Source organism: Apodemus sylvaticus, chromosome 17, assembly GCF_947179515.1.
Source record: "Apodemus sylvaticus chromosome 17, mApoSyl1.1, whole genome shotgun sequence".
NCBI lineage: Eukaryota > Metazoa > Chordata > Mammalia > Rodentia > Muridae > Apodemus > Apodemus sylvaticus.
Window position 1 is genome coordinate 13,979,524 of NC_067488.1, and position 72,089 is coordinate 14,051,612.

The following is a 72,089-nucleotide window of genomic DNA, read 5'->3' on the forward strand; positions in this document are numbered from 1 at the left end:
GTATCATGGATTTCAAATATAGGATACATAGGATCTGTGTGGATATAATCTCAATGTTTATTCCCCGTGTACCAAGTCTTATAGTACAAAGTATTATAAAAACTACCAAGCAACCAACAGTTCTATCCAGCTGATTATTCGTACAAATCACAACAATGACCATATGGCAGGATATAAATAAAAGTGCAGCATTCATACTTGTTGGTGAATGTACATTGTTAAGTACATCTTATAGTACTTAAGGCTTGCTGAACAGGAGCAATGGAATTTTATTCTGTCATAAAGAATAACCAAATCACAAGGTGGCAGAAACATAGATAAAATTAAAAGTCATAGTATTAACTGAAATAAATCAAACTCAAAGAGGCAAATATTGCTTGTTTCTTCCCACGTACTTATTATATACATAGGCACATGCACAGATAAATATATGACTCTCTACATATTTATAATATATATTTGAATATAAATATATATATTTAGTATATAACATATATATATTTAATAAATATATTTAATTAGTATATAACATATATATTTACTTAAGATATATATGTGTGTATATAATATATTTAGTATATGTTATATATATTAACATAAAAATGCATGTTTCTCCAACAGTAAATCATATATATCACATACACACACATATATATGGATGACATAGTCAATCCTATGAAAGTACATTTGAATGAAAATGACTGTATAAAAAACACCATAGTATACAGTGAATAAATATCACTAAAACATCTATAATATCTAATTTTAATTATTTAAATTATCCTTGAAAAATATTGCATATGTTCCAACCATAATTTTTGCTTAGAAGGATATAATATTGTAGGGACAAAGCTAAACATTTACTTAGATTTATTTTAAGTATTCTGAATTTAGAATTAATCTAAGTAATTTTTTAGTTTTGTCTATACAATTTTGACATAATTTACAAGACAAAGAAAACCTGAACAATATAGAAAACAAATGGAATATATTGTATCAATGTGTAACATCAGCATTTACAGGAGTAAGTTGAAAATGAGTTTTATAATTCAATTCAAAATGCCATGATATTTCAGGATTGTAGAAAATGATGTCTGACAGACAATTTTTGACAAATTGACACAATGAGCATGCATTCCTGGACAAAGTGCCACTTGAAGTTCCTGCTATCTTTTCCAAACTACACTTGAAACTGACAATATTTCTACATTTGCTTTAGGTTACTGCATGCAATTGCTTTGCCTATGCTGGTAAAAACTTTATCTTTCACACTAGTTTTTATGTTGATCTTCAGATTTTCTACATTTTTCTTGCAATAGAAAATCAAAATGTTAGGAGACCCTCAGTATTCTTCAGCCAAAAATGTATTAAGGATTGAAAGTTTATATTTTTTTCAAGAAACTCCTTAGTGTAATAAACAGTGGAGTGACATTGTTTCTTGCCCACCAGGTAGGTCTCTAGTTAGGCAGGTGATTACTTGTCTATTCCCTCAGCCTCTGCTCCATTCCCTGACACTGCATTTCTTGTAGACTGGATAAATTTTAGGTCAAAAGTTTTGTGGGTGGGTTGGTGTCCCTATAGCTTCATTACATTTCCTGACTGTCTATAGGATGTAGCCTATTCAGGTTCCATAACCACAATGCTGTATGTCCAAGCTGAGGTTACCCATGTTGATTCTTGGACACTTCTGGCAAGTCCTTGGAATTGGAATGCCCCCACTTCCCTACCCCAGCCAGTTGCAGATTTCCATTCATTTTCATGGTCATCTGGTCATCTCTCCTGTCTCTCCCCTTACCTGATCCTGAATCTTCTTTCTCCACTGCATAACCTCTCCTACACAGTCCTCTCCTCCCATCTGCCTCCTAGGGCTATTTTATTCCCCTTCTAAGTGATATTCAAGCATCCTTTCTTGGACCTTCTGGGACTCTTGCTCAGCAACTCAATAAAAGCACAGTCTTGATTGTAGTTAACCTTTCTAAGGAATCTTTTTAAATTGAATAGTAGAATTCGGATACTGATACTATTCCACATGACTGTATATGCGTCTTTACTTGGCAATGATCTGTATCCTCTTAATATTTATTTAATGAAATCAAAAGCAGTTTATAAGACAAGTCACATTGGAGAATATTATAAGACTGAAAAACATTAATAGGTGGTGTAGAAATACAAGCCTAATTGCAATCTCAGAAACCAAACTGCTCAATTAAATGAAACTTATAGCATTAACTGGTGTACAGGGAAGATGCAAAAATTGAATAATTAAGGAAAAAAATACTCTGTAGCCAAAACTAGCTGTGATAAACACTATAAAACTCTACCTGCTTAAATGAGTTGGGTCAGAATAATGAACAATGTAAAAAGGAAGCATTGTAGAAAACAATTCAGTTTCAGTCCACAGGCTAAATTATGCAATGCTAGATGATCCAATGAGTGTAACACATCAATGAGGAAGAGAAAGCATAAATCCCAGTTGAGCATAGCCACTCAAGTATGATCTATGAAAGTAAGGACTCCAAGGTCTTCTCATGACAATGTCCCTATATGTGCCGCAGTAATATTTACTATCAAATTATCATATTCATACAAATGTGAAGTACATATTAATAAGTTCTTTTCAAAAGTACATGAAGTAGAGAGGAATCCATCACTAACTTACGTTTTTATATGAGTGGGTATATTTTGTTTCAACAAGTAATTGTGGAGCATAAAATGTCCCAGACAAAAGTTCCATATATGTAAATAAACAAGGTATGAGGAACTGCAATTGAGCAGGACAAGACGATAAATATTCCCAAGGAGCCAGCAGAAGTATAATAAAGTATGAATATAACATTGATTAGATAATCATTGATTAAGCATACCACATTATACAAAGACTATAAATTGAGAGAGATATAAATAAAATAAAACAAAAATATAATATAGAAACAAAAAACAACATATTTTATGTTGCTGAGAAAACAAAGAGAATGCTTTAATAAACCTAAAATAAATCCAGTATTCAACCTAAAGAAAAAGCAGAATCAAATAGCACAAATTTTAATATGCACAACTATACATCATTTGGAACTCAAAGAAAATGAGGCAAAGAACACACACACACACACACACACACACACACACACAGAGAGAGAGAGAGAGAGAGAGAGAGAGAGAGAGAGAGAGAGAGAGAGAGAGAGAGAGAGAGTTGGGCAGAGAAAGTGTGAAAATGGGAGATATATAAACAATAGATTAAGATAAATCTAAAAAAATTTATCCATACATTAAAATATTCAATTTGTCCAGTATCAAATAAATTATTCCATGATACTACATTATAGAAAATAATGATTGAAATTAAAGGCACTGTGAACATTTTCATGCAAAAAAATATGCTCACTGTACATAGAATTGTTTCAGCAATAATATTTTTCCTGAAGTGAAGATGACGAGAAGGCAATGGAAAGCCACATGAAAAGGAATAAAATACAAGTAATTGCAATCAATAAACTTAGAGGTCTAGAAAAATTTTCTAAAATAATTAAGGATATTTTAAAATAAGGACAAACTATTTGTTGCTAAGAGAGAATTTTGTATAGTATGTTTAACAAAATTATTAGTGTAAAAAATAAATCCACATAGAAATTCAGAGTTAACTTTTAACACAATCAGGAATGATAAAAGAACAATGATACTATCATATATGAGAAAATTTAAACCATTTTTTTACTTTTCTCTGCATATAAAATATGTTATGTAAAATATGAAAATGTATATAAAATAAACCGAAAATTAACATTATAATCTTCCCTCATATAAACTTTTTTGCAATTGTCTATTACAAATAAAAATTTAGGTAGGACTATTTATAGTAATGGTTTTTGGTTTTTAAATACAGTATAACTAGCACACAACTATTTATCAGTGGGAAGTGAGCAATTATTACCTCATTATAATGATCATCTAGAGACACATTTTGTTGATGTTTATTTTACTGAATAAATTTTGAATTGTATTGATAACTATTGAAGTCTAGTAGTTCACTATATAAATAATCTTAAGCACAGAAATTTGTGAATGTTCAAAGGATGTAATATTCCTAAAATTCAGATCCCATATATAGGCAGGGGTATTATGGTGGTGGAAAATATATAATTTCAAAAAGTAAGACACTATGAAATATAGTAATCTACATATAAAAACTATGTATTTGTGGTATTATTATAGTTTTCTCTTTGGAGTTCATAAGCAACATCAAGATAGAATAAGGTATATATTTCAATAACACTGAGACTACTCTTGGGAGAGCAACAAAAATGATAACAAAGTAAAACCAATCACCCTAAACATTGCCTATATATGCATATATGTGTGTACACATATATTTATTCATATACATATATACATGCACACATACATACATATATAAGTACATAGGTGCACACATACATACATAAACAGATGCAGATACACACACTTTAGAAACATGATAGTACTTCCATATTGCAGGCAAATGGGTGGAATGATAAAATATCATCCTGAGTGAGGCAACCCAGTTGCAAAAGAAGACACATGGTATGTACTCACTGATAAGTAGATATTTGGCAAAAAGCATGGAATACCAACAATATAACTCACAGAACATATGAACCTCAAGAAGAAGGAAGACAAAGTGTTGATGCTTCAATTCTACTTAGAAAGGGGAACAAAATAATTATGGAAGGTAGAGGGTGGGAAGGACATGGGGGGAAGAAAGGATGGTAGGGGGAAAAGGGGGCAGGATCAGGTATGGAAGGAGATGGGAAAGGTACAGAGGGTCAGGGAATAGAACAGAGATGTATAGCAGTAGGGGATGGGGAACTGCAGATAGACACAAGAAACTCCCAAAGGCCAGAAATGTAAGAGATTTCCAAGACACAACATGGACACATTTGCTGAAATATCCAACAAAGAGGAGAAAGTATTTCTAGAGACCAGATCCAGGCATGGCCCCTGATTAAGGGATAGGGCCACACACCTACCTCAAAAAATTTAACCCAGAATTGCTCCTGTATAAAGGAAATACAGGGGCAGAGTAGAGCAGGGATTGAGGGAAAGGCCATCCTGAGACTGCCCCACCATTCCATCTGCAGAGCCCAAACCAAGAAATAATTTCTGATGCCTAGAAGTAGTGACTGACAGGAGCTAAACCAATACACATGTGGATGTGTGCTGCCAACCATAGGACTGAGCACAGAGTCCCCAGTGGTAGAATTAGAGGTAAGACTGAAAGAGCTGAAGTAGTTTGCAACCCCCTAAGAAGAACAACTGTGTCAACAAACCAGACCCCTCCAGATGTCCCAGGGACTAAACCACCAACCAAAGAGTACACATGGAGGGACCCATGATTCAAGCTGCTTATGTAGCAGAGGAGGGCCTTATATGGCATCAGTGCTAGGAGAGGCCCTTGGTCCTGTGATGTCCCGGTGTTGGGGAATGCTAAGGTGATGAGGCAGGAGTGGGTAGGTGGGTGGGGGAGCACAGTCATAGAAGCAGTGGGAGAGGAATGGGATAGGTGGTTTGTTAAGGCTAAATCGATAAAGAGGATATAGCACTTGAAATGTAAATAAATAAAATAACAAATAAAATATTTTAAAAAGTAAAATTTTAATATGCTTGTAAAAAACATTAATTCTTCATTAGTGGCTATTTTTCTTGACTGTTTTTCCCTCTACTCTGTATTTCCATTCACTGTCTTAATTTAACTTTCTTGTTGTGCTTTTATTCTTTTTTATTTCTTCATATAATTGTGTTCTTTCCCCTCCCATAAAAGACCCTCACTCACATAACCTCTTACTAAGTCCCTGTTCAGTATGCATATTGCAAATGAAACTTTGAAGATTCAAATCTAATATCCACAGATGAGAGGTAACATGAGATATTTGACTTTCTGTGTATTGTTGGAGTTATTTCACTTACAATATTATTCATACCTTCTTTCATTTACCTCTGAGTTGTAATTTTCGATTCTTAACAGTTATATAATATTCTACTATGCCAATGTGCTACAGTTTTTAAAATTTGTATTCATTTTTCCACTAAAAAATATCTAAGCTGTTTCCATTTTTTATCTTTCTTTAGAGAGAGAAATTAATATGGAATAACAACAGTCTCTGTAGTAGATTATCATTTTTTTAGTATTTGACCCCAAATGGTGTGGATCATAAAGTAGTGGGTCTATTTCCAGTTTTCTTAGGAAAAACCACATTGATTTCCTAGTGATTTAAAAACATGTTTAGGCCAGGCAGTGGTGGCATATGCCTTTAATCTCAGCACTTGGGAGGCAGAGGGAGGCAGATTTCTGAGTTCAAGGCCAGCCTGGTCTACAGAGTGAGTTCCAGGACAGCCAGGGATACAGAGAAAAACACTATTTCAAAAATCCAAAAATATCTATCTATCTATCTATCTATCTATCTATCTATCTATCTATCTATCTATCTATAGATAGAAAGATAATAAATAGATAGATGGATATGGATATGGATATGGATATGGATATGGATATGGATATGGATATGGACATAGACATAGACATAAATATAGATATAGATATAGATAGATAAAAGCTTGTTTAGATCAAATGTGTTTTCCAAGTATGGGGTTTTCTTTAAAATTAATCATTCATTTTTCATTTCATTCTGATTTAAATCCCACATGCTTATTTTCATTTCTTCTTATATTTGGATATCTTTTCACTTACTTATAATACATGCTAGGAGTAGAGGGAGAAAGACTCCTAGCACACTCTAGGAGTACCAATATTAAAACATAAATATATGTTTATGAATATACATTCAAATGCACAACACACACACACACACACACACACACACACACACACACACAAACACACACGCACACAAAGCCCTCAGCATCATTATAGGGTTAAACCATTTTGACTTTGGCCAATAGGATCACATAAACTCTTAGCATTACAGGATCTTCCTAGTAATCTCAGCAACTCTCTAGTAGATCTTTTTGATGCCAAAAGCCTAGTTATAAATATATAACATATTTAATCACAGAACATGGAGTAATAAAACTGGTTCTTACCTAAGAATGTCATTCTTAAACTTTCAGAATGTTGGAAGAATATTCAGTACTAAGTGGGAAACAGACACACACACATACACACACACACACACACACACACACACACACACACACACACCACACACCACTAAATGGTCTTGGAATATGTTAATATATACATAATAGATGTATACATGTGTGAGTATATATATGTATATAAAATTACTAACTAAAGAAGAAATCATAAAGTTGAAGGGGAGGGGAAGGGTAGAGGGAAAGATATTGGCATTGATGCAATAAAGTACTCATGCTCAAAATTCTCAAATAAAGTAAAGAAAAAAGTGTAAAAAGCAAGAAAGAAAAATACCATCAAATTCACCACCCAACTCTGAATCCTGCAAGACAATATATGCCTCTGGTTCAATGGGGTCATGAATGCTTTAAGTTGAAATACTTTCTAATTGATCTGAACTCTACTGTGTCATATTGAACCCTTAACTGGTACTGTTAATAGGGCCTAGAATCTGTTGCTGTGAAGGTCATAGAACTTACAGTAGGACCTAACACTAGAATTCTGTTAATTTTCTTCAAAGAATTTCAGAGGCCCTCAAATAATTAATAATGCACAACCCTAAATAGTAAAAGCATATTATAACCGCTCCCCACTGGCTCAAGGATATTCTTGTAAGAGGTGGTAAGGGCTAGAGGATTCAGATAATATCAACCAAAGAGTGTCTATGGAAACAATAGCAAAAATAAATACAGAAACTCACCATACTCATAACAGCATGCCCAAAGCATTCCCAAGCCAAAGAAAATTGCAGTTTGGATAGAGAAAAGTAGGTACAAATTCCAATCCCAGTTAAGGATCTATTGGCATTTGATTGCTGCTGAGGGATGAATATTTCTTTAATGATGTGAAACTGGTAAGTTCAAGAGACTTCTGGCCATGCCCCATTGCCAAATATCGGTGAAGAACATAAACTTGACACAACAGGAAATAAAAACTGAATAAAAACTCAAAACTTAGTGTGTAGTTTTGAGTTTTCAATAAAAACTCAAAATTTAGTGTATATGTATGAAAGATCAAAACTGGCACATATGGAAGAAATTGGGATGTGCTGTGATTTAAATGTATTTAATGGAATTTTTAATAAATTAGTACAAGTATTTAATTTGTTAGGGAGCTAGCTAAGTGCTGAATAACACTTTTTTTTTTTTCCTGGTAGGGTACTTGGGTTTAGTTTATAGTACTAATATAGTGGCTTCTTAACTCTCTGTAGTTCTATTTCTATGTGACTTGTGCTTTCTCCTAGCCTGTGTTTATATTTGCACATAGGAAAACACTTACAATTGAGAGAATATTTCCTGTGTCGCACAGTGATTTATCTGTGCTGTATTGTTCTTGATTTTCATCATAACTTGAAAAGACACAAGTACAATGTACAGAGGGGTTCTATTCAGGAACTTTTCCCCTGTGCCCATGTCCTCCAGGGTCTTCCCCAGTTTCTTTTCGATTAGTTTCAGTGTGTCAGGTTTTATGTGGAGGTCCTTGATCCATTTGGAGTTGAGCTTGGTACAAGGAGATAAGAATGGATCAATGCGCATTCTTCTGCATGCTAACCTCCAATTGAACCAGCACCATTTGTTGAAAAGACTATCTTTTTTCCACTGGATGCTTTCAGCTCCATTGTCGAAGACCAAGTGACCATAGGTGTGTTGGTTCATTTCTGGGTCTTCAATCCTATTTCATTGATCCACTTGCCTGATATTGTACCAATACCATGCAGTTTTTATCACTATTGCTCTGTAGTAGAGTTTAAAGTCTGGGATACTGAATCCCCCTGAAGTTCTTTTACTGTTGAGAATAGTTTTAGCTATCCTGGGTTTTTTGTTATTCCAGATTAATTTGAGAATTGCTCTTTCTAGCTCTATGAAGAACTGGGTTGAGATTTTAATGGGGATAGCATTGAATCTGTAGATTTCCTTTGGCATGATGGCCATTTTAACTATATTAATCCAGCCAATCCACAAGCATGGAAGGTTTTTCCATTTTCTGAGATCTTCTTCGATTTCCTTCTTCAGAGATCTGAAGTTCTTGTCATATAGGTCTTTCACTTGTTTGGTTAGAGTCACCCCAAGATACTTTATGCTGTTTGTAGCTGTTGTGAAGGGCGTCATTTCCCTAATTTCTTTCTCAGTCTGCTTATCCTTTGAATATATAAAGGCTACTGATTTGCTTGCGTTCATTTTGTAGCCAGCCACTTTGCTGAAGTTGTTTATCAGCTGTAGGAGTTCTCTTATGCGCTAAGATCAAGAATTGACAAATGGAACCTCATAAAACTACAAAGTTTCTGTAAGGCAAAGGACACCGTCAAAAGGACAAAACGTCAACCAACAGACTGGGAAAGGATCTTCACCAATCCTAAATCCGACAGAGGGCTAATATCTAATATATACAAAGAACTCAAGAAAGTAGAACCCAGAGAAACAAATAACCCCACTAAAAAGTGGAGTATGGAGCTAAACGAAGAATTTTTACATGAAGAACTTCGGAGAAGTGAGAAACACCTTAAGAAATGTTCAGCATCATTAATCATTAGGGAAATGCAAATCAAAACAACCCTGAGATTTCACCTCACACCAGTCATAATGGCTAAGGCCGAAAACTCAGGAGACAGCAGGTGTTGGCGAGGATGTGGAGAAAGAGGAACACTCCTCCACTGCTGGTGGCATTGTAAGATGGTGCTACCACTTTGGAATTCAGTCTGGCGGTTCCTCAGAAAACTGGGCATGTTACTTCCTGAGGACCCTGTTATACCACTCCTGGGCATATATCCAGAGATTCTTCAGCATGCAATAAGGACACATGCTCCACTATGTTCATAGCAGCCCTATTTGTAGTAGCCAGAAGCTGGAAAGAACCTAGGAGTCCTTCAACAGAGGAATGGATACAAAAAATGTGGTATATTTACACAATGGAGTACTATTCAGCCATTATAAACAATGAATTCATGAAATTCTTAGACAAATGGATGGATCTGGAGAACATCATACTAAGTGAGGTAACCCAGTCTCAAAAGATCAATCATGGTATGCACTCACTGATAAGTGGATATTAGCCTAGAAACTTTGAATACCCAGGACATAATCCACAAATTAAATGATGCCCAAAAAGAATGGAGGAGCGGCCCCTGGTTCTGGAGAGACTCAGTGCAAGAGTATAGGGGAATTCCAGAACAGGGAAGTGGGAAGGGGTGGATTGAAGAACAGGAGGACGGAAGAGGGCTTATGGGACTTGCGGGGAGTGAGGACCCAGAAAAGGGGAAATCATTTGAAATGTATATAAAAATATATCAATAAAAAAACAATGTCCAGAGGCCTTGTTTTCTTGCAAAATAATCTAGGATATCCTTGTATTCCTTGATTCAAGAACTTAGGTAGTTCTTTCACTTCCTGTGGAAACAGTATACCTACAAAAGAAAAACTAAGAGTTTTCATTCATTGAAGAGAAAAAAACAAATCTGTGTGCAGGGCCAGTCATTGTTGCCTTTGAGAATCTTGCTGATCTCAGCATCTTCTCCTCTAAAACTATTTCCACCACGATGTGCCAAAGCTTGTTGCTGCCAATGGAGCTGCTGCTCTAGCTGCCTGCTGTCTGTTTCACTTCTAGAACCTTTACCAACCAGATTCAAGTAGCTTAAAGGGATATATGTCTCTGGTGACAATATATCATTTTCATTTCTACAAAAATATTTTATTTTCTTTAACTTATTTATAAAAATTATTTAATAGCACTAAATGAAGCTTAACACAAAATAGCAAATGTTTACTGTTACTCATGAGCTATGAGTTGTATGGATATTTGCTGGGCTGGGCTGATCTTATCAAGACACTTTTCTACTTATGGAAATGATGTTCTGACTTGTTTCAGTCCTATGTATTCTCATGCAATAGATTAGTTGAAGTACATTTTATCATGGGGATGAGAATTGGGCAATAGTACCTAAGTTAGGGAAATATGTACGCTCTTGGCTTGTAACTGTCTTACCTGCTACTTTATATTGACTGAGAAATGTCACGAAATTATTCATAGTTTTATGAGACAGGAATTATCTTGAACTATTATGAAGAGCTCTTTTAAAAAATTACATTGTCAAGAACATGAATGCACAGGTCTCCCTGACATTTATACTAAAATGATTAGGAAATATTGTATCTTACCCACTTTTGCATGTTTTGTGTGTTTATTGAGTGAATATATGTGGTAAAAATTATCAAACTGGATTAAATATCTTCTTTAACCTTTAACTATGTGACAGAGAAAGATTTTTGGTAGGTTAGAGAACATGAGAATTAGGGGAAAATGGAAAGATGTTTTTAAGTTGCAATTAGGTATGAATATCAAGGCCTAGTCTTCAGTGTCATTCTAGGAACAGCATAATTCAAAATGATTTCTTACATATTGTATTAGCGACTAAAAGACATAGGGTCAAATGTCTTTACACAAATATATTAGCAAAGGTTAAGAAAAGGAATTTAATCAATCTCTACTTTGTAAATACATTGAATTAAGCCATTGTACTCCATGAATAAGAAAAATACTATTCTAATTAAAACAAAAACAATTAAATGCAAAGGCAAATAATTTACTAAAGGAAAAGCAGAAGCCCACGCCAGCTTTTTCTTCTTCTTTTTAGGTTTTATGGTGGCCATTTACAGGCATTTTATTCCAGGACAACAAAATAAATAATAATTAACTTTAAGAAGATAAAATGATGTTAGATATAGCATATTTTTAACCATGCCAGCATCACTTGGATGATGCCAACTTGATTTTTATGGAGGATGCCTTGTGAGTGTTCATGGATTTGGATAGCAAGTACTTTATTTAGTATTTTTACATCAGTGTTGATAAGATAATCAATCTGAACTTTTCTTTATTTGTTAAGTCTTTGGGTGGTTTAGGTATCATAGACTGAGTGGCAGTGTTCCTTCTGTTTCTATATTCTGAAACAGCTGAGCAGTGTTGGTATTAGCTCTTTGAAAGTCTTATAGAATTCTGTACTAAAATCATCTGGCCCTCAGCTTTTTTTCATTGGGAGACTTTTAATGACTGCTTATATCCCTTTAAGGGGTTGAGGACTATTTACATAGTTTATCTGATCTCGATATAACTTTGGTAAGTGGTATATTTCTAAAAAGTTATCTATTTCAATGAGATTTTTCAATTTTGTGAAATACAGGATTTTGATGTTAGACCTAACAATTCTTTACATTTCCTTAATATCTGTTGTTATGTCTTCTTTTTCATTATTGGATTTTTTTTAATTGGATACTGTCTCTGTATTTTGGTAAGTTTGTCTGTGGGTTTGTCTGTATTGTTGATTTGCTCAGAGAACCAGCTCTTAGTATTGAAGATTTGTATTGTTTTCTTGTTTCTGGTGGTTTCTCAGAAAACTGGGCATGTCACATCCGGAGGATCCTGCTATACCACTCCTGGCCATAGACCCAGAGGATTCCCCAGCAGGTAATAAAGATATGTGCTCCACTATGTTCATAGCAGCCCTATTTATAATAGCCAGAAGCTGGAAAGAACCCAGGTATCCCTCAACAGAAGAATGGATGCAAAAAATGTGGTATATATGTATATATACACAATGGAGTACTATTCAGCTATTAGAAACAATGGATTCATGAAATTCTTAGACAAATGAATGGAGCTGGAGAACATCATACTAAGTCTCAAAAGATTATCAGTCTCAAACATCAACCCAGTCTCAAAAGATTAATCATGGTATACTGATAATTGGTTATTAGCCTAGAAACTTTGAATACCCAAGATATAATCTACATATCAAATGATGTACAAGAAGAACAGAGGAGTGGCCTGGTTCTGGAAAGACTCAGTGTAGCAGTATAGGGCAAAACCAGAAAAGTGGGAAGGGGTGGATGGGAGAATAGGCGGAGGGAAGAGGGCTTATGGAACTTTCGGGGAGTGGGAGCGCCAGAAAAGGGGAAATCATTTGAAATGTAAATAAAAATATATTGAATAAAAAAATAAAAAAATAAATGAGTATTGGCATTAGGTCTCCTTTGAATGTCTGATAGAATTCTGCACTAAAGCCATCTGGTCCTGTGCTTTTTTTGGTTTGGAGACTGTCAATGACCACTTCTATTTCTTTAGAGCTTATGAGTTTGTTTAGATGGATGATCTTGATTAAATTTTGGTAATTAGTATCTGTCTAGGAAATTGTCCATTTCATCCAGATTTTCCAGTTTTCTTGAGTATAGGTTTTTGTAGTAGAATATGATAATTTTTTGGATTTCTTCCGTTTCTGTTGTTATATCACCCTTTTCATTTCTGATTTTGTATATCTGGGTACTGTCTCTGTGCCCTTTGGCTAATCTCCATAAAGGTTTATCTATCTTGTTGGTTTTCTCAAAGAACCAACTCCTACTTTTGTTGATACTTTGCATAGTTCTTTTTGTTTCAACCTGGTTGATTTTAGCCTTGAGTTTCATTATTTCCTGCCTTCTACTCCTCTTGGGTGTATCAACTTCTTTTGTTCTAAAGCTTTCAGGTGTTCTGTTAAACTGCTAGTGTATGCTCTCTCCAGGTTCTTTTTGTAGGCAATCAGAGCTATAAGTTTTCCTCTTAGCAGTGCTTTCATTTGTCCCATAAATTTGGGTATGTTGTGCCTTCATTTTCATTAAATTCTAAAATGCCTTTGATTTCTTTCCTTATTTCTTCCTTGACCAAGGTATCTTTGAGTAGAGAATTGTTCAGCTTCCATGTGTATGTGGGCTTTTTGTTGTTTTTGTTGCTATTGAAGATGACCCTTATTCCATAGTGATCTGATAGGAGGCATGAAATTAGTTTGATCATCTTACATCTGTTGAGGACTCTTTTGTGACCAATTATATGGTCAATTTTGGAGAAGGTACCATGGGGTGCTGAGAAGAAGGTATATCCTTTTGATTTAGGGTGAAATGTTCTACAGATATCTATTAAGTCCATTTGGTCCAAAACATCTGTTAGTTTCACTGTGACTCCATTTAGTTGTGTTTCCCTGATCTGTCCATTGGAAAGAGTGGGGTGTTTAAGTCCCCCACAGTTATTGTGTGGGGTGCTTTGCATGCTTTAAGCTTTAGTAAGGTTTCCTTTAAGAATGCATGTGCCCTTGTACTTTGGGCATAGATGTTCAAAGTTGAGAGTTCCTCCTGGTAGATTTTTTCTTTGATGAGAATAAAGTGGCCTTCTGTATCTTTTTTGATGACTTTTGGTTGAAAGTCTATTTTATCTGATATTAGAATGGCTACTCTGGCTTGTTTCCTGGGACCATTTGTTTGAAGGACTATTTTCCAGCATTTTACTCTTAGGTAGTGTTTGTCTTTGACACTGAGATGTGTTTCCTGTATGCAGCAAAATGTTGGGTCTTGTTTATGAATCCAGTCTGTTAGTCTATATCTTTTTATAGGGGAATTGAGTCCATTGATGTTAAGAGATATTAAGGAATAGTGATTGTTGCTTCCTGCTTTTTTTGATGTAATTTTTATGTTTGTGTGGTTATCTTCTTTTGGGTTTGTTGAAAGGAGATTACTTTCTTGCTTTTTCTTGTGTATAGTTTCCCTCCTTTTGTTGGTTTTTTCCATTCATTATACTTTGAAGGGCTGAATTTCTGGAAAGATACTATGTAAATTTGTTTTTGTAATGAAAAACCTTGGTTTTTCCTTTTATGGTAATTGAAAGATTTGCAATATATAGCAGTTTATTTGGCATTTGTGTTCTCTTAGGATCTGCATGATATCTGCCCAGGCTCTTCTGGCTTTCATAGTCTCTGGTGAGAAATCTGGTGTATTTCTGATAGGTCTACCTTTATATGTTACTTGACCTTTTCCCCTTACTGCTTTTAATATTCTTTCTTTGTTTAATACATTTGGTGTTTTGATTATTATATGACAGGATGAATTTCTTTTCTGGTCTATCTATTTGGAATTCTGTAGGCTTCTTGTATGTTCATGGGCATCTCTTTCTTTAGGTTAGGGAAGTTTTCTTCCATAATTTTGTTGAAGACATTTACTGGCCCTTTCAGTTGTAGATCTTCCCCCTCTTGCCTATAATCCTTAGGTTTGGTCTTATCATTTTGTCCTGGATTTTCTGGATATCTTGGGTGAGGAGCCTTTTGCATTTTTCATTTCCTTTGACTATTGTATCAATGTTTTCTATGGTATCTTCTGCATCTGAGATTCTCTCTTCCATCTCTTGTATTCTGTTGTTAATGCTTGGATCCATGACTCCTGACTTCTTTTCTAGGTTTTCTATGTCCTGAGTTGTCTCACTTTGTGATTTTGTTGTTGTTTCTACCACCTTCTTTAGATCCTGTTGTTGTTTCTACCACCTTCTTTAGATCCTGGATGGCTTTGCTTAATTCTTTCACCTGTCTTGTTGTGTTTTCCCTTAGTTCTTTAAGTGCTTCTTGTTGTTTACATGTGTTCTCCTTTATTTCTTTAAGGGAGTTATTTATGTCCTTCTTGAAGCCCTCCATTATGCCCTCCATTAGCATCATGACCTGTGATTTTAAATCCAAATCTTGCTTTCCTGGTGTGTTGGGGTATCCAGAACTTGTTGTGGGAGAATTGGATTTGGGTGCTGCCATATTGCCTTGATTTCTGTTGGGAACATTCCCACATTTGCCTTTTGCCATCAGGTTATCTCTGGTGTTATTTGGGCCTACTGTCACTGGCAGGAGCTTGCCCCTCCTGTGTGTGTGCCTGTAGGCCTATCTCAGCAACCTTGGGTGAGCTGCTTTCTCCTGGCACAAAATGCTGTGGTGCTGCAGAGTTCCTGAGTACAGGTGGAGTCCTGGTGTGATGTGTCTCAAGTGATCCTCTACTCTGGTGGAGCCTGCCTACCAATCTGTTGCACAGTCACAGAAGCAAAGATGACAGCTGAGACCCACTCTCTTGTACTTGTATTGTATGTACCTCTGTGGCCCCGATCAGGTCTGGATTCAGGCTGTGCAGGCAAAACCCCCCTCTGTAGGGCCAGACTCACCTGTGCAGGCTGCCTCTTCCTAGCTGGCTGCTGGGTGTATAGCTGGATTCCTGCAGTGCTTGGAGGTGGCATACTGTGGCTGAGGCTGTTCCCTATCCTGAGGCAGAGATTGGAAGGCTCTTGCCAGAGGCCTCCGTACTAGATCCTCCACTATGCATGACCAGACTCACCAGTGCAAGCTGCCTCTTCCTAGCTGACCTCTGGGTGTATAGCTGGCTTCCTGCACTGCTTGGAGATGGGGCACTGTGGCCGAGGCTGTTCCAGATCCAGAAGCAGTGACCGGAAGACTCTTGCCATAGGCCTCTGGAATAGATCCTCCACTCTGCAGGACCAGACTCACCAGTGCAAAGCTGCCTCTTCCTAGCTGGCCTCTGTCTGTATAGCTGGCTTGTTCTATCTCTTTATCTAGCCACAGTTTGCACAGCAGAGACTGATTTAAGGTATCCCGCACTCAGCTATGAGTCAACCATAGTTAGAGAGAATGCTGCTTTTAAAAAGGGCCAGCAGCCTCAAGTCTAGAACAAGTGGGTTAATGGTTGTTTTTCCTAAAGAAAAATCTCTACAACTGTGGGTTTTAGTTCAAATTGTTTTTTACCCTCTCAAAATTACAGCTAGAAAAAGGAAAAAATTGTTTGGTTTAAGTTTATGAGATTCATGTAATCATTTATTCTTGTTTATAATTGGTCTTAAAGGTATAAGTGTATTTTGCATGTCTTCACTATATGGCTTATAAGACATTGGACATGCTTTAAAAGGTATAATGTTGATAACAAAAAGTTAGTTTAAAACTGGTATTTCAGGGTTGTAGCCATCTTAAACAACATGTGGCATGAAAATGCCAGGAAATACAGGTCTCTACAATGCTTCTAAATTGGCATGGTGTTTTTTGTGAATCTTATCCTAGAAATTAGATTTATAAGGAATGATATTTAAAATAATGTCTCTTTAATAAGTCACACTGTCATATATTTGATCATAAAAACTGGCAGACAAACCTTGTGCTGTAAAAATAATAGGTTTGCCATTGATTTTAAAGAAAATAGATTGTTGAAAATTGGGATTTGCTTCCAGAGTTGTAGTTATGCTCTAATATTGCAAGAGAAAATTAAGAGTTACAATAAAAATTTCCATTGTGCCATTGGCTGTAGTTTGCAGTCTGATTAAAGGCTCATGATTCTTAACATTTTTATAATTAAGATAATTTTAAGAGTGATACAGCTGTGGCCATTATAGACCTATTGCCACTTATTCACAAGTTTATTGGTTACAGTGCTAGAAGCAAAATTTAACCCTCCAAGATTAAAAAGATCTCAATGGAAATTTATTTGATATCAAACAGGCCCCTTTGACTAAAAAAACAGCTAGTAGAATTTTTCCAGGAACCCTGAAATTACAGGTTCATTTTGTTATTCTACCCTCATACAATGTCCTTGCAGGATTGGTGGTTTTGGGTCTGGTCTTAGATAATAGGCCCATATTAAAAGATGTTTACATTTTGAGGATCCAATACAATGTCCTTGTGGGACAGGTGGGTTTTGGGCAGATTAGAAAAGAAATATATTTGATTTAGTGCAAAGCTCAGAGCTTCCTCAATGGAAGCTTCTGAGGAACTGCTTTTGTCTTGCAGACCCCACCTAGGGAATGTTAGGTTGAAACAACATTCTTAACAGACTTACCCAGGTGTGGTGCAAAATGCAATTCAAACGTATGAAAGGTTAATAAGGCTATGTAGAACTTATGAAGGCATTAAAATATGGCCTGCCTACTCCATACAAAATTTTTATAGATGTAAAGTGTTATTGTTTGCTTTACATTCTGATAATTATAAAAGCATTTGTTTCTATGTGTTAACTTTAAAGGAACAATAAAGCAATTTCATTAGAAGTTTTTTTCCCCTCAAGGAATGGCTAATAGCCTTACCTTATGTGAGAAAAAATGTTTTGTCTCTGTTTCAATACAAGAAGCTAAGATCTTAAATTTTTCAGTGTATGTTGTTCATAGAATTTTATTACAGGCCTTTTCTCTTAACTGTACACTTTGAAAAATGTTAAGTAAATGATTTTCAAAACTTAGAATAAATTAATTGGCTAAGACATTGGTTTAAGCTTGTCACAGAGGATTTAAGCCTCAAATGTTTTTAAAATAAATGATGCAGCAATCAAATTGATTATTATTAATTGTTGATCTATTACATGGCAACCCTTTTTAGACAAAATTAATAATTGTTACCCAAAAGATAATTTGTTGTAATTTGCTTTTGTATTTCTATATATCCATCCTATAAAGACTACATCTACTGTGTGAGTGAAACTCATGTAATTGGATCACATGCTTATTCTTTTGAGTTTCCCCCACTTCAGCACAGATAATTGACTTGGGTGCTGTAGCAGCTATTTTTAAGATGTTAAAAATCAAGTTTTTATTATAATAATTTTATACATATATATATATATATATATATATATATATATATATATATATATATATATATCATGGTTTACAATTGCTTAAAATTGCTCCCATTTTAATACTGCTAATTATTAATTTTTACATTTCTTTATGCAAAGGTAATTCAAGTTAAAAAAGTTATGTTCTTTAAATGACTGTCCTGGATATTTAAGAGCTGATCCAAAGGCTAGAGAGACAGTCATGGGTGCTGGGAGCCAAACTCTTGTATTTTATGGTTGTGAGCCTGGAGAGATGGCTCAGCCATTAAAGGCTGGTCCCTCAATTATGGGGTATGGGAGCTCAGATCCCAGGAAACAAATGGTGGCTCACTACCACCTAGGATGAGATATGACGCTCTCTTCTGGTGTGTCGAAAGACAGCTATAATATACTTATATATAAATAATCTTTTAAAAGGTGTCTGGCCAAGATCCCTGAAGGCAAGGCACATAAAATTTGTATCTCAGACAGACTATATAGAAACAGATGGCTGTATAATCAAACATTTGAGGTGACTTTGATAATTTAATTCTTAATTATCCTCAAAAATGAGGTAATATAATTTTTTAAAACAATCTTCGTAAAAAAGAAAAAAAGAGGGGAAATGTTATTACCGTGCATATTATTTAAATCATGCTTGTATATTTTTAAGAAAATTTTAAAGTTTGAATGCCAAGGAACTCCTTGCTAAGTGTGTATGGCATCCTGTAACTATGCATACTGATGTCTAGGTGAAATGAAAAATTCATTTATTGACATATGCCATGATCCTGACTTAATATTGGGGAGAAGGCATGTCTATGTTTTTTTCAACACAACACCTGCCAGAGTGATTGGTGTGGCGTGCTGAAGATATGCTGACTGTGGGCTTGTTGAGTGCCCAGACAATGGTAACATAAGAGCTATATTGGGTATATGTTCTTGACATACTTCAATTTTCAAATGTCCCAGATTAGATAAATTGCCTTGCTTCAAGCTTTTAGACATTGTGGGACAGAACATGGAGACTGTTAAACTAGCTTAGAAAAAATTAATCTAAAGAGGAGTTATAATGACTCTTCTCTTTCCTTTAATGTGATCAGCTGACTCAATCATAGACTTGTCTCGAAATAATGGTGGAGATTCCAATTATGAAAATGGCTAACAATCTTATTTAGCCATCTGAGTTAATTTAAAATATAGTCTCCATTTCTCCTGGGAAGTAACAGCTCATCTCTTGATTCCCACCTCTCCCACCCCAGGGCCAGGATTTGTGTATTTTAAGTTACTACTTTGCAACTGAATTGGATACCTCAGGGACATCTGCAGACAAGTTAATCCTGTTCCACCTGTAACTTTTGACCTTGTTTGTTAAGGAGACTGGCTGTCTCCACCCAGGCCCACCTCGATAGAAAGATCACATGTCTGTTAAAGACACTTGCAGACCCCCTGGCTTCACAACTTACTCAAGTAGATCTCCAAAAATGGAGCCTCATAGAACTCAGATCTATGTGTGTTTGCTAATTGAGCAAACATGGTCACTAGTAAGAGGTGCGAGGCAAGGCATCACATGGGGAAGACCATGATTTCTGCCTCTGAGTCCCCAGGAAGTACACCTAATTGCATAGGGATTAACGTCGAGAGGCTGTCCTTAAAATAATAAGGGAGCCTATTAACTCTCCTCTGAAAAATATGTCATACAAGATTTAAGAGGAATTATGGTCAATGCTTTCCATACATGGTTAAGGCCCACCACCTTATGATGGTTGTTTATCCACTTGTTTTCTACCTCCTCATTTTCAAATTAATATAAAGGTAGGAAATAAACAGAACTATAACAGGGTGTCATGCCACATGGTAGGACCTTGACATTGTCCAAGGACAAGGGATTCGCTTAGGAATCTGACAATAGGAAGGGCATAATAAAGAAGTAGGTTACAGCAGGAATTTTTATTCTAGGATGGCGTGCTCACAGTGAAGGTAAAGTTCATTGTTCCTCCAGGTCTATGAATTCCTGAATTAAGCAGGTGACCCATCCAGCTGCCTGAGCAGTGGAGCCAAGAACCACCAGATGACTTCCCCGGAACTTGGCCTGGAGCCTGAGAGGAGGGGCTTGCCCAAACTGTTAAATTGTCAGACCTCCATTAAAGTTTCGGCCTTGATCGGTAAACTATTGTTCTGGCCCTTGTTCTTTTCCATGTTTCCCCGTCCATCCCTCAGCTTCTGTTCCAGGAAACAAGTTTGTAGTAAATGCAGGCTGCAACACTCCATCTTGGTTATGGTGTCGAATTGCTTGGAAAACTTTTTTCATTCCTTTACTCTGAGATAATGTGTATCTCAATTTTCTGAGGTGTGCTTGTTATATTCAACAGAATGATGGATTCTGTCTTCACATCCATTCTGTTAGCCTGTGTCATTTCATTGGGGGAATTGAGTCCATTGATGTTGAGATATATTAATGATCAATGATTGTTATTTTCTGTATTTTTGATGTTGGTAGTGTTTGCTTGCATCTCTCTGTGTGTAGGTGTGTGTGTGCACTCTCCTTGTTTTTGCTGGTGTTTACTGTGTTTTCTTGGATGTATTTATACTTCTGGGAATATTTTTTCATCTACTATAGAAATAGCATAATTTGCACAGCAGCAACATGTGTCCTGACTCAACAGATATCCTCTTTTGGTATTGCAGCAGGATCCAAAGTATGCCTGAGGACTTCAGGAACCATGCCAAAGGCGCACAGTGGAGTGGGGACTGCCTTCATTCAGACCCAGCTGCTCCATGGCTGACACGTTCCTGGAGCACATGTCCCACCTGGACATTGACTCTGTACCCATCACAACCCACAACACTGGCATCATTTGTACCACTGTCCCTGCTTCCTGATCTCTGGAGATGCTGAAGGAGATAATTAAGTATAGAATTGATGTGGCTTGGCTGAATTTCTCTCATGGAACCCATGAGTACCATGCAGAGATCACCAAGAATGTCTGTGGAGTCACAGAAAACTCTGCATCTGATTCCATTCTCTACCATCCTGTTATGGTGGCTCTGGACACAAAGGAACCCAAGATCCTGACTGGATTCATCAAGGGAAGTGGCACTGCAGAGGTGGAGCTGTAGAAGAAAGTAACTCTAAAGATGACTCTAAATGATACTTACATGGAGAAGTGTGATGAGAACATCCTGTGGCTGGATTATAAGAACATCTGCAAGGTAGTGGAGGTGGGCAGTAAGATCTATGTAGACAATGGACTCATCTCACTGTAGGTGGAGAAGAAAAGTGCTGACTACCTGATGACAGAGTTGGGGAATGGTGGCTCCTTGTCCTTGGGTAGCAAGAAGGGCTTGAACTTGTCTGGTGCTGCTGTGGACCTTCCTGCCATGTGGAAAAAGGACATCCAGGACCTGAAGTTTGGGTTGGAGCAGGATGTGGACATGATGTTTGTGTCTTTCATCCACAAGACAGTCGACATGCATGAGGTTAGGAAGGTTCTGGGAGAGAAGGGCAAGAACATCAAGATCATCAGCAAAATCGAGAAACACGACGGTGTCCACAGGTTTGATGAGATCTTGGAGGCCAGTGATGGGATCATGGTGGCTCATGGTAACCTGGGCATTGAGATTCCTGCAGAGAAGGTCTTCCTGGCTCAGAAGAGGATGATTGGATGATTCAACTGAGCTGGAAAGCCTGCCATCTATGCCACAGAGATGTTGGAGAGCATGATGAAGAAGCCGTGCCCCAACTGTGCTGAAGGCAGTGATGTGGACAATGCAGTCCTAGATGGAGAAGACTGCATCAAGCTGTCTGGAGAAACAGCCAAGGGGGACTACCCCCTGGAGGTGCTTGCATGAAGCACCTTATAGTTCAGGAAGCTGAAGCTGCCATGTTCCACCTTCTGCTATTTGAAGAGTTTGTGTGAGCCTCCAGTCAATCCACAGACCTCGTGGAGGACAAGGCTATGGGCAGCATGGAGGCCTCTTATAAATGTTTAGCAGCAGCTTTGATAGTTCTCACTGAGTCTGGCAGGAGTGTTCACCAAGTGGCCATGTACACTGCTTACTGGGCCCATTTGTACCTTGGCATCTTCCCTGTGCTGCATAGGGGTGCCTACTGAATGCCTAGGCTGAGGATGTTGACCTTCATGTAAATTTCGCTATGAATGTTGGCAAGGCCCAAGGTTTCTTCAAGAAGAGAGATGTGGTCATTGTGCTCACTGGGTGGTGCTCTGGCTCTAGCTTCACCAATATCATGTGTGTAGTGCCTATAATTCGATGGTCCTCTGGAGCCCCTTTCCTAACTCCTGTTTCTTCCCCTCTCCTATACTATCCATTAGACCAGCAACACTTGTAGTGTGCACTCTGAGCCATAGTGTGATGCTGCAGCTTCTGAAAAATCCACTATAGTCCTGCTAATTTTCAGGGCCCTGCTCTAGTCAGGGGTGAAGGAGGAATGAAGGATTGGAAACCCTCTGACTTTATCACAGAAGGGCAGCATCATCTCAGTGTACTTCGCTCCTATAGAAAGCTGTCCAGAGAATTCCCAGACGTAACCTGGAGTCAGGAGAGGACCAAGAGTAGGGTCTTAAGGCATGGGGCTCAAGTGTCCCAGTGTAGATGACTTTTGGACCTGGCCCTGACTTGCTTTCCCAACAGCTTTGGCCTCATCCACTGCTGTCACTGAAGTCACATCACTCTCCACTTTGTATTCTGCAGTCTCCAGACCTATTGCTATAGTGCCCACCTGAACATCAACAAACAACAGCTGAAGCACCAAACAAACAAACAAACAAACAAACAAAAAACCAAAAGCATAATTGAAAATATCATGGCACACAAAGGCAAATTCATATTAAAATGATGTATAACAAATGGGAAACAAATAAGTAATATCATATGATCAGAGATCAAATACAAACTGTTGTACTGTGTCCTGAATTTGCATTTAGTGTTTCTGTGTTTGATACTGTCTTCAGGTCAATAAAAGTTCAATCTGTAAGGAAAAGCACACTAGCAAATTTTCATATATTGTAGCAACATAGATCAAGCAACACAGAAATATTCTTGTTGGTAAATATTTTTATAAAAGAAATCACTATAATGTAATGTGTTTATCCCATACCATTTTCCCATTTTGAAAACAAATATATCTGCTTCCATTTATTCAAAGATTATTTGAATTTCAGGGTTTATTCAAAGATTTCACTAATAAAAAGAAGCTATTATTACATAACCCAAACTAGACAATTATAATCTATCTCTTTACCCTTCACTTGTTAGATAATCATAAGTTAAATACTATATTGTTTGAAGTAGACAAATTCTGTACAAAAAAACTGAATCAAAAATATAATAAAATTTCTAAAGGAAATGATCTGCTTCTATAAATCAGTGATTGATTTAATATTTTCTCACTTTGTTCTAGAAACATGTTTTTGAGAGATATAATAAGAAAAATATCTTCATCCTGGATTACCAACGTATTTCTAACATAGATTCTGCTAACTTAAAACTGCTAGCCTATGAAAGGTTTGTAACTTATATAAGTTTAATCTCTGAGAATGATTCTCCCAAAGTATAATAGAGTTAGCTCCATTTTTTCACACATGTTTTGAAAAGTATTTAGGTAAAAATCAAGAAGTTACTATAAGGATTATAACCATAACTGACATGCAATTTATATATTAATGTAACTTTTATTCTGCAATAAGAATTTAAGAGAAATAATTAATGGTAAATTAAAATAGAAATGATGCTTTCTGAAGTACCCAGACAATTATGTAACTTTTAATCCATAACTGGGGATTAGAATTGCACCTTGGCTTTGTAAGAATATTAACCGAGATTTGTCTTCTAGCAGGCCCTTTCTCCTGGGACAGACTGCTATTTAGTCTGTTCCCCTGAAGACATCATATCTTGAGTCATCTCAGGAGGTCATCTAAACTCAAAGCCTCAGGTAAGGACTCTATCAAAGTCCCATAGCTGCTGCTGGAAACCCAGTGCACTTGGGCTTTATCACCCCTCAAACCCCACCCAACATATTCCACTCCCTTTCTGGTTGGTCCTTTATGCTGGGACTGTCTTCTAGCTAGTCTATTCCCCTGAAGACACCATAGCATGAGGTACTTCAGGAGATTTGCTGCACTCAGACCAACTCATGCCAAAGCCTGAGGCATCCCAAGAGATTGCAGTACACATCACAAAAGAAAACCAAATCCAAGAACACATCAAAACCATCATTCACCATGAACAAGTAGGTTTCATCCCAGAGATACATGTTTTTTTAATACACAAAAATTGATTAACTTAGTCCACTGTATAAACAAACTCAAAAGAAAAAATCACATGATCATCTCCTTATAGGCAGAAAACACATTTGGCAAAATACAAACCCTTCATGCTCAAAGTATTGGAAAGGAGATTAATTCAAGAGCCATAGCTAAACATAATAAAAGCAATATACTGCAAACCAAAAACAATTATCAAATTAAAGGGAGAGATACTTGAAGCAATGCTACTAAAACCTGGGGGAGGAAAAGGATGCCCACTCCCCCACATCTATTCAATATAGTGCTCAAAGTGCAAGCTACAACAATAAGACGACAAAAAAGATCAAAGGGATACATTTGGTATAGATGGAATAAATGTATCACTATTTGCAGATGATATGGCAGAATTCATAAGTGACCCCAAGAATTGTACCCCAGAGAACAACTCCAGCTGATAAGCAACTTCAGCAAAGTGGCCAGATATGAAATTAACTCAAAGAAATCAGTAGCCTTCCTTTATAGAAATTATAAACAGGCTGAGAATGAAATTAGGGAAACAACTAATAGACAAAATAATTCACAATAGACAAAAATAATATGAAATATCTTAGGGGAACTCTAACCAAAGAAGTGAAAGATCTGTATGACAATAAGTTCAAGCCTCTTAAGAAAGAAACTGAAGCAGATGTCAGAAAGTGAAAATCCTCTTGAAATCCTCAGAAAATGTCACATCCTCTTGGATTGGAACAATTAACATAGTAAAAATGGCCATCCTACCAAAGGCCATATACACATTCAACACAATACCCACCAAAATTTCAGCACAGTTCTTCAAAGACATGAAAAGAACAAATTCATCTTGAAAGGCAAAAAACCTAGAAGAGCTAAGATAATTCTTAACAATAAAATAATGACTGGAGGAGTCACCATCCCTGACCTCAAGCTATACTAAAGAGCAATAGTGATAAAATCTGCATGGTATTGGTACAGAGACAGACACAATGATCAATGGAATAGAATTAAAGAACCAGAAATAACATCACACACTTAACTATATTGTTCTTTGACAAAGAAGTCAAAAATATACAATGGAAAAATGAAAGCATCTTCAATAACTGGTAGTGATTTAACTGGCTGTCTGTATGTAGAAAAATAAAAATAGACCAATTTTGTCACCCTTTACAAAGCTCAAGTCCAAGTGGATCAAGGACCACAACATAAAACCAAACACACTGAATCAATAGAAGAGAAAGAGGGAAAGAGCCTTAAGCTCATCGGCACAGGGGGTATTTCTTAAACAGAACTCCAATGGCTTAAATTCTAAGATCAAGAATTGATAAATGAGTCCTCATGAAACTGTGAAGCTTCTGTAAGGCAAAGAGCATAGTCAATAAGACAAATTGGCAACCTACAGATTGGGAAAAAACTTCACTAACCCCACCTCTGATAGAGGGCTAATATCTATAATATATAAAAACACAAGTAACTAAACACCAAAAACCCAATCAATAAAAAAAAAAAAAAAAAAGAGCTATAGAACTAAACAGTGAATTCAAAACAGAGGAATCTCAAATGGCTGTAAAGCACCTAAAGCAATGTTCAAAGTCCTTAGTGATCAGAGAAATGCAAATAAAAACAAACCCTGATATTCCCCTTTATACAAGTCAGAATGTCTACAATAAAATCTTCAGGTGAAAGCATATGTTGGTGAAGATGTGGAGAAAGAGGAAAACTCCACCATTGCTGGTAGGATGGCAGACTTGGACACCAGTCTGGAAATCAATCAGAAATTGGAAATAGGTCCACCTGAAGACCCAATAATAGTACACTTATTAATATACCAAAATATATGCCACCAGACCACAGGGACACATGTTCCACTATGTTCATAGTAGCCTTGTTTGTGATAGCCAGAAGCTGGAAACAACTCAAATCTCCCATGACAGAAGAATGAATATAGAAAATGTGGTTCACTTACACAATGGAATACTACCCAGCTATTCAGAATGAGGACATCCTGAGTTTTGCAAGCAAATGAATGGAACTAGAAAATAGCATCCTTAGTGAGGTAACTCAGACCTAAAAGACATGCATTGTATGTGCTCTCTAATAAGTGTGTATTAGCCAAAATATAGTACAGGATACCTAAGATTCAGTCCAGAGAACTCAAAAAGGTAAACAAGCTGAAAGGCTCAACTGAGGACACCTCAATCCCACTAGGGAGGGAGAAGAAAGCAATCACAAGGAGGAAGTGAGGAAAGGAGGTCAACAGAAAGAATGAACATGAAAACTTTGGGAGGTAGGAGGAGGGGAGATCCTCCAGAATGTACCAGAGACCTGGGAGGTGAGACGTTCTCAGGACTCAAAGGGCCGATCTTAGATGAAATGCCCTACAGTGGAGAGAGGGTACATTTAGATCCCACCTCCATCAGAAGGACAGGGCATCAAGTCAGGGATGGGGTTGCCATCTCATCGTCAAAACTCTGACCCATAATTGCTCCTGTCTGAAAGAACTTCAGGGATGAAAACAGAGAGGAGATTGAGGAAAAGGAGGTTCACCAGCAGGCCCAAAGTGGAATCCACATCAGGGAATTCCCCAAGGCCTGACAATATCACTGAGGCTATGGAGCACTCACTAAAAAGGCCTTTCATGACTGCCCTTTGAAAGACCCAAAAATCAGCTGAAAGAGTCAGATGCAGATATTTGCACCTAACCAATGGATAGAAGCTGCTGACACCTGTGGTTGAACTAGTGAAAAGCTGGAAGAAGGTTAGCAGGAGGACCAGCAGTCTCAATTAACCTGGACCTCTGATTTCTCAGACACTGGGCCAACAACTGGTAGCATACATCAGCTGATATGACACCCCCAACACATATACAGCAGAGGCTCTCTGGGTCTGTGTTCAGTCAGAGAAGATGCACTTAACCCTTAAGAGACTGGAGGCTTCAGGGAGTTTAATGGTCTGGTGTGGTGGGGGTTGGTAAGTGGGGTGGGCTTGAGTAGTAGGGATATATTAATGGAGATGGGGTGTGGGGAGGAGGTATGGGATGTGTAGACAGAAAGGAGTGTAAAAAGAAAAAAAAGCTTAATAATAAAAATATAATAAAAATAAACAAAAAACATTAACAGATTTTAAGAATTAAAATATCTGGAAGTGACTTGATAGCTATTAAAATTAATTTGTTCTTTAATATTTACAATTGCTAATATGAAAATTATCAATTGGGGTACATCATATTTTTTTAAAATTTGGAATCAGATTTGTTATCATTCTCATTTATGTCTCACAAGATGATTTAGACTCTGTTCAAATAATATTTTCATCAATCTTTTATGCATTGACAGATCCCCATAGTCCTAAATTTTATCAGCAGTGCTAGGCATTGGTTTATTGTTTGGTTGATTTCTGCTTGTTTTGCTGGATTCTGAGCCCATGATCTTGTGCATAATGTGCAAATATTATATCTCTGTGCTACATTCTTCCAAGTTCTATGGCTATTATTTCAAAATAAAGACAGTAAAACAAAGAAATTTAATCATGTTTTTGAATATTTAAAAAAATAGTTATCACCACATTGGTAGATGGCATATGAAATGGTGGAATCCTGACAGAATGATCTTGTGAATCAGCTTTTTTAGTGTTATGAACTTAACAAACCAAACACATGTCTGGAATGGAAAAGTAGGGCTGTGAAGAATTGGGCAAGGTAGTGAATATTATAAAAAAATCAATGTATGGACTTCTCAGTATCTGGAATTGCAGCAGGTAGGTCTGTGATGAATTGGTCAAGGGACTGAAAATTATCAAAAATTCATGTCTGGATTTTTCTAATAACTAATAAAATATTTTAAAGAAAAACAAAATCAAAACAAAAGATACACATTCAAATTAAATTAAAAACAAAACTTTAAATATACACAACAGGTATCATAATCCCTATATAGTAAATGAGTGAGAACTACCCAGAAAATGGATAGATAAAATGATTATGAAATGAATTTCATATTATGTGAATTTAGATGCTAGTAATCATCTATATGAAATAAAAGTACTTTTATTGCTACAAGCCTCCCTTTAAATAGTTATTTACTTATTTACTTATTTACATCCAAAATGTTGTCCCCCTTCCAGTCCCATGTTGCACAGTTCCCTCTTCCATTTGCCTCTGAGTGGTGACTTTCCATTGTCTTCAGACCCTGGTGCATCAAGTCTCTGCAGAGTTAGGCACATCCTCTCAAACAGAGACCAGGCATGGAAGCACTCTGCTATATAAATACCAGGCCACCATCCTGACTATGTATGGTTTTGATTGGTGGCTCAGTCTCTGGGAACTCCCAGGGATCCAGGTTAGTTGACAATGTTGGTCTTCTGTGGGGCTGCCATCTGCCTGAAGACCTACAATACTTTCCCTAACTCTTCCATAGGGGTGTTCAATAGTAGTAAAACATTATATATTGATTTCTAGCTGCCATTTTTAAGTAAGTGTTAGGGTTAAAATTTGCTTGGGATTAAAGTGTTAATAGTAAAACACATTGAATTTTGGGGAGTGGGGAGCCAGAAAAGGGTAAATCATTTGAAATGTAAACAAAAAATACATTGAATAAAAAGTAAAATAAAATATCCCTAATCTAAAGAAGGAGGTGCCCTTCAAAGTACATGAAACATATAGAACACCAAGCAAACAGAAAAAAAAAATGCCTGGACCCTATTGTTGTATCTCTTTTTTTATTGGATATTTTATTTATTTACATTTCAAATGTTATTGCCTTTCCTAGTTTCCCTTCTGGAAACTCCCAATCCCATTCTCCCTCTCCCTGCACTATGACAGTGTGGCCCAACTCACCTACCCACTCCCACTTCCCCACCCAGGCATTCTCCAACACTGAGGCATCAAGCCTTCATAGGACTCAGGGCCTCTCCTCCCATTGATGTCCAAAAAGACCATCCTATAAAACATGAAGCTGGAGGCATAGGTCCTTCCATGTGTACTTTTTGGTTGGTAGTTTACTCCTTGAGAAAGCTTGGGGGGGAGGTGTCAGGATGGTTGATATTGTTGTTGTTTCTATGGGTGGCGAACCCCTTCAGCTCCTTAAGTTCTTTCTCTAACTACTTCATTGGGGGACCCTGTGCTCAGTCCAATGGTTGACTGTAAGCATCCATCTCTGGAAAAGCCTCTCAGGAGACAGCTATATCAGGCTCCTATCAGAAATCACTTCTTGGCATCTACAATAATGTGTGGGGTTGGCTCTGTATATGGGATGGATCTCCAGGTTTAGGAGTTCTCTAAGGTGAAATTTTTGGTGTTACTTAAGCATACTATCATATATGTAAAGAGTGATATTTTGACTTCTTACTTTCCAATGTGTATCCCTTTGACCTCCTTTTGTTGTCCAATTGCTTTACCTAGAGCTTCAAGTACTTTATTGAATAGGTAGGTAGAGAGTGGTTAGCTTTGTCTAGCCGCTGATTTTAGTGAGATTGCTTCAAGTTTCACTCCATTCATTTTGATGTTGGCTACTGGTTTGCTGAATACTGCTTTTACTATGCTTAGGTTTGGGGTTTGAGTTTCTGATCTTTCCAAAATTTTTACAATGAAGGACTGTTGAATTTTGTCAAGTGCTTTTTCGGCATCTATTGAAATGTTCATGTGACTTTTATTCTATTTAAATAAAATGAAAATGTCTTTGCACAGCAGGAAACACTAATGTCACAGGACTCTTCATATTCATTCAGCTTGCCCTGCTACCTTGCACTGCTTCTGAAAGCAGTCAAGAGTTTATAAATAAATTTTAAAAATATTTTCATAAATCTTTTGGGCCATTGTGATTAGAGAAAATAATCTGACACATTTTGGTCTGCTATTCTCTCAATAAATATTAGGTAATATTTTTATTAATATAACTAATTGAACAATTCATCTTGCATTATAGTTTCCAATTGTGCCAGCAAGTCATCTCAGAAATATCTTTTTTATCCTATCTCAGCCATTGTTGCCATTAAAATGACATAGAATACATTGAATTGATTTATTATGGAATATCAATGGTATGCACTCACTGACAAGTGAATTTTAGCCCAGGAGCTTGGAATACCCAAGACGCAATTCACATATAAAATGATGCCCAAGAAGAAGGAAGGAGAAGTCCCTGGTCCTGGAAAGGCTCAATGTAGCAGTGTAGGGGAATAACAGGACAGAGAAGCAGGAGGGGGTTGATTGGGGAACAGGGGGAGGGGGAGGGTCTATGGGACTTTTGGGGAGGGGGAAGCAGGAAAGGGGGAATCATTTGAAATGTTAACAAAGAATCTATCTAATTAAAAAGAAGTTAAACATAAAAAAGAGTATTGAATTTGGATATTTGAATTCTGAACATTCAATAGGTTTTCCCCACATAATCCTGTCATGTTCTAACAAAATGGACTTGTCTCCTTTCAGGAAAATACCCTACTTCATTCTTTACTAATTTCACTTCCATCAGTTCTCACTAGAATAATTTTTGAGGATATAAATTATATATTCACTTGCTCTGTGCTTCCAAAATCCCTCAACTATCAATACAATTCCAAAAATGTGTGTAGAAATAAATAAAAATTTGTGTAAATTACTAATTACTCTATAAAACATTTCCATGTAGACTGTTTCAATACTTTGTTATATTTTAGAATGTGAAAAATTAATAAAGCAACTCACAAGAAATGTTTCTTACTGCTACTTTTATGGTGATCCTATTTGTAAACTATTCCACATCTGTCACACATTTATAAGAACTCCCTTGTCCTTTTCAGATTCATTGCCTTGCATTGTCATAGAAAGTTAGTCACTCCCTTTATGCCCAAATTCACTCATTCATTAGATTGCATCATTTTACACATCAAAATATTTTACTGTTCTAATTAATCCCTTTCCCCATATACTGCCATGTCCCTCATTTACTGGGGACATACTTATTAATCATAATATATAGATTCAAAATCATCATTTTTGTTTAAAAGAAAGCATGTTCAACAAATGATACTAGTTTACCTGGATGTCTGCATGTGGAAGAATAGAATTAGATCCATATTTCTCACCCTGCATAAAACTTATGTATACTGAATGAAAGACCTCAACCACCACCACAACAGTAGCAACTGAAGTAAACAGATGCAGAAACCAACAGCCAAACTTTTGGCAGAGTGCAGGGGGTATTGTGGAAGAGATTGAGGGAGAAAGATTGAGGGAGCAGGAGGGGCCAAGTACACTGCAAGATGTTCTACAGAGTCAAGAAACCTGAGCCTATTGGGACTCACAGAAACTGAACCACCAACTAAAGAGCTTTTATTTGCTAGGTCTAGTTCCTAGTTCCCCTACACATATGTAGCAGATGTGCAGCTTGGTGTTCATGTGCATTCCCAACAATTGGAGCGGGGGTTCTTTCTATCTTATACTCTGTTGACTGTGTTTGAATTCATTTTCCCTGACTTCACATACTTATCAGATGAGACTTGATGTCCCAGAGATGGTTTTTATTGGTATAGGCGGGCTCTCCTTCTGTCATGAGGAGTAAGTGAAGAATGGGAGCAGATTGGAAGGGGAGCTGTGATAGGGATGTAAGAAAATAAATAATTAATGGAAAGGTAAAATACTTTTGACACCTTCATCAAAGTGTTCTGATTTAACTTTATGAATCTGTCTGTAGTACTATAATTATCAATCTTTCATCATATATTTGTGTTTATTACATATATGAATGTAGCAACAATTAATCAGAAAACAGAATGTGAATTGTCAAGTGAGCAAGGATGTGTATAGGGAAGACCTTGCAGAAAGAAAAAGAAATGGAGTTATGGTATAATTAAACAATAATTTCAATGATAAAAGAAAGATATACAATATATTTTGATAATATTCTTTCTATACCTCTTGCTTGTTGAAGACCCTCACACCTATCTGCCCACCCAACTTCATTTTTTTTCCTTTTGGTTTCTCTGTCAGTGAATATCAAGCCATTTAATGAAATAGTTAGACAAAGGAAGTGGACTCTGTGGTTTTATCTGCATTTTTGTTTTATTCTGTAGTTTTATTATATTTTTACAATTCATTTGGTTTTTGTTCTTTAATCTGTTTTGAAAATATACATTTTAATATATATTGAATATAAATGTACATGTATTTCTTTTTCAAGTCAAAAGTTTCTTCCATGATTGCATGTCATGAAATCTGACCTAAATTAGTCTTATTCTCCTTTTCAAATATTTTATGCAGTTTGGTTCTAAGACAAGTCTTTGAGATTTTCTTTCTCCTGCCATGTCAATCTTATCCCTTTATCTATGAATCATTTTTACTAATTGGGAGTGCAATGGTATGAAGACTTAATCTCTTGGTTTTCTTTATTCTTGCTCATACTCATTACTGGTCCTCAGCTGATGACTTCAAGTTGACGTTATCAGTTTACTATTTTTTTCCAAAGAAGGCATTTTATGTATGTGTGCATGCTTGTATTCATGTATGCTTTAATGTATTTTGGCTTCTAAAATATGCATCAGTTTTTATAATGTATGAGAGACAAATTATTAATATTTACCTTTCTGATTATGATCCCATTCCAGTCTCCCTCTCCCTTGAACATTCTAACCTAGGTGAAAATAGTATAATGTTGTAATAGTCTAAAAGGTTTCCTAACTCAAGTAATTGAAGACATTTCCTGGATGAGTTTGCAATGCCTACTTACTTCTTCTGACTTAATGATGCCATTCAGCTCCAAACTGCTTTTGTTTACCTGTATTCTTGCCCCGCCCCCTTTATCCTACTTACCTACCTTTTGTTTTTTATTATTTCTTTTTCATATCACCAAGTACAATGTATAAAAAAAAACATAAAAATCATCCTGTTATGCCATGGAAAATATTTCCTAAACTAGTGTAGTGTGTTCAAAATCTATAGTCTCTGAGTACTTTCAGTATTCTATAGCAACAATAGTCTTGTGGGGTTTGTTTTGGTTTTACTCTATTATGTTTTGAAATAATAATTACATGATTTTCCCCTCATCTTTCCTCACCCTAAAATACTCTCATCAACCTTTCCTTGTTTTTCCACGAAATTCTTAGGCAAATGGATGGAGCTGGAGAACATCATCCTAAGTGAGGTAACCCACACTCAAAAGTTGAATCATGGTATGCACTCACTAATAAGTGGATATTAACCTAGAAAACTGGAATACCCAAAACATAATCCACACATCAAATGAGGTACAAGAAGAACGGAGGAGTGGCCCCTTGTTCTGGAAAGACTCAGTGAAGCAGTATAGGGCAAAACCAGAACAGGGAAGTGGGAAGGGTTGGATGGGAAAACAGGGGGAGGGAAGGGGGCTGATGGGACTTTCGGGGAGTGGGGGGCTAGAAAAGGGGAAATCATTTGAAATGTAAATAAAAAATATATCGAATAAAAAAAGAAAGCAAGCAAAAAAAAGTGAAATTTCTGGTGATAATGATGGATGCAAAATAGAATTGCATATCTTATATAGTATTTAAATACTTATTGATTTCACCAAAATAGATTTTTAGAATATATAATGTATATGTAATACATAAAATGTTTTCATATATTTTATAATACAAAATGCTTTTTCTGAATGCTCAATCCCAACTATTAAGAAAATGATATTATATGAATGTAGAGGTTATTGACAGAGAAAATTATGTATTTATATGTCTTCAGAATCATTCTTATTATAATACATGTTCTTATAATAAAAATGAAAATTATGTACAGGGACAAAAATGGAGGAAGATAGTATGTAAATAAGAATCATAACTCTCTATGCATAACAGTAGAAGATACAAATATATCTTTGTCTTGCAGATTTCATAAAGATCCCATCTTTCTGATTTCATAAAGAACCAATCTTACAGTTTGAGACACTTTGTTATCAAAGACTTTATGTCAAATCTTTGAGACAAATATTTTTGTGTGGCATAAGCCACTGGATTTCTTTCTTTACTTTTTTCTTCCTTCTTTCATTTCTTCCTAACTCGCTTCCTTCCTTAATTTCTTCTTTTTTTCTCTACCCTTTGCTCCCTCCATTTTTATTGTTGGCTTGATATCAAAATCTTATGTAACCCAATTTTGTAATAAACAAGTTACAACTTGTTTATTAATTTTATGTTTAAATTGAAATTAAGATCAGACATTTAAGAATGTCTATCAAAACAGAAGATACTTTCTAATTGTGACACAAGATGACCATCTTTATTTTTCTTTTTGACTTTGTGCCAATATTCTTGTAGTCCCATAAAAATGACAGGTCTATTTTCCAGTCAGTAAAAATGATTTTTTTAGCCTAGGAAGCAAAAGTAATAGCATCATACCATTCAACATTCTGATAGCATGGATATTTGTTATAGCCTAAAGTCAAATTAAATTTAAACAAGTAAAGAAAGTGATCTTTGTTGTCATAGTTGTTTGTAAAGAGAATAGTAGAATTATTATTTCTTATTATTTCATAAATGGGTATAAGGTTAAAGGGTTTTTCAGTCAAATAAAGAACATATCCTTTTGTGTTGTTGTGTTTTGCATTGTTTGCTGATCATTTTTTTGGTAAGTGTAGAAGAAGAGATACAACATTTTGATAATCTTGTAATAATTGTGGAAAGTAAAGACAGTTAACCACTTAGGAAAGTCAGGGTCTTTATTTAAATGAAAAAAAAAAACCACAGGATGTCTAGAAATGTCAGGATCCTTTGTACATATTTGATATTTGCCCTCTATCACATGTACAACTGATAAAGATCTTTTCCCAATCTGTTGATTGCCATTTTGTCCTATTGACAGTTTCCTTTGCTTTACAGATTTGCAATTTTATGAGGTCCCATTTGTTAAATCTTGATCATAGAGCACAAGCAATTGGTGTTCTGTTCAGGAAAATTGCCCTTGTGCCCATGTGCTCCAAGATGTTCCCCACTTTCTCTTCAATTAGATTCAGTATATCTGGCTTGATGTGAAGGTCCTTGATCCACTTGGAATTGAGCTTAGTATTGGGAGATAAAAATTGATTGATTTGCATCCTTCTACATGTTGACAGCCAGTTGAACCAGCACCATTTGTTGAAAAGTCTGTCTGTTTCCACTGGATGTTTTTAGCTCCTTTGTCAAAGATCAAGTGGCCATAGGTGTGTGGATTCATTTCTGAATCTTCCATTCTATTCTATTGATCTATGTGCCTGTTATTGTAGCAATGCCATGCAGTTTTTATCAACTATTGCTCTGTAGTATAGCTTAAGTTCAGGGATGGTGATTATGCAAGAGGTTCTTTTATTATTGATAGTAGTTTTTGCTATCTTGGGTTATTTGTTATTCTAGGTAAAGTTGGAAATTGCTGTTTGTAACTCTATGAAGAATTGAGTTGGAAATTTGAAGGGGATTACATTGAGTCTGTAGATTACTTTTGGCAAGATGGCCATTTTTGCTGTATTAACCCTGCCAATTTATGAGCCTGGGAAACCTTTTCACCTTCTAACATCTTCTTTAATTTCTTTTTTCAAAGACTTGAATTTCTTATCATATGGATCTTTCACTTTCATGGTTGAGTCACACCAAGGTAGTTTATATTATTTGTGATTATCTTGAAGGTTGTCCTTTCCCTAATTTCCTTCTCATCCTCTTTATCCTTTGAGTATAGGAAAGCTACTGACCCATTCATACCACTCCTGGGCCTATACCCAGAAGATGCTCCAACATGTAATAAGGACACATGCTCCACTATGGTCATAGCAGGCTTATTTATAATAGCCAGAAGCTGGAAAGAACCCAGATGTCCCTCAACAGAAGAATGGATACAGAAAATGTTGTACATTTACATAATGGAATACTACTCAGCTATTGAGAACAATGAATTCATGAAAGTCTTAGGCAAATGGATGGAACTAGAAGATATCATCCTGAGTAAGGTGACCCAATCACAAAAGAACACACATAGTATGCACTCACTGATAAGTGGATATTAGCCCAAAGCTTGGAACACCCTTAATACAATTGATGAACCACATGAAGCTCAAGAAGAAGGAAGACCAAAGTGTGGATACTTTGATTCATCTTAGAAAGATGACCAAAATACCCATGGCTCACAGCCAATCAATAGACTTAGTATAGGGTCCCCAATGGAGGATCTAGAGAAAGGACCCAAGGGGATGAAAAGGTTTGCAGCCCCATAGGAGGAACCATAATGTGTACCAAGCAGTACCCCCAGAGCTTTCAGGGATTAAACCACCAACCAAAGAGTACACATGGAGGGACCCATGACTTTAGCTACATATGTAGCAATATGCAGCAATGGATGGGCTTTTCAGACATTAATGAGAGGAGAGTCCTGTGAAGACTTGATGTCCCAGTGTAGGGGAATGCCAGGTCAGGAAAGTGGGAGGGGGTGTTGATAAGCAGGGTGAGAGGGGATAGGATATCAGGTTTTTGGAGGGGTAATGAGGAAGGGTATATCATTTGAAATGTAAATAAAGCAAATATCCAATAAAAACAACATCAACAAAAAAGAAATGTCATGATTCTTCTTGTAGCTACCTCAACTTTTTGAATGAATATTTTTGATTCTTTAAACTGTACTGTATTCAAATGTAAGAAAAAATAAACCTCTAATGGAAACAAAATATGTTATACAAATTGAAAGGAATTTTAAAACAACCATGAAAGTCCTCAGGAAGAAAATCAACACAGTTTATAGAGTTGATATAAACCTGAATTAATGAATACAATTGAAAGATAATATATCAGTACTCAAAATTGCTTGCAGTGTATGCCAATGAAATAATAATAATCAATTTAAGCATTTCATGGCAACTAAAAATCTGATTGCAAAGAATATCCCCAGCAAGAATAAGGCATTTAAGTACATAGAAGGCAGAGATGTGATATTTTAAATATACTTTATTCTATTAAATGCTAAATAATTGAGGCACTGAAGAAAGTGTTCCATGAACATTAAAAGATATATCCTTGGTATATCTTGGTAAATGTGTATGAATGAAATGCCTTAATGGTAAAAGGAGAAAGGTCAGAGAAATAACATTAAATCCTGATCAAATAATAAGCTTTATGGGAATCCCATGAAAATATAATGTTTTAATATAGCAAATACATCCCCTCCTTGTGGGAAGAAAAATGAGCCAAATCTAGATTTAAATTTAAATATTAGATTCAAGTCTAATGGACATTAGAGAAGTTTGTTTCATCTTGAAATGCTATAAACTTTTTTGCGTGGTTTACATTTTTATTGATGTTTACTTTTCTTTTTTAATTTTTTATTTATTTTCTATATTCTTTGTTTACATTCTAAAAGTCTTCCCCTTTCCCAGTCCCCCCCCCCCCATAGGTCACATAAGTCCTCTTCTCCCCATCCATTCTCCTATCTTTCCCCCCTCCCTTTTCTCTGTCCTGGTACTCCCCTACAATGCTGGATCAAGCCTTTCCAGGATTAGGGCCCTCTTCTTCCTTCTTCATGGGAATCATTTGATATGCTAATTGTATCTTCAGTGTTCAGAGCTTCAGGGCTAATTAATATCCATCTATGTGCCTGTCCCTGTGCCAATACCATGCAGTTTTAAACACTATTGCTCTTTTGTATTGCTTGAGGTCTGGGATACTAATGCCCCCAGAAGGTCTTTTACTGTTGAGAATAGTTTTAGCTATCCTGGGTTTTTTTTTTTTTTTGGCTTGTTTGTTTGTTTGTTTGTTTTTGTTATTCCAGATAAATTTGAGAATTGCTTTTTCCAACTCTGTGAAGAACTGAGTTGGGATTTTGGTGGGGATTGCATTGAATATGTATATTGCTTTTGTCAAGATGGTCATTTTAACTATATTAATCCTGCCAATCCACGAGCATGGCAGATTTTTCCATTATCTGAGGTAATCCCATCTGGGTCCTGGGATCATTACATTTCCCTGGTGTCTGGGATCTTCCAGTGGCTATACATAGTTCCTAATCCCCATCCATCCACCCCGCCAGCTAAATATTTTTGTTCGATTTCTTGACTCTCTGTACCTCTCTTACATCTCCTTTCTTTCCTGACACTCTTTCTGCCAGGTCTCCTCTCCCTCCACCTCCCAGGATGGTCCTGTTCCTCCTTCAATGCAGTACTGAAGAATCCCCACCCTGGGATTCCTTCATTTTAAGCACTATCTGGTCTGTGGGTTGGATCATGGGCGTTGTGAGTTTTTGGGAAAAATATCCACTTATTAGTGAGTACATACCATATTTGTTCTTTTGTCTGGGTTACCTCACTCAAGATGATATTTTCTAGTTCCATCCATTTGCCTGCAAATTTTATGAAGTCATTGTTTTTAATAGCTGCATAGTAATTCATTGTGTATAAGAAACATTTTCTGTATCCATTCATTTGTTGAGGGAGATCTTGGTTCTTTCAAGCTTCTGACTATTATAAAGAAGGCTGCTATGAACAAAGTGGAGCATGTGTCCTTGTTATATCTTGGAGCATCATTTGGGTATATGCCCAACTGCTGGGAGCCAGCCCCAGCAGGAGGTTCTTTCTTGTAGGTTCTTTTTGAGGCAGCTGTGGCAGAAGAGCATTGGCAAGGGTGGGTGTATGTGTGTGTAAGTCTTGGTCTTATGAAATTCGGGGTAAGATTTTGTCTTATGAGATTTGGGGGTAAGACAAGACTTTTTCTTATGAGATATTTAGGGTTGCTGTATAATAAAAAGTTTACTTATCTAAGTCTAAGTTACTATGCTATTGTAGCTGACCTGCCTTCTCTGTTTCTCTGAAGCCAGAGACTGCAGTCTCAGGCACTTAGCACCCTAAACAGGAGGAGATTAAATAAAGGATTAATTGCTGTACCCATTTCCTATTGTCCAGATGCCTCTAGCCTGTAAGGCTAGGGAGAAGTTTGGAGCAATAAACTTCTATTTAACCAGAAGAGAATGACACTTGCAGAAAGAAAAACTTTTGCATAAACTAATATGCATAATCTCACATAAGTTCATATACAGCTTCATGCATGCAGAGTTCTCATTTATATATTCTCATACAAATTCAGGTGGGCCTACATTGCATGCATTCTCACAATTACATAATTACACACATATCCATACTTACATGTGCATATTGAGCAAATGACCAAGCACTAGTGCAGAAAGAACTCACTCATTCTGGATGAAAAATGTGCGCCAATATTTATTGCATAGAGAAAGAAAAAGCTTCCACCTTTTTAATGCTAAATGGATTAAATCCATGTTTGTAAGAAAAAAAAAGCTGTTCCTTTTAATAATACTAAGCCTGCCTTGTTCTTACTATGGGACTTGGTCTGTCCTATGATAAGGAGAAGTCTGCCTACTGTAAGAGAACACAAATGGTACCCAGCTCAGGGTACTACACCCAGCAAAATTCTCAATTACCATATATGGAGAGGCCAAGATATTCCATGACAAAAACAAAATTTACATAACATTTTTCTACAAATCCAGTCCTTCAAGGGATAATAAATGGAAAACCCCAACACAAGGAGTAAAACTACATCCTAGAAAAAGCAAGAAAGTAATCTTCCATTAACTAACCAATAAGAAGGCAGCCATATAACCATAACTCCTCATTTAACAACAGTAATACCAGGAAGCAGAAATCACTTTTCCTAAATGTCTCTTAATATCAATGGACTCATTTACCCAATTGAAAACATAGGTTAACACACTAGATATGTAAACAGGACCCAATATTTTCCTGCATACAAGAAACCCATCTCAGTGAAAAAGACAAACAATACCTTAAAATAAAAGGCTGAAAAATAATCTTCCAAGCAAATGTTCCCAAGAAACAAGATGGAGTAAACATTCTGATACGGAATAAAATTGATTTTCAATGTAACATTATCAAAAAAAGATAATAAAGGTGTACTTCATACGCATCAAAGGAAAAATATATCAAGAACTCTCAGTCCTGAATATCTATGCTCCAAATGAACACATCAAAATGATCATCCATCATGATCAAATAGGCCTCATTCCAGGGATGCAGAGATGATCCAATATAAGAAAATCCATCAATGTAAATCCACTATGTTGCATTTGGTTACCCACATTCATAAAAGAAACTTTAATGAAGCTCAAAGAACACATTGTACCTCATATCATAATAGTGGGAGACTTTAAAAACCAACTCTCATCAATGGATGGATCATGGAAATAGAAACTAAAGAGATAAGCAGTGAGACTAACAGAATCTATGAAGCAAGTAGATTTAACAGATATCTATACAACATTTTATCCTAAAAGTAAAGAATATATGTTCTTCTCAAAACTGCATGGTACCTTCTCTAAACTTGACTATGTGATTGGCCAAAAATCAGGCCTCAAGAGATACAAGAAGATTGAAATAACCCCATCCACCCTATCAGATCATCACAGATTAAGGCTGATCCTCAATAACATCAAAACAATAGTTTGCCCACATATATGTGCAAGATGAACAACACTCTACTCATTGTTAACTTGGTCAAGGAAGAACTAAAGAAAGAAATTAAAGAATTTTTAGAATTTAATGAAAATGAAAATACAATATACCCAAACCTATGGGGCACAAGGAAAGCAGTCCTAAGAGGAAAACACACAGCTCTGAGTGCCTGCAGAAAGAACCTGGAGACAGTATACACTAGTAGAATGACAGTATATCTTAAAGTTCTAGAACAAAAAGAAGCAAATAGACTCAAGAGGGGTAAACAGCAGGAAATAATCAAACTCAGGGTTGAAAACAACCAAGTAAAAACAAAAGAACTATACATAAAATCAACCAAACCAGAAGCTGGTTCTTTGAGAAAACCAAAAAGATAGGTAAATCCTTAGCCAGACTTACCAGGAGGTACAGAGACAGTATCCAAATCAATAAAATCAGAAATAAAAAAGGAGACATAACAACAGAAACCGAGGAAATCAGATATGAATCATCAGATCCTACTACAAAAGCCTTTATTCAACAAAACTGGAAAATCTGAATTAAATGAGCAATTTCCTAGACAGATATCAGGTATCAAAGTTAAATCGGGATCAGATAAATTATCTAAACAGCCCCCTTATGCCATAATGAAATAGAAGCAGTTATCAATAGTCTCCCAACCAAGAAAAGCCCTGGACCAAATGTGTTTAGTACAGAGTTCTATCAATCCTTCAAAGAAAACTTAACACCAATCCTCTCCAAACAATTCCACAAAATAGTAACAGAAGGAACACTACCTAATACATTCTATGAAGCCACAATTACACAATTTCTGTCTCTGTCTCTGTCTCTCTCTGTCTCTCTCTGTCTCTCTCTGTCTCTGTCTCTGTCTCTCTTCTCTCTCTCTCTCTCTCTCTCTCTCTCTCTCTCTCTCTCTCTCTCTCTCTCTCTCTCTCTCTCTCTCACCTAAACCACACAAAGACCCTACAAAGAAGGAGAACTTCAGACCAATTTCCCTTATGAATATTGATGCAAAAATACTCAATAAAATTCTTGCAAACCAAATCCAAGAACACATCAAAATGATCATCCATCATGATCAAGTAGGCCTCATCCCAGAGATGCAGAAATGGTTCAATATAAGAAAATCCATCAATGTAATCTACTACATAAACTCAAAAGAAAAAAAAAATGATCATTTCATTAGATGCTGAGAAAGCATTTGACAAAATTCAACACCACTTCATGATAAAAGTCTTGGAAAGATCAGGAATTCAAGACCTGTACCTAAACATAGTGTAAGCAATATATAGCAAACCAGTAGGCAACATGAAACTAAATAGAGAGAAACTTAAAGCAATCCCGCCGAAATCAGAGACTAGACAAGGCTGTCCACTCTCTCCATACCTATTCAGTATAGTGCTTGAAGTCCTAGCTAGAGCAATTAGACAACAAAATAAGTCAAAGGAATACAAATTGGAAAGCAAGGCATCAAAATATTATTATTTGCAGTTGATATCATAGTATACTTAAGTGACTCCCAAAATTCTACCAGAAAACTCCTAAACCTGATAAATAACTTCAGCAAAGTAGATGGATATAAAATTAACTCAAACAAATAAGTGTCCTTCATCAACTCAAAGGGTAAACAGGCTGAGAAAGAATTTAGAGAAACAACTCCCTTCCAAATAGTCACAATTAATATCAAATATCATGGTGTGACTCTAAACAAGTAGAAGATCTTTACAATCTTATTGTAGTCGAAGAATTTCAAGTCTCTTCATGAAGAAATCAAAGATCTCAGAAGATGGAAAGACCTCCCATGCTAAAGAATAAGCATGATTACTATAGTAAAAGTGGCCACCTTTCCAAAAGCATTCTACTGATTCAATGCAACCCCCATCAGAATTTCAATTCAATTCTTCATAGAGCTAGAAAGAGCAATTTTCAAATTCATCTGGTAAAACAAAAATCCTAGTACTATGAAAAATTTTCTCTGGTGGAATCACTATCCCTTACCTCAAGCTGTACTAAAGATCAATGCTGATAAAAACTGCATGGCATAGATCAAAATCTCAGAAGAAAACAGGTGCTAGTGAGGATGTAGAGAAAGAGGAATGCTCCTCCATTGCTGGTAGGGTTGCAAGCTGGGACAACCACTCTGGAAATCAGTCGGGCGCTTCCTCAGAAAACTGGGCATGATACTACCATAGGATCCCACTGTACCACTCCTGAGCATATACCCAGAGGATTCCCCAGCTTGTAATAAGGACATATGCTCCACTATGTTCATAGGAGCCATATTTATAATAGCAAGACGCAGGATATAACCCAGATATCCCTAAAGGGAGGAATGGATACTGAAAATGTGTTATATTTACACTATGAAATAATACTCGGCTATTAAAAAAAATGAAATCATGAAATTCTTAGGCAAGTGGGTGGAACTGGAGAATGTAATTCTGAGTGAGGTGACCCAATCACAAAGAACACACATGGTATGCACTCACTGATAAGCGGATATTAGTCCAGAAGCTTGGAATACCCAGGAACCAATTCACATATCAAATAATGCCAAAGAAGAAGGAAGGAGAGGCCCCTGGTCCCAGAATGGTTTAGTGCAGTAGTATAGGGGAATACTAGGACAGGGAAATGGGAAGGGGGTGATTGGGGAAAAGAAGGTGGGAAGAGGGCTTGTGGGACTTTCGGAGAAGGGGGATCCAAGAAAGATGATATCATTTGAAATGTAAACAAAATATATTGAATAAAAAATAAATAATAACATAAAAAACTGCATGGTATAGGTACAGTGACAGGCAAGTAGATCAATGGAATAGCATTGAAGATCCAGATATGAACCCACACACCTATGGTCACTTGATCTTTGACAAAGGAGTTAAATCCATCCAGTCGAAAAAACTCAGCATTTTCAGCAAATGGTGCTGAATCACCTGGCAGATAGTATGTAGAAGAATGCAAATTGGTCCATTCTTGTCCCCTTGTACAAAGCTCAAGTCCAAGTGGATCAAGGACCTCCACATAAAACCAGGTACACTGAAAATTAATAGAAAAGAAAGCAGGTAAGAGCCTTGAGCACATGGGCACAAGGGAAAGTTCCTTAACAGAACCGCAAGAGCTTTATGCACTTAGATCATACATGGGACCTCCTAGAATTTCAAAGCTTCTGTAAGGCAAAGGACAATGTAAATAGGGCAAAACACAACCAACAGACTGGGAAAAGATCTTCAGCAATCCTACATCTGATAGAAGATTGATGTCGAATATCTAAAAAGAACTCAAGAAGTTAGACTCCAGAGAACCAAATAACTCTATTAAAAAATGGGGTATAGAAGTAAACAAAGAATACTCAACTGAGGAATGCCCAATGACTGAGATATAATTAAAGAAATGTTCAACACCCTTAGTCATCGGGGGAAATGCAAATCAAAACAACCTTGAGATTCCACCTCACACCAGTCAAAATAGTTAAGATAAAAAAAACAAAACAAACAAACAAACAAAAAAAACTCAGGGACAGCAGATGCTGGTGAGGATGTGGAAAAAGAGGAACACTCCTCCATTACTGGTGGTTTTGCAAGCTCTTAAAAGTACTCAAAAATACCCAAAACACAATCCACACATCAAATGAGGTACAAGAAGAAAGGATGAGTGGCCCCTGGTTCTGGAAAGACTCAGTGAAACAGTATTCGGCAAAACCAGAACGGGGAAGTGGGAAGGGGTGGGTGGGAAGACAGGGGAAGAGAAGGGGGCTTACGGGACTTTCGGGGAGTGGGGGGGCTAGAAAGGGGAAATCCTTTGAAATGTAAATAAATTATATCGAATTAAAAAAAAGTACTCTGGAAATAAATTTGGAGGCATATCAGAATATTGGACATAGTACTACCATAGGATCCAGCTATACCACTTCTGGGCATATTCCCAGAAGATTCTCCAACTTGTAATAATGACATATGCTCCACTATATTCATAGCAGACTTATTTATAATAGCAAGAAGCAGGAAAGAACCCAGATGTCCCTCAACAAAGGAATGGATACAGAAAATGTATTACATTTAGAGAATGAAATACTAATCAAAAATTAAAAACAATGCATTAATGGAATTGCTAGGCAAATAGATGGAACTAAAAAATATTATCCTGAGTGAGGTAGCCCAATCACAAAAGAACACACACGGCATGCACTTACTGATAAGTGGATATTAGCTCAGAAGTTTGGTTTATCTAAGATATAATTCACAGAACAAATGAAGTTCAATAACAAGGAAGACCAAAGTATGGATACTTTGGTCCTTCTTGCAAGGGGGAACAAAATACCCATGGGAGAAGATACAGAGACAAAATGTGGAGCAGAGACTGAAGGAAACAACATCTAGAGACTGCCCCACCTGGGATTTATTTCTATATACAGTTACCAAACCTAGACACTATTGTGGATGACATAAGTGCTTGCTAACAGGAGCCTGATAATAGCTGTTTCCTGAGCAGCTCTGCCAGTACCTGACAAATACAGAGGTGAGTGTTCTCAGCCAACCATTGGACTGAGCACACAGTACCCAATGAAGGAGCCAGAGAGGACCCAAAGAGTTGAAGGAGCTTGCAGCCCTATAGGAGGAACAATGATATGAACCAACCATTACCACCTAGAGATCTCAGGGACAAAACTACCAACCAAAGAATACACATGGGGGGGACACATGGTTCTAGCTTCATATGTAACAGAGGATGGACTTGTTGGACATCAGAGGGAGGAGAAGCTGTTGGTCCTGAGAAGGCTTGATGCCCAAGTATAGGGGAATACCAGGACAAGGTAGTAAGAGTATGTTGGTTGGTGAGCATGGGGATGGGGGATGGGATAGGGTGTTTTCAGAAGGGAATCCAGGAAAAAGGATAACATTTGATATGCAAATAAGATATTCAATAGAAATAAAATGAAATAATATAAAATTGAAAGAAGAATAAAATTATTATTTCCCAAATAAGTATATGAATGGATGAGTAAATAATATAAAAATATTACTGCAGTATTAATATATTGAATATATAAATTATTACTAGAACATATATTCATAAAAAGGCAAATAATGACATTGCATAAAATGTGTGTTATTTGTTAGCTTATGCTAATGTAATTTACATACAGACTGCAGGCTAGAATTTAATATGGAAACTTAGAATGACAGTAATAATGATCATGAAACATAATTTGATAAACTACCAATATATGACAGCACAGTGGGTTGAATATAATTATTCATATTTTATGGGTATATAGAAGATAGGAATTCAAAAATGTCAAAAAACAACCTAAGTAAAGAACAAAAAAGGCAATGTTGATTATTTCAGTGTTATCAGTGAACACGGTACTCCATAAATAATATAAAAATATTCAATAATGTCTAAATGGAAAGCGAGCAATTTCTATGTTTAGTGTAGAAGACACCAGTAAAAATCAATACTAATAGTCATTCCTACATATATTTCAAACATTGCATTAGACATTTTAGACAGAGTATATCAATCAATGCTCAGAAATGTGACAGATACTTATTGCTATTACTGTTCTAAAGTAGAACAAAATGTTAATTCAGAAAATATCTAATAAGATTTTCCAAGTAAAATAGATTAAAACAGGAAGACTTAAAATCCAAATCCAAGCACAGCATGACTTTAGAGTTTAGACATGCTCATTCTCATTTGACAATAAATCATTCTCATTTGACAATAGGGTATTGTCTAGGTCACATATTAGTTTAACATATGCACTTTGATTTAGGAAACCCATTTTTATAATACTATGTAAATGTATCCCATACTTTATATTGTTATGAGGACTGAGCTTGCATTTACATTGGAAACTTATCAACATATATTGTGAAATTCATCTTCATTCTGAAACTTATATTGGTGAAACAAGAGAAATATAGCTTTTATTACTACTTTTTAGATATATTTGCTGGAATTTGAATGTAATTAGAGTATGTTCCCCAAAAGTGTGAATACTGGAAATTTGTTCCCCTGTAGAGTGTATTTGGATATTGTGTAATAGTTCAGTAGTAGAGATTCGTGGAAGTTAATGACATTAGAGTTTGATAGGCTGGGGAAAATATCAGTGCAGACTAATTTCCCTAAAGAATGAGTGTTAGAAAAGATCTAATGTATTCTTTGAATTCCTCTTTTGTATATAATGATCACTTCTGTCAAACACACTCTCAAAAATTTTTAATATAAATCTCCACAAGGGCCTAACAGTAAGCATAAGATTGATCAATCTCCTTTTTTGAACAATTCTGTGATAATTAACAAAACGGTATTTCTATATCAACTATTCAGACAAAAGTATTTTGTAAAATTATTTCAAAATTATCTAAAATGTGAATCAACTAATGCTATTTAATTTACATAAGAAAACAAAATTATCCTTTTCTTCAGCTGCCACCAAGGTGATCAGTCCTTTCAAAAAAGCTAAGGCTGCATTTGGATGAGGCCCTTGCTTCATCTTGTGACTAGCACTGTGATGGCACCTGGCAACATGGCCTCTGACTCCAAGCATGCTTGCAGTTACTCTAACCTCATCCTGTAAATCAACAAGCACCAGGTGATGGTTACAGAGAGTAAAATCAATGCTATCATTAAAGCAGCTGATGTCATTGTTGAACCTTTCTGTCATGGCTAGTTGACAAAGGCCATCATGTCATGTGCAATGTAGGGGTTGGTGGGTCTGCTCCAGCAGCTGCAGTAGAATCTATGGGTGGTCCTGCCCCATCCACTGCAGCTACCCCAACAGAAGAAAGTGGAAGCAAAGAAAGATGAATCTGAGGAGACAGAAAATGACTTGGTCTCTGGTCTTTTTGACTAAACTGCTTTTCTTAATGACATGTCTACTAAACAGCTGAATCTCTTTTTAAAAAAGAGACAAGAGAAGAAAATTATGACAAAAGGAGAAGAGAAGCAAAGAGAAGATAAGAGAAAAAAGAGAACAGAAGAGAAAAGAAAATTAGCTGTTGTTTGGTGAGGACATCATACAACCTGATAATGTGCCATCTCGCAGATGTGGTTCCATATGATAAGTTTTACTGTGACTGAATCACAATCACAACATTAAGGCTAACAGCTCTCCCTAAAGACTTTACACTACTCTTCTACTTTCTTTGCATTGATAAGTACAGTTTACCAAATACAGAGTAATAGCATATACCAGTGCAATGTATAAAATATAAGTTCATATATGCAACTGTTTTTGTAATCTTGAAAATTAGTTTTAGTGATATCTACTTTCAATAGTCTAGAATATTGAATTGAATATATACAATAGCTGTATAATAAAGTGACTTTTCTAGTATTATAAGAAAAAGTTCCTAGATTTGCTTTGGATATGGCATCTTACTTATTGTAGCTGCGCTCAAATTTCTCATGTTGCTGTGAAGACTCTATCTCTCCTCAAGGTGATTCAGTGTCCAGCATGTTCCACCATGAACACAAGAAAGAAAACTTTCTGGTTAAAATTAATAACATTGCACCAAACGTATTAATACTCAGCTAAAACTAACATTCATAAATGATAGAAAGCAAAGTGAAGAACATGGGAAGTTCTGTTAAGACATATCTTACAAGTGATTCTAAAATAAAGAGAGTACTTATATACCAGTGATAAAATATGTTAATTTTCAGTGTTGAGACAAAACAACTGATAAAATTAACACAAAGGAAGAAAGATTCAGTTTGTCTCACAATTTCAGGGGTTTCAGTCCATGACCAGATAGTCTTTAGTTTGTAGCAAAGAAGAGCCCCATCATGGAAAATAGACAAGGACAATCATGGAAGTCAAGAAGGAGAAGGGGATAGGGAGGGATGTGTTTACAGTCTTATATTAGTACCAGTTTTGCTAGCAGCTCCTTTTTTTCCACTTTCTACCCAATACCAATAATGTCAAAAAATTCTATTATTGAAACCATAGTTCCCATGATCCAGTCATTACCCAAGTGCCTATTCTCTGAACATTGTATTGTAGAGAAAGCTATAACCAAGGTCTATCAGGGCTATTGTACACCCAAACACTAACATCCCAAGTAGATTCCATGTTTTCCTTTGATTTATTTGTTTTCAGTGTATCCCATAAACAATAATATATTAGAGATCTGGGCTTTAGTGTCACACTTTTTAGAGACAATAGATTATTAAGATATGCTTGGTTTAAAGGAAATTTGTGGGTGTCTTGTAGGAAACCAAATGCCACCTTGAATTCAGGAACGTTATTTATACAATAGATTATCTCATCTGGCACTGTTGTTGGGTTTGCCATAACTAATGGAAGCTCTAGTGTATTGTACCAAATTGTTTTGATTCTTGTGTAAGGATCCATAGAGAGTGGATCCAAATATATGGCTACTGAAATAGCCTTCATCCACTTTTGTAAGGCTTCTCAGGTGCATTTGGGTGGAAAGGAGTGTCCAAATCCATGTATGCAAACCTTTCCTAAACTTTGAAAGGAACTCAATATATTTGCTGATTTTTAGAATGAACTTTCGTGAATTTGTGTCACAGTTTGCCCTCGATCCCTTGTGGGAAGACTGGATATTGTTTTATTTCTCCCCCTAGGGAGAGATTTTAGTTATAGGAAGACCCTCAGGTTATGCCCATGGTCCCATAAAAATAAATTTTTTCTCCAGAAAAGACAAAAGCTACACCTATAAAGTCTTACTAACATAACTACTTAAATGTTTGCTAAACAAGAACAATAAAAATAAACATGTTAATATGATTTGTGGTACAGAAGAGCCAAAAAAGCTCAAATCTATAAAAAGAACTAAAGACAACAAAAAAATATAAAGAGAAATAGTCTTCCTCCATGAAGGACATCCCAATTGGCTATCCAATAACAAATTAATTTGAAAGACAGCAAGTATTTCTTGTATTTGAAATTTTCTAGATGGGAACAGAAAGGGAAATATTATGTAGTCATAACAATTTTGGAAGGTTTTATACTTATTTATTTATTTTTCTATTTTATGTACATTGGTTTTCTACCTGGATGTATGTCTATGTTAAAATGACAGATCTCCTGAAACTGGCATACAGACAGTTGTGAGCTGCCATGTGAGTGCTGAGAATTAAACAGGTGTCCTCTGGAAGAACAGCTAGTGTTCTTCCTTGCTGAGTCAGCTCTCCAGCTCATTTATTATAATCTTAAGGAAATAAACTTAAAATACATCAAATAGTGGTCACTGAAACATGATTAATTCTTCACCTTGAGTTAGCATAGATTAAGCCTTGTACTATGCTCCCTTTGGACAAGGGAGAATTTATTTACAGTCTTCTGCATGCGGTAGTAAGGAAAAAGGATAGCAAACAGAGGCCTCTTAGGATATTGTACCAACAGTGAGATATAGTATGTATAACAAGAAATAATAGACTGAAACAAAATGAATGAATAAATATGTAGAGTCTATTTATACATACATTTCTCTCAAGATTTTGGGCAGTTTACATGGTATGTAAACTAATCTCAATGGGAGTCATTATTTTTCCTTCATGTATAAAAAGACAGGACAAATTTATTTCAAAATTTGACAAAATTTACACAATAAAAAATGATATTTATTATTATCCAAAAGTCTCTTTTAGTGTGTGGGCTCTTACCCAACTCAGACATCCACTTTGAAACGTACCACCTTTCTTGTCCTATATGAAAATGGTACTTTTCACATGACTCATCTTAATTTATCAATACAAAAAAATTTTATAATTTTTGGATTCTTAACTAACATGTTGTTTGTATATTATTAGAATACTGTGGTTTCTATCTATATTGCTGGATACCAACATAAAAGAATTTATATTTAACAGAGCAATGGAGATGCCTATGTGGTTAAGAGTGCTAAGCACTATTGAAGAAGAAATCAGTTTACTTCCTCACATTACATAGGGTATGACTTTCTTGGCTGTACCTACAACTCCAGTAGTTGGAACACACACCAATGGCCTCATCTCCACTCCTATATATATAAAAAACATATTTATTAGATATATCTTATGTTTAAGAAGTATAAAAGTTAAAGCATATAGAATACTACTACAAGAATAATGAATGCGTCTATATAAGTTTAAAATAGGCCTTTTCCTGGTTCTGGAAAGACTCAGTGAAACAGTATTCGGCAAAACCATAACGGGGAAGTGGGAAGGGGTGGGAGGAGGACAGGGGAAAAGAAGGGGGCTTACGGGACTTTCGGGGAGGGGGGGCTAGAAAAGGGGAAATCATTTGAAATGTAAATAAATTATATCGAATAAAAAAATAAAAAAAATAAAAAATAAAATAGGCCTTTTACTCTCTAGTAGTGAACAGTTGCTCAAGGAAAGATATATAAACAGATAAATATGCATAGACCAGTGTACAGCACAATGAAAGGATTTTGAAAATGTTTGGAAAGATAGCAGTTTGTAATCACAGTAATTAGAATTTATAGTGTTAATTTTATTCAATGTATGTTCTAGTAGTGAGAAAGGATCATGTTCTCATTGCTCTGGAAATTGGTCTCTCAAACTTATATTGTATTGAGAAATTTTGCATAATGAATGAGTTCTTCTCTGATATTATAGAGAAGAAATGGAAGAGAGCATATACTAGCAGCTCAACGGCACACATGAAAGCTCTGGAACAAAAAAAAGCTAATTCACCCAGGAGGAATAGAAGACAGGAAATCATCAAACTCAGGGCTGAAATCAATCAAGTGGAAACAAAAAGAACCATACAAAGAATCAACAAAACCAGAAGCTGGTTCTTTGATAAAATCAACAAGATAGATAACAACTTCAGCAAAGTGGCTGGTTATAAAATCAACTCAAGCAAATTATTATCCTTCCTATACTCAAAGGATAAGCAAGCTGAGAAAGAAATTAGGGAAATTATACCCTTCACAATAGCCACAAACAGTATAAAATACCTTGGCTTGACTCTGACCAAACAACTGAAAGATCTGTATGACAAGAACTTCAAGTCTCTGAAGAAGGAAATGGAAGAAGACCTCAGAAAATGGAAAAATCTGGCATGCTCATGGATTGGCAGGATTAATATAGTTAAAATGGCCATCTTGCCAAAAGCGATATACAGATTCAATGCAATACCCATCAAAATCCCAACTCAGTTCTTCATAGCGTTAGAAAGTGCAATTCTCAAATTCATCTGGAATAACAAAAAACTAAGGATAGCTAAAACTACTCTCAACAGCAAAAGGACTCTGGGGCAATCAGTATCCTGGACCTCAAGCAATACTAGAGAGCAATGGTATTAAAAACTGCATGGTATTGGTACAGTGACAGGCAGGCAGATCAATGGAACAGGATTGAAGATCCAGAAATGAACCCACACACCTATGGTCACTTGATCTTTGACAAAGGAGCTGAAAACATCCAGTGGAAAAAAGATAGCCTTTTCAACAAATGGTGCTGGTTCAATTGGAGGTCAGCATGCAGAAGAATGTGAATTGATCCATCCTTATCTCCTTGTATTAAGTTCAACTCCAAGTGGATCAAGGACCTACACATAAAGCCATATTCACTGAAACTAATAGAAAAGGAACTGGGGAAGACCCTTGAGGACATCAGTACAGGGGGAAAGTTCCTGAACAGAACGCCAATATATGCTCTAAGATCAAGAATTGGCAAATGGGAACTCGTAAAATTACAAAGTTTCTGTAAGGCAAAGGACACCATCGGCAACCAACAAATTGGGAAAGACCTTCTCCAACCCTCCATCTGACAGACGGCTAATATCCAATATATACAAAGAACTCAACAAGTTAGACCCAAGAAAACCAAATAACCTTATTAAAAATGGGGTACAGGGTTAAACAAAGAATTTTCACCTGAAGAAATTCAAATGACTGAGAAGCATCTTAAAAAAATGTTTAACGTCATTAGTCATTAGGGAAATGCTAATCAAAACAACTTGAGATTTCACCTCACACCAGTCAAAATGGCTCAGAAAGTACTATTCAGTCATTAGAAACAATGAATTTATGAAATTCTTAGACAAATGGATGGAGCTGGAGAACATCATACTAAGTGAGGTAACCCAGTCTCAAAAGATCCATCTTGGTATCTACTCATTGATAAGCAGATATTAACCTAGAAACTTGGAATTCCCAAGACATAATCCACATATCAAATGATCTCCAAGAAGAACGAAGGAGTGGCCCCTGGTTCTGGAAAGGCTCAGTACAGCAGTGAAGGGCAATACCAGAACAGGGAAGTGGAAAGGGGTAGATGGGGGAACAGGGGGAGGTAATTGGGTGTATGGGACTTTTAGGGAGTGGGGAGCCAAGAAAGGGGAAATCATTTGAAATGTATATATATATATATATATATATATATATATATATATATATATATATCAAATAAAAAAATAAAATAAAATAAAAACCAAATAATGGAAATGCATTCTATTGTATGCTATTTATACTTTCTGATACAGTCCACAGTATTCTGATGTAATATGAAATAACAGATCCCAAAGAAGTTAATGAACAAACCAAAACAGAAGAAGACATGAATTCCATACATATAAAACTATTGATGGACTTAAAATAATTTTACATTCATTAAGGTATTCTTTATTCTCTATTGAGAACACATTAAATTGCTAGCTATTTTGCTTCTATTATGTTTATTACAATCCTTTTTTTTTTTTTTTTTTTTGATTTTTTTGGTTTTTTGAGACCAGGACTCTCTGTAGAGCCCTGGCTGTCCTAGAACTCACTCTGTAGACCAGGCTGGCCTTGAACTCAGAAATCCACCTGCTTCTGACTTCCAAGTTCTTGGATTAAAGGCATGCGCCACCACTGCCAGGCTTGTTTATTACAGTCCTAAAACTACATACTGAGATAAGAATTCAAAGTAATTCATTTTATTGGAAATAGATACTTTTCAATTTAGGTATCATTTTTACTGATTTATTTTTCTATCACATATTTCTGGATTGTTTAGTCTCTAGTTCTTGGTCATGCAAGCACTCTCAGGTAAGACATATTATAGGTGCTGCCATGTCTGGTTACAGAGAATGGCTGAATCAAATTCCAAATCCTCCATTACTAGGAGTCACCCTTATGGAGACATGGTAGTTTCTACTTCAGCAGATTTCCACACCCCAGATACCCTCCCTCTAATTCCAGTTATATCTCTACATAATCACTTCCGCTATTCCTTCATGTTATTCTTCCTCTTTCCATTTCTATTAGGCTCAAATTCACTCACAATATTATTCTGTTTCCTTTTTCCAAAGGAATAAATTTATCTTTCTTAGGCCATTTTTGTGACTTAACTTTCCTAAATATGTATATTGTAGCATAATTATTTTTTGTGTAATAGATGATGTCCACTTCTAATTGAGTGCAAGCCACATATGTATTTGTCTTTCTAGGTCCAGGTTAACTCATTCAGAATAATTTTTTTCTAGTTCCATCCATTCACCTGCAATTTCATGATGCCATTTATTTTTAACAGTTGAGTAATACTTCATTATGTAAAGGTATCATATCTTTTTTTTTTACTTATTCTTAAGTTGAGAGACATCTAATTTGTTAAAATGATTCTTCATTATGTTCTTATATACTCATAGATTGTTGTCTAATCTAATAGTCAGCAGAGAGGCTTTGACCTGCAGGTTATAAGAGTGGATACAGAGAACAATGCTAAACATTAGGTAGACAGAGAGAGAGAGAGAGAGAGAGAGAGAGAGAGAGAGAGAGAGGGGGGGGGGCGCAAGGGGGTGAAAGAACAAAAATGGAGATCTCGATGGGGTCTTCCCATGGAGCTAGGTGAACTGTGCAGAAAAGGGAGAGGAACATCTGTAGGAGTCAGAGGGGATGAGAACACTAGGAAAACATAGACAATAAATATCAGCAATTTAGGACGTGTAGAGTCTCATTGAGACTGAAATTACAGTTATGGAATATACATGAGTCCAACTTAGGTCCTTTACATTTACACTATGATAGTGTAGCTGGTGGTCTTGTGGGACTTATCGTAGTGTGAATGGGGATGTCTCTGATTCTTTGCACTACACTCGGGACCACTTTTCATGCTTCTTGATTGCCTCATTCAGTCTTAATACGTGGGTTTGTGGGTCACTGAATCTATTTCCATCTGATTTCAGAGTAAGCAACTCTGACAATGACTGGTTAAGACACTGGTCTACGATTATAGCATAATACCATTAGGAATATTTTATTTTATTGTCGTCATTGTTTTGTTTGTTTGCTTGCCTTTCGCTAGCCTTCTTTCGCTTTACTCTATTTTTTTGTTGTTGTTTTGTTTTTTGAGACAGAATTTTTCTGTGTAGCCCTGGATGTCCTGAGAATTACTCTGTAGACCAGGCTGGCCTTGAACTCAGAAATCTGCCTGCCTCTGCCTTCCAAGTACTGGGATTAAAGGCGTGTGCCATCACTCGCCAACTTGACTTTATTCTATTCAGCTATCAAGTCTCTAGTTCTTGGTTACCAAAGCAGTGACAGGTGTGGGTTTCTTCTTATCAAGTGGACCTTAGGTCAAATCAGACATTTGTTGGCATACCCAGAAGTTTTGGTGACATTCTTTTTCTAGCATATTTTTCAACTAGGATAGATTGCAGGTTATAGGGTTTGGGACTGTGTTGGTGCCCACATTTCTTTTTCAGTAGCTTTCAGAACACCTTTACACACTAAAGATACTAGAATTTAAGGGTGATCCCTCCTGCTACCATCTCCAATTGACCCCAAGTTAATATTAAAAATCTATTCTTTCTAGGGAGATCCATGATTTCATTCTAGACCCATCATTTTTATCTAGCATCTCTGGGTCTATAGATTTTAACTTGGTTACTATTGGCTTAATTACTAATAAGTATTATATATGATACATAATATATATATATGATATGCATATACATTACCTTATATGATTTACTTTCATCCATTTGCCTTCTAATTTCATGATATCATTGTTTTAACAGATGAGAAATACTCCATTGTATTCCATTCATGTAAAGATACTAGAATTTAAGGGTGATCCCTCCTGCTACCATCTCCAATTGACCTCAAGTTAATATTAAAAATCTATTCTTTCTAGGGAGATCCATGATTTCATTCTAGACCCATCATTTTTATCTAGCATCTCTGGGTCTATAGATTTTAACTTGGTTACTATTGGCTTAATTACTAATAAGTATTATATATGATACATAATATATATATGATATGCATATACATTACCTTATATGATTTACTTTCATCCATTTGCCTTCTAATTTCATGATATCATTGTTTTAACAGATGAGAAATAATCCATTGTGTAAATTTACTCATCAGTTCAGGGACATCTAGGTTGTTTACATTTTCTGGCTGTTATTAACAAAGCTCCAGTGAACAAGGGTGTGGTATTGTTCTTTTGGTAGGATCCTTTTGGTATATGCCTAAGAGTGATATACCTGAGTCTTGAGGTAGGTCTAATCTATATTTTGAGTACTTTTCATAATGATTTCCATAGTGTCTGGAGAAGCTTTCAATTCCACCAGCAATAGAGGAGTGTTCCCTATGCTACACTACCTCACCAAAATGAGCTGTCACTTGTTTTACTAATATTAGCCTCTGTGGTCATGTTAATTGGGATCTCAAAGTAGTTTTGATTTGCATTTGCCTGATGTACAAAAGTATTAAACTTTTCTTTAAATTTTTCTCATTCATTTGAGCCTCCTATGTTGAGAATTTTCTGCTTAGTCCTATATACCATTTTTGAATTAGAATGATTTTTTGTTAGTATCTATGTACGTTATTCTTTATATATTTTGGATGTGAGCCCTATATTTGATTTGGAGTCGGTGAAATCTTTTTCCATCCTGAAGTCTGCAAGTTTGTCCTGCAAATGTTGGCCGTTGTCTTACAGAATTGTTTTTAATTTCAAGAGGTTCCATTTATTATTTGTTCATTATAGTGCTTGTGCTATTGATGTCCTCTTTAGAAAGTCTTCTATGCTTTGAGTACAAGACTACTTCCTACTTTGTGCTCAGTGTATCTAGATTTATGTAGATATTGTTGATGCATTTGAATACTGTTTTGTGCAAATTGGTAGATATGGATCTATTTGCATTCTTCTAAATGCTGATGTCAAGCTTGAACACCACCGTTTGTTGAAGATATCTTCTTCATTCCTGTGTCCATTCCTGGATTCTTTATTGAAAATTGGGTTTCTATATGTATGTAGTTTTATGCACTGCTCTTGAATTAGAGTCCAGTGATCAACATTTCTGCATTTGTGTCAAACCCATGCAGTTTTTTAAATTTAAATTGTTTGTTTGATTGATTGCTTTTGTTTTTTGTGTAATTATTCAGTACAGGATTGAACTTGAAGTTGGGCATAGTGAAAGTCCAGGAATATAGCAACACTTTTAACATTTTACTATTGTTTTAGTTATCCTTTCTTACTGTTATTCTCATATCTGGTTTTGTGCGTGTCTGTGTGCGGGTGTGTGGGTGTGTACATTATCAATGTTTCCATATGAGGGAAAAAAGTTTTCCTTATAGGTTTTGTGAAGAAATGTATTGGAATTTTGATAAAAAAACTGTGTTGAACTTATAAATAGCTATTGGTAAGATTGTCTGTTATTGGTAACATTTTACTGTTATTCCTATCAATCCATAAAGAAGAAGCATCTCTGCATCTTCTTCTTCAATCACTGTCTTTTCATTGCTTGGTTAGAGTTACTTGAAGGAATTTTACTCCTTGAGGCTTTTATGAAATCAATATTCTTTATTTCATTCTTAGACCATTTATTTTTACTTATAGGAGGGTTGCTTATTTTTGATAGTTTTATATCCAACTACTTTGCTACAAAACATTTATCAGGTGTAGTGGCTTCTCAGAGAAATTTATTTATATTATCTTCTTATTTGCAAATAAATATATTTGGCTTTCTTCTTTTTTAGATCTGTGCTCCAGTTTTTGGACTTTGCCTCTGAATGTGTATTGTTACGATATCATGAGTATAACTTCCTTGTTATTTCTTGGAGATACAGTCTCACAGCAACTTTCTGGTCCTCTGACCCGAACCATCTCCCCATAATATGCAATTTCTGCAATTCTCTCTGAACCTTAGGTAGAAGAGTTATGTTACATGTATATCTATTTGGACTGATCATCAGGGTGTATTTGTTGTTGTTGTTGTTGTAATCCACCTTGAAATTTCTTTTGAAAGCAAGATATTATCGGTAACAGTAGCAATGGTGAGAATTTATGGTGATAAGGTAAAAAATATGTTATTTACCATTTGCTTGGATTAAATAACAAAAGAATTCAGTTTCCTTTAGTAACATGACAGAATAATTTCCTTTGGCAGAGAAGCAGAAAACAACATAATCTTCACACATTTTAAAATAGTGACTTGCCCATTAGTCATAATGGTAAACATCTCTGTTTCTTTCGAGGAGAATAAGACAATTTCTCAGAACTATGTGCTTGGAATTGGGAAAGTCCCTCGAGAAAGTTATTCACTCACTGCTACTGAACTCAAAGTTACAATATGTTTGTGAAGCATCCTGATGTTCTTTCTTACCATCATCTGTTCCAGGAAAACTGTGATTCTCTGTGCTTGTCAAACTCTCACTCTTAGGAACATCAATTTATCATAGATTCCAAATTGTCTAAAAAGAGTTGCTGATTCTTAACTTGTTTACTATTGTTCTTTGTATAAGGTTATGAATAATATCTTATAATTATTTTATGTACCCTTCCATTTTCTGGAAGTATTAAAATATATGTAAATAAGGCTTCTGAATATAAAGTAGCTTATAAACTTGATATTATTTTAAAAATCAACATCTGATCAAAGTCTGTACCCAGAAGTAAATATCACACCTCACATCTATATTAGAAAAGTTCTTAGAGACTGACTTTAGCACTCATGTAATGGATTGTATGATAAAAAAATATATTCAAAGCTATGGGACAATAATTTTAAATTTCTTCAGTCTAAAATCTATTATCACCACAGCATGTGTCAGATAAGCAAATTTATTTTTCAGTGGCACTGTGTTAGATGCAGTGAGGAATTTTATTAAACCCTCATTTAGTATGAATTTGCCTACTACTAAGAAAAGAAGAGTCAATATCTTTCTTCTTACAAAGAAATTTAAGACATGTCACTGTATGCAATATAATAAACATATTATATAATATGCATAATGAATTTTAAAACTTTGAAAATAATATCTGTCATGTGAATTTAAAGAAAAATCATTACATGGTATATAATGGTGTTTTTTTTTTAAATATAACTTATGTATGAACTTAAGTAAGATCTTTGGGCTAGTAAGAAAGTGTAAGTGGCAGATGTAATTTATAAAGAAGTTAGAGTAACATATGAGATAGTAATATTGACATGGAACAGCTTTAGGCACAGAAAAGTAGTTGGAGCACATGTGGGAAGAATCATTTAAAAGTTATATTCTAAGTCTTTAAAAGACACTTCTCATCTCATGTGAAATATCTTTATCTCTCTAAACTGTCTATAACTCTATTAATTGGAGATTGACTTTGGTTTATGATACAATGACTAGAATGTGTAAAATTTAGTGTGCTCATCCTATCACCAAAACCCATAGCTAAAAGCAAATACCATTTGACTAAACTAATTTATTTTGAGAAAATATGATTACTGTTTTGAAGGCTGGTAATAATTTTTTCATTGGGAGTTTTCATCTTTTCTTCACACACACACAAAAAAAAAAAACAATTTAAAGCATTCAAACTGTGTGAGCATACTAGAATATGAAAATGAATACATTTCAAGAATTTAATCATCATAAATCGCTAATGCCTGTGTTATCATTTATTTTTACTCTCTGATCACAATCACAGCTGTGATTACAATTCACTATACCAATCGTGTTTATAATTTTTGATAATACCTCAAAGAGGGAATAAGAAGATGCCACAAGTCAGAGGTGGTAGACAAAAGAAAAAGTGTTTCCTGGACATTGTAGCACAATTGGACATAAAATTTCACAGTAGATAAAACCGGGTTTGGTCTTGTGTCTTGGAGTCCTGCTTTTTTCTTAAGAGCAAACAGAGGGAGAGTAGATCAGGAAAAGATAGATGATATGGGAGAACTTAGATGAGTAGATGGAAGGGATAGTTGGGTCAGAATTAATTATATGAAAGAATAATCTGTTTTCAGTAAGAGAAAGTATATGAGAGAGAGAGAGAGAGAGAGAGAGAGAGAGAGAGAGAGAGAGAGAGAGAGAGAGAGAGACTAGATGAAGAAGAAATGTGTAGCTTTGATCCAAATGGTATTCCTGCATGAAGAGTGGATGTGAGCATTTAGTTTCACCCTCAGCTAAGAATCTGACAGTTGATAGATGGTGCTAGGAGAAAGAGAATTTTCATGGAGAGTAGAGCTCCATTTTAGTTAACCATGTTCCTGTCAAGGATTTACATCCAAGAGAATATGAATAAGATAAATTGGACTTGATGGGTTAAAAAATGGTATAATTGTTCAGGTTTGATAACTGAGGTTGATTTCAGGAGAATATGACTATGATGGTACAATGGTCAATAGACATTGTATGAAAGTCTCAATAACTAATAAATATGATGAAATAAGAAAGTGTTATACACAGTAAGTCTCATTATTTAAAAGTATGTCTTTTTAAATTAATTAATCATTTTTTAAATTTACATATCAAATGTTGCCCCCTCTTTCAGTGCCCTCTTGCAGAGTTCTTAACCTCATTCTTCCTTCCCTTCCCCTCTGACAGGGTGATCCCCCGAGCCATCCCCCTTCTCTGGGGCATCATGTCTCTACATGATCTGTTTTATCCTCTCTCACTGAGACCCGACAAGGCAGTCCTCTGATAAATATGTGCTGGGTGCTTCAGACCAGCCCATATATTCTCTGTGGTTGATGGTTTAATTTCTGGGAGTTCTCCAGACTCCAGGTTAGTTGACAATGTTGGTTTTCCTATGGTGTTGTATTTCCTTCTGTTCCTTCAATTCTTCCCTAACTCTTTTTTTTTTGTTGTTGTTGTTCATTTGATTGCTTTATTTTATTATTTTTTTAAATATTTTTAATTTCTATATTCTTTGTTTACATTACAAATGATTTCCCCTTTGCCGGATCCCCCATCCCCATTTGTCCCATAAACCTTCTTCTCTCCATCCATTCTCCAATCATCTCCCTCCTTTTTTTCTCTGTCCTTATATTCCCCTCCAATGCTAGATCAATCCTTTCCAGGATCAGGACCTTTTCCATACTTCATCATGGGAGTCATTTGTTATGCGATTTGTGCCTTGGGTATTCAGGGATTCTGGGCTAATTAATATCCACTTATCAGAGATTGCATTCCATGTGTATTCTTTTGTGACTGGGTTACCTCACTTAGGATGATATTTTCCAGATCAAACCATTTGCCTAAAAATGTTGTGAATTCATTGTTTCTAATTGCTGAGTAGTATTCCATTGTGTAAATATACCACATTTTCTGTATCCATTCATCCTTTGAGGGGCTTCTGGCTATTATAAATAAGGCTGCTATGAACATAATGGAGCATGTGTCTTTATTGCATGCCAGAGAATTCTTTGGGTATATGCCCAGGAGAGGTATAGCAGGGTCTTCCGGAAGTGTCTTGTCCAGTTTTCTGAGGAACCGCAAGATTGATTTCCAATGTGCTTGTACCATCTTACATCCCCACCAGCAGTGGAGGAGTGTTCCTCTTTCTCCACATCCCCGCCAACACCTGCTGTCTCCTGAGTTTTTGACCTTAGCCATTCTGACTGGTGTAAGGTGAAATCTCAGGGTTGTTTTGATTTGCATTTCCCTAATGACTAATGTTGTTGAGAACTTCTTAAGGTGCCTCTTGGCCATCTGAATTTCTTCAGGTGAAAATTCTTTGTTTAGATCTGTACCCCATTTTTAATAGGGTTATTTGGTTCCCTGGGGTCTTACTTCTTTGGTTCTTTGTATATATTGGATATTAGCCCTCTATCAGATGTAGGGTTGGTGAATATCCTTTCCCAATTTGATAGTTGCCGTTTTGTCCTTTTAAGTGTCCTTTGCCTTACAGAAACTTTGTAATTTTATGAGGTCCCATTTGTCAATTCTTGATCTTAGAGCATAAGCTATTGGTGATCTGTTCAGGAACTTTTCCCCTGTGCCCATGTCCTCTAGAGTCTTCCCCAGTTTCTTTTCTATTAGTTTTAGTGTGTCTGGTTTTACATGGAGGTCCTTGATCCACTTGGAGTGAAGTTTAGTACATGGAGCTAAGAATGGATCAATTCGCATTCTTCTGCATGCTGACCTCCAATTGAACCAGCACCATTTGTTGAAAAGGCTATATTTTTTCCACTGGATTTTTTTTTGGCTCCTTTGTCTAAGATCAAGTGACCATAGGTGTGTGGGTTCATTTCTGGATCTTCAATTCTATTCCATTGGTCCACTTGTCTGTCACTGTGTCAATACCATGCAGTTTTAAACACTATTGCTCTGTAGTATTGCTTGAAGTCAGGGATACTGATTCCCCCAGAATTTCTTTTGTTGTTGAGAATAGTTTTAGCTATCCTGGGTTTTTTGTTATTCCCGATGAATTTGAGAATTGTGTTTTCTAACTCTGAAGAACTGAGTTGGGATTTTGATGGGTATTGCATTGAATCTGTAGATCGCTTTTGGCAAGATGGCCATTTTAACTACATTAATCCTGCCACAGAGACCATTCTTTGGTTGAGGGAAAACTGATTTGCTTCCAGTTTCTTGTTATTAGGAATAGGCTTCTACAGAGAAAGTATCGTTCTGATATTTTGGAGTATCACTTGGGTATATGCCCTGGAAATATGTAGCTGGGACTTTGAGTAGAACTATTTCTAATTTCCTGAGAAACCACAAGATTGAATACCAGAGTAGCTGTAACAGATTGCAATCCCAGCAGCTATGTAGGGCTGTTTGCTTTCTCAGCATACTTGACAGCATGTCCTGTCTTTGAATAAAAAAATAATGGAAATGTCATTATATGCATGGATAACCTGGTATTGTTTCTTTGGATTAAATTTTGAATTTAAGATCTTTATGGGTGATGCCAGAAATTAGGTACAAAAAATTCGAGGCTTCATTTCCTCACAGAATGGGGAGGAAGGAGGGGTTAGGGAATTTTCAGAATGGAAACCAGTAAAGGGCATAACATTTGAAATGTAAATAAAGAAAATATATAACTAAAAATAAGGCTATTAACACTATAGCCTTAGGAAAACAGAATGGCTAAGATCAAAAACTCAAGGGACAGCAGGTGTTGGAGAGGATGCTGAGAAAGAACACTCCTCCATTGCTGGTGGGATTGCAAGCTGGTAAAATGACTCTGGAAATCAGTTTGGAGGTTCCTCAGAAAATTGGACATAGTTCTACCTGAGGACCCATCTATACCATTCCTGGCCATATAACCAGAAGATGCTCCAACATGTAATAAGGATACATGCTCCACTATGATAATAGCATTATTTATAATAGCCAGAAATTGGAAAGAACCCAGATGTCCCTCAACAGAGGAATGGATATAGAAAATGTGATACATTTACACAATGGAGTACTACTCAGCTATTAAAAACAGTGAACTCATGAAATTCTTAGGCAAATGGATGAAACTAGAAAATATCATCCTGAGTGAGGTAACCCAATCAAAAAAGAACACACGTGGTATGCACACGTTAATAAGTGGATATTAGCTCAAAAGCTAAGAATACCTAAAATACAATTCTCAATAAGGAATCTCAATAAGGAAGACCATAGTGTGGATACTTTGGTCCTTCTTAGAGGGGTGAGCAAAATACCCATGACTTACAACCAACCAATGTACTGAGCATAGGGTCCCCAATGGAGGAGCTATAGAAAGGACCCAAGGAGCTGAAGAGGTCTGCAGACCCATAGGAAGAACAGTGATATGTATCAATCAGTACCCCCAGAGCACCCAGAGACTAAACCACCAACCAAAGAGTTCACATGGAGGGACCCATGGCCCCAGCTAAATATGTTGCAGAGGATGGCCTTTTCAGACATCAATGAGAGGAGAGACCATTGGCCCTGTGAAGGCTTGATGCCCCAGTATAGGGGAATGCCAGGTCAGGAAAGTGGGGGGAGGGGTTGTTAAGTAGGGGGAGGGGGTTGGAATAGGAGGTTTTTGGTGATGTAACAAGGAAAGGGGATAACATTTGAAATGTAAATAAAGTAAAAATCTAATAAAAAAAAAGTAAACCTCCCAAAAGTACTTGTGAAATTAGTCCGGATAAGGACAAAGTCTCACATTAAATCGTCAAAAAACCCCAAAAAACCAAAAAAACAACAAAAACAAAACAAAAAAAAAAAACCCCAAACCATTTCATATCAGCTGTGTCTATCTTTCTATCAAAGCTAAAGGCTGTAACCAGAAGGCAAAGAAGAATTCATGGCAATTTTCTTCTGAAGAAGGGGAACAGTGAAACATACACCTAATATTTTTGCTCACATGGTGGGGCTAAGGTGTTTATATTTAATCTGAAATACAGCTATTTTGTTTTTCTAAGAGCAATGACAGCAATATGACATTTCCTGGATTTTTCTGTCTGGTAAAAATAAAAGAGAGTTCTGAGTAGCCATTTTGGGAACATGCCCATTGTACTATAATCAGACACTAGAAATGGGATGAGACTGAAAGATAAGGTATTGCCTTCTGTGTCCAGAGATATGATATTTTCATGGTAGGTCCTTCAGGAATCTAGATTTCTACTTGACTGATTTACAATTTTTTTTATTGTATGAAACTGGTAGATAAGGTGTGTGAGGAAAGGCTCCCTTTCCAAATCCAATATTATAAAACAAACAAACAAATAAATAAATAAATATAAAGTGGAGATATTTCAGCCAATAAAATAAATAATAGGAACAAAATCAATTTCCAAACAATATTATAAAAGAATAAATATTTATATAACATATAAAACAAAATAATAATCATTAACAGTCTCTGGAGGTTTGAAGGTAAAATGTCTCCCTTAGGCTTGCATAGCTGAGCACATAATCCTATCACATATTTTAGCATATTTACCATAAAGTTGAATGGCACTGTTTGGGGAATTATAAAACTTTAAGGAGGTTCTTTCTGAGCAAGTATATCAGTGTGGGGTGGGTTTGAAAGTTTATGTTACTGAACCACTTCCAGGTCACTCTCTTTTATTCTCTCTGTGTTTAGAGATATGACCGTTCAGGTTGCCTTTACAGATTCCTGTTGTCATGACTCCCTTAGGAATTATAAACCAAATTAAATGCTTTTGTCTATAATTTGTTTCTGGTCACAGAAATTTATCAGAATAACAGAAAAGTATCAGTTGCAGAAACTAAGTATACAGTAAAAAAATTCAAAACTGTAACTAAATATGGGCAGAAAAATTATGCATTTACAATATAAACTATCAAACCAATGTATGATAGCTATAAAAATAGAGATTGTGTTTAAGTTAAAAATACTATTAGTAAAATGAAAACTTCACTAAGTGAGGTTGAAACCAGGTTTGGTCCTATAGAATAAACCGTGGGATTTAAGTAAAAGCCCTTATATAAACTATGTAATAAAAGAAAACAAATGGTAAAAAAAAAAAAGCTAGATGCTTTTATAAATGCATTTATTGACATGAGACCAGCCTCCTGCACTCTCCAGATCATTCTCAATTTTCCCTTTGAACTAGTAAGTTTTGACTTGTTTAATAGCAAACAACTGAAGGATCCTCCTTGGTCTCAGTTAGGAAGACAGAGTTGAAGGAGTTTGCAGCTCCATAGGAGGAACAACAATGTGAACCAACCAGTACACTCAGAGCTCCTAGGGACTAAATCACCAACCAAATAGTACACATGGAGGGACCCATGGCTCCAGCCACATGTGTAGCAGACCACGGCCTTGTTGGACATCAATGAAAGGAGACGCCCTTGATCTTGTGAAGACTACTTGCCCCAGCATAGGGGAATGCCAGGACAGGGAAGTGGGAATGGGTGGGTTAGTGAGCAGGAGGAGGGGGAATGTATACATAAAAAGATTAAAGCAGAAGGACTATTTCAGAGGATAAAGCAGAAGTTGGAAGGGCAAAGGAATGATATTGAGAAAATGGCAGAGTCAATATGTACAAATGATAGGGCAGTGAATATACACATTGATGTACAATGTGAAAATATTAAAAGTTAAATATTTTACATGCCTATTAAAACTTCACAAGATAAAAATTTAAGGTTATTTAGTATCTTTTTATACTAACTAGTAAGCACTAAATTATAATTTGATATATTCAGATGTTTTGTTTTACTTCAAATGGTAGTGCCACAGAATTAGAGATTTTCATATATATATACATATACATATATATATATATGTATATATATATATAATCCACATATCATATTTTCTCATTTTACAATATTCTCATGATATGATTTCTAACCAGTTGCATCAAGATCCAAGAGTACCAGGGATAATTTAACCAGAAAATCTTTGAAGAAATGTGCCATGTCAAGATAGTGCAGAGGTTCCTCCCTCTTGTATTATTCCTGAGGTCATTTAAGGCCTAGGTACAAATTAATATCCTTGATTGAAAATGCCCTAGAAAATTATCTGAACCTATTCTAGGAAGCAAAGGTCAGGATGTCCTAGTTAAGTTAGCTTCACTTCTGTTAAACTGATTGCCTGAAACTGCTTATTTCAGCAAAGCTTCCCAAGACTGCAAAGTGGGATGCCAGGTTATAGTTTCTGCCTTTAAAAACCCAATGTTCTGAACACTTGAGGGTACACTCACACCTCAAAATGCCGAGGTATCTTCTCAGGAAGCTGGAATTGCGATATACTGTTATAGTTACTAAATGTAACAGAATATTTTAAGTCAGGCTTTTGATAAATCCTTTTTTCTGCTGTTGATGTTGAAGTGGTTGTTATCATATTGTTGTTCTAACTCCTTATGAAACTTGCTGTTCATATATTTGTACATTTATTTTTTATTTTTTTAATATTTTTATTTTCTATATTCATTGTTTACATTCCAAATGATTTCCCTTTTCCCGGATCCCCCCTCCCCATATGTCCCATAAACCTTCTTCTCTCCATCCATTCTCCAATCACCTCCCTCCTTTTTCTCTGTCATTATATTCCCCTGCAATGCTAGATCAATCCTTTCCAGGATCAGGACCCTCTCCATACTTCTTCATGGGGGTCATTTGTTATGCGATTTGTGCCTTGGGTATTCAGGGATTCTGGGCTAATTAATATCCACTTATCAGAGATTGCACTCCATGTGTATTCTTTGGTGATTGGGTTACCTCACTTAGGATGATATTTTCCAGATCAAACCATTTGCTTAAAAATTTTGTGAATTCATTGTTTCTAATTGCTGAGTAGTATTCCATTGTGTAAATATACCACATTTTCTGTATCCATTCCTCCTTTGAGGGGCATCTGGGTTCTTTCCAGCTTCTGGCTATTATAAATAAGGCTGCTATGAACATAATGGAGCATGTGTCTTTATTGCATGCCAGGGAATCCTTTGGGTACATACCCAGGAGAGGTATAGCAGGGTCCTCTGGAAGTGTCATGTCCAGTTTTCTGAGGAACCACTAGATTGATTTCCAAAATGGTTGCATCATCTTAAGGCCCCACCATCAGTGGAGGAGTGTTTCTCTTTCTCCACATCCCCGCCAACACCTGCTGTCTCCTGAATTTTTGACCTTAGCCATTCTGACTGGTGTAAGGTGAAATCTCAGGGTTGTTTTGATTTGCATTTCCCTAATGACTAATGATGTTGAGCACTCCTTAAGGTGCCTCTCGGCCATCCGAATTTCTTCAGGTGAAAATTCTTTGTTTAGATCTGTACCCCATTTTTAATAGGGTTATTTGGTTCCCTGGGGTCTAACTTCTTTGGTTCTTTGTATATATTGGATATTAGCCCTCTATCAGATGTAGGGTTGGTGAATATCCTTTCCCAATTTGATGGTTGCCATTTTGTCCTTTTAACAGTGTCCTTTGCCTTACAGAAACTTAGTAATTTCATGAGGTCCCATTTGTCAATTCTTGTTCTTAGAGCATAAGCTATTGGTGATCTGTTCAGGAACTTTTCCCTTGTGCCCATGTCCTCTAGGGTCTTCCCCAGTTTCTTTTCTATTAGTTTCAGTGTGTCTGGTTTTACGTGGAGGTCCTTGATCCACTTGGAGTGAAGTTTAGTACATGGAGATAAGAATGGATCAATTCGCATTCTTCTGCATGCTGACCTCCAATTGAACCAGTACCATTTGTTGAAAAGGCTATCTTTTTTCCACTGGATTTTTTTTTGGCTCCTTTGTCTAAGATCAAGTGACCATAGGTGTATGGATTCATTTCTGGATCTTCAATTCTATTCCATTGGTCCACTTGTCTGATTCTAAGCCAATACCATGCAGTTTTTAACACTATTGCTCTGTAGTATTGCTTGAAGTCAGGGATACTGATTCCCCCAGAATTTCTTTTGTTGTTGAGAATAGTTTTAGCTATCCTGGTTTTTTTTTGTTATTCCAGATGAATTTGAGAATTGCTTTTTCTAACTCTGTGAAGAACTGAGTTGGGATTTTGATGGGGATTGCATTGAATCTGTAGATCGCTTTTGGCAAGATGGCCATTTTAACTATATTAATCCTGCCGATCCACGGTCATGGCAGATTTTTTCCATTTTCTGAGATCTTCTTTGATTTCCTTCTTCAGAGACCTGAAGTTCTTGTCGTATAGATCTTTCACTTGTTTGGTTAGAGTCACACCAAGATACTTTATATTGTTTGTGGCTATTGTGAAGGGTGTCATTTCCCTAACTTCTTTCTCAGCCTGCTTATCCTTTGAGTATAGGAAGGCATCTGATTTGCTTGAGTTGATTATATAACCAGCCACTTTGCTGAAGTTGTATCAGCTGTAGGACTTCTTTGTTGGAGGTTTTCGGGTCACTTAAGTAGACTATCATGTCATCTGCAAATAGTGATAATTTTACTTCTTCCTTTCCAATCTGTATCCCCTTGACTTCCTTATGTCTTCTAATTGCTCTAGCTAGAACTTCAAGTACTATATTAAAAAGATATGGAGAGAGAGGACAGCCTTGTCTAGTCCCTGATTTTAGTGGGATTGCTTCAAGTTTCTCTCCGTTTAGTTTGATGTTGGCTACCAGTTTGCTGTATATTGCTTTAAAGATGTTTAGTTATGGGCCTTGAATTCCTGTTCTTTCCAAGACTTTAAGCATGAAAGGATGCTGAATTTTGTCAAATGCTTTTACTGCATCTAATGAGATGATCATATGTTTTTTTTTTCTTTGAGTTTGTTTATGTAGTGGATAGCATTGATCGATTTCCTTATATTGAACCATCCCTGTATCCCTGGGATGAAGCCTACTTGATCATGGTTGATGATTGTTTTGATGTGTTCTTGGATTCGGTTGGCAAGAATTTTATTAAGTATTTTTGCATCAATATTCGTAAGAGAAATTGGCCTGAAGTTCTCTTTCTTTGTTGGATCTTTGTGTGGTTTTGGTATCAGCATAATTGTGGCTTCATAGAATGAGTTGGGTAGAGTTCCTTCTGTTTCTATTTTGTGGAATAGTTTGAAGAGTATTGGTGTTAGTTCTTCTATGAAGCTCTGATAGAATTCTGCACTGAAACCATCTGGTCCCGTGCTATTTTTGGTTGGGAGACTTTCTATGACCCTTTTTATTTCTTCGGGTGTTATGGGACTGTTTTAATGTTTAATACTATATAAGTTATAAGCTTTAACAAACAGCAAACAACTGAAGGATTCTTCATGGTCTCAATAAACAAGAGAGGAATGCTACTACGGCTACAAGAACATCATGCATCTTCTCTCAGATTCTACAGCAGTTAAACAGAGAAAACCATTAACTCTACTGAAAATAAAAACTATAACACAAACTAAATTTAGGGACGTGTATAATGATGCATGTACTCTCTATTAAGGGAAGTCAGTATATCTTGTTAGTTATATTCTTTTCAGATTTTTAGCCTAATGGTTATTAGGAAGCAATGTGACATGACTAAATTTATTTTAGAAGTAATATCCAACAGAAAGTGAAAATTATAGGGAATGTTTCAAGTGATAGATACTGTGAAGATGATTTAGAATTCTATAAGTAATGATGTTAAAATTGATATAACTCTCTGTGTCACATATGCCAATGAACAAACTTAGGTAAATTTTTTCAAAATCTGTGCTAGACTAGTAGTCTATTATTAATTCCATTACAATAAAGCAAGTCACAGGGAGGCTAGCCATCATTCTTAAATGACAATATAAGAGGCTAATATTTGGCTCAATTCTGAGTTGTTCTTTTAAGAACATAAGAGAAAAAGATGATTGCATGTTAGGACAGGAAAAAAACTCACTGCTGTGCTTGCTGAAAGCATTTTGTGTCTAAACTATTTTTGTATATTTTCCATCTAAATGCTATCAAAATGATAAAAGGCACTATTACCATTGATTCTTTTCAGATTTTTAGAAAATTAGAAACTGAAGGAAAATAAGTAAAGTATTTTGTTCAATAGTTACCTAAAATATGTGGTCATTGGTTGAAACCTAAACCATTTTGTGAGTATTTGCCTGTGTTTGTGTGTGAGAGTGCTAAAAAGTCTGTTTTTCTCTTAGACACAATAGATTCATTGTGACAACTGTCATATAAACACTTCTAGTATCATTCTGGTATTACATTAATGATCTACAATTCCCTCTAGATAAATGAATAGATTTAAAAATGACATATCATTATATAAACCATTTGATAGAGATACAATAGATACATTCTAGAGAGATAAAAACATTTGCAAAGCCCTTTTATCATTTATATCATTTTATCTAAGAATGCTTTGAAGAATATTACCCTGGCAACAAGATAAGGATATAGTAGAATGAATATTAACTGTAGTAATAATAGAAATAGAAAAATTAATTTGAAACTATCATCAAAGAGGATTTTAAAACTAAGAAGCAGAGCTGAGAATCTTCAATCTATATCAAATAATTTCTGCTTTTGAAATTTGTTATTTATTATACACAATCCACTGGAATATTTGGACATGAATATTATATGTAATTTAGTATATAAAATAATTAAATAATATTAGTAATATTAATGATGATTACATCACAAAATAGCCATGTTATATGTTTAAATTAGTATTGCATACTAGGAAAATATTCTCATGTAATAAGAAGTAATGATATATTATTGACACAAAAGGCCTTCCATTAGAAGTTTTCAGATCTCTAAACATTTAATTTCACTCTTTGGCCGTAGAGTACTATTGTTATAAAATCCTTAGTTCATCATATTTTATGCTGAAAGATCACTTCTTAAAGTCACTAAACAGTGAGTAAATATGCATTGAATATAATGAAAAATATAATTTAGAAAGGTATTTATATTTAGAAACAGCAAGTGAGAGAACCACATGGTCAGCTTTTTCAACATGACTATTCAAATACAACTTGCATTTCCTTTGTGTGAAAAGTTTAAAGCCAAAATTATTTTGAAATTTGAACAGGTTTTTCATTTATTGTGACTATTTCCAAGTATATAATATGTTATAGGAAGAACATATATATATATATATATATATATATATATATATATATATATATATATATGTTTATATATCAAATGGACATTATAATTGCAACTAAAGATAATTTTACATATTGCTTTTAGAAGATCTGTAGTTTGACTGTAATTCATTTCAAGAAGCCAGGGATGGAATTTTCTTCTAGCAATTGCCTTGTCCAGATTTGATGTGATGCTTGATCTTAA

The 72,089-nt window shown here is 35.8% G+C and overlaps 2 pseudogenes; both read left to right on the top strand.

Moving 5' to 3' along the window:
• Positions 1-21,251: 21,251 nt before the first annotated feature.
• On the top strand, positions 21,252-22,888 carry LOC127668104 (pyruvate kinase PKM-like; annotated as a pseudogene).
• Positions 22,889-47,780: 24,892 nt separating this feature from the next.
• On the top strand, positions 47,781-48,107 carry LOC127668188 (60S acidic ribosomal protein P1-like; annotated as a pseudogene).
• Positions 48,108-72,089: the final 23,982 nt, after the last annotated feature.